Source organism: Mchenga conophoros, linkage group LG18, assembly GCF_057382185.1.
Source record: "Mchenga conophoros isolate Kocher_MC1m ecotype Shallow Benthic linkage group LG18, M_conophoros_male_GT1.1, whole genome shotgun sequence".
In the NCBI taxonomy this organism is placed as follows: Eukaryota; Metazoa; Chordata; class Actinopteri; order Cichliformes; family Cichlidae; genus Mchenga; species Mchenga conophoros.
The window spans coordinates 5,746,118-5,818,206 of NC_140543.1; the positions used below are offsets into that span (position 1 = coordinate 5,746,118).

The 72,089-nt window shown below is 39.4% G+C and overlaps 2 protein-coding genes across 2 annotated transcripts in view; both read left to right on the forward strand.

Moving 5' to 3' along the window:
- The window catches only part of LOC146553064 (uncharacterized), an 8,750-nt gene extending 681 nt beyond the window's left edge, over nt 1-8,069 (forward strand). The window contains exons 2-4 of the mRNA XM_085255558.1: nt 2,773-2,988; nt 4,011-4,220; nt 7,759-8,069. Coding sequence (XP_085111684.1) covers nt 2,773-2,988; nt 4,011-4,220; nt 7,759-7,922 — 590 coding nt within the window. The 3' untranslated portion in view covers nt 7,923-8,069. The remainder of the gene's footprint in view (nt 1-2,772; nt 2,989-4,010; nt 4,221-7,758) is intronic.
- A 7,389-nt stretch (nt 8,070-15,458) lies between these two features.
- Nucleotides 15,459-49,233, forward strand: LOC146553065 (uncharacterized). The gene is made up of 5 exons (XM_085255100.1): nt 15,459-15,689; nt 23,118-23,334; nt 25,267-25,481; nt 48,311-48,520; nt 48,944-49,233. Exons 1-5 carry the CDS (start codon nt 15,527-15,529, stop codon nt 49,231-49,233), a joined length of 1,095 nt encoding a protein of 364 aa, XP_085111226.1. The 5' UTR covers nt 15,459-15,526.
- Nucleotides 49,234-72,089: the final 22,856 nt, after the last annotated feature.

The following is a 72,089-nucleotide window of genomic DNA, read 5'->3' on the forward strand; positions in this document are numbered from 1 at the left end:
GCATACCTGAGGCAGGCTTTCAGGAAGCTCACTAGTCTTTGCCTTGGTAGCCATTTCAGCCAACCTGCTATGCCAATTTGAGATAAAACCTCTATCTCACTAACACTCTGGTATTCATCTCCTTTTTACTGTTGCGGCTCTTGAGCCGGTTTTCTGAGAGTCCATCCTACCTGACGAATCATCGTACCCATTGTTTCTGCGCATGCGCACAATACGAAATAAAGTTGCGAGCCGTCTTACCTTTGTGAAAATCAGCTAGAAAAATACTCTGACTGATAAAATTCAGTGCCAAACCATCCTGCCTTTGTGAATGTGACCTACAAGCATACTTTAACAGCTAAATTAAGTGGCAAATCGTCTTACCTTTGTTAATCTGAGCTAGAAACATACTCTGACTGGTAAAATCAAGTGCCACACCATGATACCTTTGTGACTGTGACCTACAACCATACTTTAATGTGTAAAATGTAGTGGCAAACCATCCTGGGCTTATGAATATGAGCTACAAGTATACTCTGATGGGCAAAGTTAAGTGGCAAACCGTCATACCTACTTAAATTTGTGGTGAAATTACTCTGTGAAAGCAGAAATGTGCACAAACTACTTACAGTAGGACGTTTTGCCAAAGTAGGATGGTTTGTCAGAACACCGTAATGTCGTATAGAAAAAATATTCCCACCAAGCACACTCGCCAATATTTTGTTTTTGAACTCCATTGCAGTTATTTCACACATTAAACCTTTGATAGAAAATAATAAAACAAAAGTAAACTGCAATAAATTACAGGTAGCAGTAAAACTAATAACTCTTTTATGCTATGTCCACACCAACATGGGTATTTTTCTATGCATTTGGTCCTTTCGTCCGCACGTAAACAGCGTTTCGAATCACCAAAAAGGTTGGAGAAAACTCAGTTTTTGCATTTACCTGTGGTCGACGAATACGGAGTTCATCGCACAATGTCAGAGATGTGTGCCTTTCACATCACGCTGTGCGACATGTTATTGTTTACATGAGATTAATTTCTGCAATGGCAGATTCAAAATACTGTTAATCTTACTATCTGCAGTTTTTACACACTTGCATATACACAAGCAGCTATTGTCCCTCCATTTAGAAAGGTGGAGGTGTCATGGTGTAATTATTTTACGTGTAGTTTTTCTTTTCCCCTGTGTAATAATAGTCAACATTGCTATCAAAAAGTGGGTTCAAAAACATAAACAACTGTGGGATACTGTTTGTGCATGATTTGGACAGCCTAGCGCATCCTCCCGATGCAGGGGAAACAAATTCTGTTGGGGGTACCTACTGTAGGAGCCATATGAGTTGTTCCTTTTTTGACTAAGTGGGTTGGTTTAAATGGACTCACTGTATTGGTGCACGGGTGTGGGGCGTGTCTCATGGGTGTGGTAGATGATAAATGTGGTTGCACTCACCTGTTCACAGCACCTGATGTTGATGAGCAGAAAGGTAGGGTGAGCATGAGGCAAAACTTTCTGTTGATCGCAGCTTGAATGATTTTGATGTATTTTAACTGGAACTTAATGGTTTTTGTATATTTGTGCACTAATTGATGCCATGAACCAGGTTGTAATTTGACATAGTAGTTAGTGCAGTTATTGGAGAGTTGCAGTTATTGGTTTGTGCAGTCTGTGCATTTGTTTAATAGTTAATCCCATGTGCTGATTTATATATTGGACAGTTGCATGTGGAATAAAAGGAGCAAATGGTACAGAAGTGTATTTTATGCGTTTATTGTTGCGCGTCATCTGTGTCCTCATGTTTAGCCTGCCGCGGCCATAGGTTGGAGGAGCCGCAATACCTACCTTGGCACATGTGCAGGTGAAGCCAAAGGCAAGCTATGCTTCATCATATTTTCTAGTCTTTGGCTTTGAAGGAAGTTGGTTTGGAAACATATTCGGCGATGCTTCAACCTCTGCTTTGTGTTTGTGTGGGAGCCCCGTCAAAAAAACCTGTCCGTTATTCTAGCAGTGTCCAAGCATTCTTCTTCGTTTGTTTTGTGGTGTCGCAAAACACATTTACAGCAATATTTTTTCATTGGTTTCATCTTCACTGGCTATCAATCAAGATGAGGCAGAACCTGGTAGCTCCAAACAGAAGGACCAGCCAAAACAAATTGAGGATGTTATTCCTAAACCAGGGGCTCCCCCTGTAGGATGGACATTGTTTGGTTATGATAAATCTTACACAGATCAGAAAACTCTGCTATCCAAATTATGCCGCAAAGCGGTCTCCACCACCGACTCAAACACGGCATTTCTGTTCGACCACCAATCATTTGAAAGGTTGTGGAGAGAGTTTATAGATGAGAAGCAAAAAAGAGCTGTCAGGTGCTCAAAATAAACCTTAGACTCAAGTGTAAGAACAGGCGGCTGTTACAACTTATATCTAAAAATATATGGTTTAATGTGTTGGTCAAAACACAAAGACTTCCAGTCTGCCATCTTAAAGTACTTTAAGCTTTCATGATCATATTCAGATCATGCTACTGTTTGTTCGTTTGTTTGTTTATTCACATTGTGTGATGATCACTGGCACTCGCATCTAAAAATTAGACTCTGTACGGTTATCAACATCACCCAATGAACACATGACTATGAGTGAATGTTTCTGTGGCAGCATCTGCAAGAATGCAAGAGCCCTTGAAACCATAAGCTAAATTCTCAATAGGTGACCCCTTTTAATCCTTCTTGATCTATATTATCATCACATTCGTCACTATTTTCTTGTGTCCCTTTGTTGAACACGAAGGTCTGGATGATCAGCAGGTCAGTGACCAGGAAAGGAGCTCCAGTCTGGACCAGCAGAACACAGAGCCTTCAAAGATTAAAGAGGTACAGGAGGAAATCTCCATCATTGGGGAAGGAGAGCAGCTTGAACTGAAGCAGGAAGCTGAAAACATTTATGTCTGGACCGGAGAACGGCTGGTTTTGTTGTTGAATCCTGGAGTAAAGCTGACCATAATAGGTATGTGTTTGTGTGGGAGCCCCGTCAAAAAAACCTGTCCGTTATTCTAGCAGTGTCCAAGCATTCTTTTTTTTCTTTTTTCTTTTCTTTTAACATTCCCCCTGCAATGGCTCTGCACCCCCCACTTTGGGAACCCCTGTAGTAGGCTAACGTTGTGCAATGTGACGAAATATATCTGATGATGAAATTAAAACATCTATCGTTTTGAATGACACACTATTGTTTGTTTTGTGGTGTCGCAAGACACATTTACAGCAATATTTTTTCATTGGTTTCTTCACTGGCTATCAATCAAGATGAGGCAGAACCTGGTAGCTCCAAACAGAAGGACCAGCCAAAACAAATTGAGGATGTTATTCCTAAACCAGGGGCTCCCCCTGTAGGATGGACATTGTTTGGTTATGATAAATCTTACACGGATTAGAAAACTCAAACGCAAATTATGCCGCAAAGCGGTCTCCACCACCGACTCGAACACGACATTTCTGTTCGACCACCAATCATTTGAAAGGTTGTGGAGAGAGTTTATAGATGAGAAGCAAAAAAGAGCTGTCAGGTGCTCAAAATAAACCTTAGACTCAAGTGTAAGAACAGGCCTTTCCCCAAAACACGCCATATAATAAATACTCAGAACGAAAATGGCGGCCGTTACAACTTGTATCTAAAAATATATGGTTTAATGTGTTGGTCAAAACACAAAGACTTCCAGTCTGCCGTCTTAAAGTACTTTAAGCTTTCATGATCATATTCAGATCATGCTACTGTTCGTTCGTTTGTTTGTTTATTCACATTGTGTGATGATCACTGGCACTCGCATCTAAAAATTACTCTGTACGGTTATCAACATCACCCAATGAACACATGACTATGAGTGAATGTTTCTGTGGCAGCATCTGCAAGAATGCAAGAGCCCTTGAAACCATAAGCTAAATTCTCAATAGGTGACCCCTTTTAATCCTTCTTGATCTTTCTTATTATCACATTAGTCACTATTTTCTTGTGTCCCTTTGTTGAACACGAAGGTCTGGATGATCAGCAGGTCAGTGACCAGGAAAGGAGCTCCAGTCTGGACCAGCAGAACACAGAGCCTTCAAAGATTAAAGAGGTACAGGAGGAAATCATCATTGGGGAAGGAGAGCAGCTTGAACTGAAGCAGAAAGCTGAAAGCATTTATGTCTGGACCGGAGAACGGCTGGATTTGTGCAATCCTGGAGTAAAGCGGACCAGAATAGGTATGTAAAAGTGTCATATACAGATTTCATAATATAGAAATGAATAGGACTCATCAAAATGTCACAAATGGTAAATGGCCTGTATTTATATAGCGCTTTACTAGTCCCTAAGGACCCCAAAGCGCTTTACATATCCAGTCATCCACCCATTCACACACACATTCGCACACTGGTGATGGCAAGCTACATTGTAACCACAGCCACCCTGGGGCGCACTGACAGAGGCGACACAAAGACACATGGCGTGCATTACCGCCTGGGATACTGCCTCACTGAAGACATGTTTTCTGTTAGCACAGTAAAATAAAACCTGGATTTCAAATCTTCTGTTTAATAAAAAACAAAAAATTCCACCAGATTTAAGTCATGTTAGTCCAGAACTGTACACAGTATGTAGAAAAATGTTGAGACGATGAAAACTGGATTATTGGCCACAAGGACCAAGTTGGAGTGGCAAGCTGTATGCCTCATAAATGATGACTTTCTGCATGTAGACAGAAATCTCCGCTGTTCACTGCATGAGAGAGAATATTTGAATATTGCTCGCATATAGAATAGAATTCAAGTTTGTCATTGCACATGTCACAGGTACAAGGCAACAAAATGCAGTTTGCATCCATCCAGAAGTGCTTTAGCCATGATATAGATATATTACAAATAGATATTAGAAATAATATAGATATGTGAGTATATTACAGAAATGGGTCTATTATGGTATGTTATAATGTACATGGTATGAAGTATGTTATGAATATGCTATATCTATAAGTATGTACAGGCTGTAGTGAGTACAAGCTATGAACAGGATATAAATATAAAAAAACTATACAGAAATATGAGATATACAGAAATGTGAACTATGCAGGTTATAAACAGTTGTAGATTTAAAAAATTATCATACACTAACATAATTATCCCCATTAGGACTGAACAATCAGTTTAAAATATTGATTTGAAACTAAGCTTTTAACAAACCATCACATTGTGCTGTAATGTCATCACAGCACAAGACCTGTGCAGTGATGTTATCGGTGGATTTCCTGATTGTGTGGCCAATCCATCATCACTTTCTTTCAGAACTGGTATTGCTATTGGTTCCTGGTTTGTTCTTGACTACTTTTTTTTTCTTTTTTTTTCTTTTTTTTTTTTTTAAATCTTCCCTGGCCACTGGATATAGAGGATTTGCTGCAAAAAGATGTTGATGAATGTCTATAACATACAGAGCGCTGTCTTTGTCCTGCTCCATGTTTATGTAAAACATGGAGCAGGACTTACAAACAGATTTTAAGAGAATGCTAACTGCCCTAACAGTACTGACCTTATGAAAGCATACGAGAGAAGAAAATTAAGAAAATATACAAACAGGGTTCCATTGCACTAAGAATCATGAAACTCTCATTCCTTGTGTGAGGTGATATGGCATTATTAAAGAAAAGTCTCCCATATCCTATTTAATAAATAAATAAATAAAAAAATAAAAATAACTCCCACTATGATTTGTGCATAAATGATTCTTCAGTTTGTCTAACATGGCCTCCTTCACTCAGTTCAATTCTATTTTATTCATATAGGGAAATACAGTGGGATGCAAAAGTTTGGGCAACCTTGTTAATAGTCATTATATTCCTGTATAAATCATTGGTTGTTACAATAAAAAAATGTCAGTTAAATATATCATATGGGAGACACACAGTGATATTTAAGAAGTGAAATGAAGTTTATTGGATTTACAGAAAGTGTGCAATAGTTGTTTAAACAAAATCAGGCAGGTGCATAAATTTGGGCACCACAAAAAAGGACATGAAATCAACATTTTGTGGATCTGCCTTTTGCAGAAATTACAGCCTCTAAATGCTTCCTGTAGGTTCCAATGAGAGTCTGGATTGTGGTTGAAGGTAATTTGGACCATTCCCCTTTATAAAACATCTCTAGTTCATTCAGGTTTGATGGCTTCCGAGCATGGACAGCTCTCTTTAACTCGCACCCAAGATTTTCAGTAATTTTCAGGTCTGGGGACAGAGATGGCCATTCCAGAACGTTGTACCTGTGCAACGGGTGAAGTGTCTCGCCTAAGGACACAACGGCCGAGACTGTCCAAGCCGGGGCTCGAACCGGTAACCTTCCGATTACAAGGCGAACTCCCAACTCTTGAGCCACGAAATCAAATCCTTCAGAAGCTGCATTTGTAGGCTGACTGCGTTACAGCGATTCGACGAAGGCTGTCCAAATTCAAAGACCCCTCCAAATGCGGCCGACAAACGTGTCCTTCATTTCCAGATTTGAAGGATGGGTCGGGTGTATCCTTCGCTGCCCAACCTATCCCAGGATTCATAGCGTGGCCCAGCCAATTCCAGTTTCCAACAATGGCAGCAGCTTCTTAGTTTTAATATTACCTTTATTACTCCTTCTGAAGCTCAATAAGGATAAAACTGAAATCCTCCTTATTGGCACCAAATCCAACCTTTTGAAGGCAAACCACTTCTGACTCACTATCGATAACTCCAGTTTTCCCTTCTCCTCAGGTTAAGAGCCTTGGTGTCATCCTAGACTGTTCACTTTCCTATAAATCTCACATCAATAATCTCACCTGTTCTGCCTATTTCCATCTACGCAACACTAACAGATTTCGTCCTTCTCTTGTCACCCAGTCTACATCCATTCTTGCCCAGTCTTGTTACCTCCCGACTACTACAACTCTCTCTTGCATGGTCTCCCCCAAAAATCCCTCCATAAGATTCAACTGGTTCAGAACTCTGCTGCTCACATTATCACCAGAACTGCCTCCTACCAGCACATCACCCCTGTTCTTCAGGAACTTCACTGGCTCCCTGTGAAATTCTGGATAGTTTTCAAACTTCTTGTGCTCATCTTCAAGGCCATTCATAACCTCGCACCTCCTTACCTTTCTGACCTGTTAACCACTACCTTTTCTGTCCGCTCACTTCAATCTTCTTCTTCTATCCAGCTTTCTGTGCCTTCCTTCCGCCTCACCAGGATGGGAAGCAGAGCTTTTAGCTGTTCTGCTCCCAGGCTGTGGAACTCTATACCCCCAGGTATAAGAAAGATTGGCTCTCTCACCCAGTTTAAATCTCAATGAGCCTAATCAGGGCCACCTGATCCAGCCATAAATGTATGCTTTATCAAAAAGGAAATTTTTAAGCCTAATCTTTTTTTATTTTTTTAAAAAGAGTGTCTGTTTTCCGAATCCAAACTGGCAGCTTTTTCCACAGAAGAGGGACCTGAAAGCTGAAGGCTCTACCTCCCATTCTCCCCAACTTTAAGGCAATGAATGGTTAATCTAAACAATAAATAAATCCTGAAGTGAGTGTCCTGTAAAGTTTTTGAATAATTTTAAGCAAATTTTTAAATGTTTTGTGCACTTTGATAACAAAATTTAAGCGAGACCACTTTGTGCTTTTGTTTGATTATATATCGTCTTTATTTTCTCATCGTAGCTGATCTGTCTAAGCCATATGCTTACCATGTAGAGACCTTCTAATGGTTGTAATTTCTCAAATGTATGTTTTTTTTGATTTAGATTTAAGATTTCCACAACATGACTGTAAGGACGAGGATGGGCTCACAACTCAGCAGGTCTGTAACCAGGAGAAGAACTCCAGTCTACACCAGGAGGATCCTTCACAGATTAAAGAGGAACAAGAGGAACTCTGTACCAGTGAAGTAGAAAAACGGTTGTTCTAAAGCAGGAGACTGAAACTTTTCCTGCTCGTGAAGAAAATGATCATAGTGAACCAGAACCAAGCAGTGACCAGCTCCATTCTCACAAATCTCCTGACACAGATCAGGATGAAGTCAAGGGTGGTAACTCGCACAGAAATGAGTGGGAGCAAATCGTATCAGGCCCAAGTGTTCAAAATTCCGACACCGCACATTTATGTAGCACCTGTGGGAAAAGGGTTTTTTTTTTTTTTTGTTTTTGTTTTTTTTGGAAGTCAAGCTTGACTAGACACATGCAAATTCACACCGGTGAGAAACCACATTCCTGTAGCACCTGTGGGAAAAGGTTTAATCATAAAAGCCATTTGAAAATACACATGGAATTCCATGCAAATGAAAAACGATATTCCTGTAGCACTTGTGGGAAAATCAAATTTGAAAAGCCACATGCGAATTCACACAGTTGAGAAGCCATATTCTTGTACCACTTGTGGGAAAAGATTTAGGTGGACGTCAGATTTGACTTTTTGTCTTGTCCACCATAAAATGTGTGCACCATTATCACCTTTTTCTGACATCATTGTTTTATAGTTTATAGGCTTTGTCTTTGCTGAAGTTTCTTCATTTTCTTTGGCATGGCCTCGACAGTGCTTGAGATATTTTTAGTGTCTTGATGTAAAAATAACTATTTCTCCAAAACGCACTTGGAAATATCAGTTTAAAAAAACTACCCATGTAGTAGTTGGATTGACATTATGGCAAGTGCTTTTCAGATGGAAAGGGAATATTTTAGGGAATGACAATGTTGACAAGTTGATCTGTTCTCAAATTGTCTGTGATCCATATTTTAAGCTCATTTATTATTTATATTTATAACATAACTTATGGACTAATGTGTCATTTTAACAGTGTGTTCCATTTTGACATTAAACAAATCCAGTTTAAGATTGTAGATAATTCAGTTTAAAGATAAAATATTGATAATTATATAATAAAGGAGGAGGAGCTGGTGACTCATCTCCCATAAAGGAGCTCAGAAGTTCCCCAGGAGTCTTCATCTTTATTTATCTTTGTTTGCTTTTGGCCTCCATGTGCTTATGTCAAACATACTAGAGAGCTTTTTTATTTTATTTTATCTTGTATGTTCAATAAAAACTGTTGGCATCAAACTTTACATCTCCTGTAAATTTTGTGTTTTGGTTTAAATTGTGTTCCAAAACCCTGAATCAACATCTTTCCAGCCTTTAGAAATTCTGAAAAGCCTTTAAAACATGCGACTGCACAATCCTGCTGCTCTTTGAAAAACTAACAGTACTTCCAAATGAGCTGTTAAACAGGGCTTTGTGTGATCTGCCTTTTGGTGAAGCATTCTCGTCCTCACTTTCCAGGGCCCTGTTTCAGGAAGCCGGTTTAGAAAACTCAGTGAAAAACGATACGCAGGGTTGAGTAACCCCGAACTGTCCAACTCGGAATATTCGGTTTCAGAAAGGCTGATAACAATCAGTTCAATCAACGCGGAGTTGCTTTAACCCCAAGTTAAGCGCGCGCACGAGGATACATAAAGCCCTGATTAGTGGAGCACAGATTAAGCGAGTCACCATGGAGACGGAGGGAAAGAAGGCGCAGTCAATGTATTTTACAGCGCTTGAGGCCGAAATTCTGATGGCAGCATATGCCGATAACATGCAAATTTTGCGGGAAAAAAGTAACACAGCCTCAGCTGCGAAAGAAAGGGAGCATGCATGGCAAAACATAGCCGACAGAGTCAATGCGTGAGTGTTACTTTAAACATTGATCTAGGGATTTCCACCCATTTAACACGTTATTTTATTATATTTTATTTTATTTTTTATTTTATACATTTTATTTTGTGACGTGATGTGAGCGCAGGTGCAACCCAACAGGCCCCAAACGTTCCTGGCAGCAAGTAAAAATGAAATATAAAAATATAGTCCAAACAGGTAAGGTGTAATTGTATTATGAGCCATAGTGCTTGGTCTGTTTGTCCCATGTAAATCAATTGCAGTTAGAGGCTACATTAATTTTCTTTCTGTAAGCACTTATTGAAATTATCTGAGCACATTACAAGTACATATTTGCTTACTCTGTATGCTCAAATGTGACCCCGTTATAGCCAACAGAAAAAAAGCAGAGGCCTGAAAAACAGGTGGGGGACCTCCACCACCACCACTCACAGAGGCTGAGCAGTTGGCTTCCACATTTGTGATAATGTTGGCAGCATCACATATGATCTTCACAGTGCAGAGAACACAAATTAGCATCCATTACTAATAATGAAATAATTTGTAAGTTTGAAATGCTACAGGGAACTATGTACCTGTACATTAATGCTGTGGAAAGACTTCCTGTTCACATAGTCTCCTTCATTTACTGAAGGAGCAATGATTGGAATGTGAGTGCCATCTATACAGCCAATCACGCCTGGGAACCGTGAGAATAAATGTAAAATTTAAGTAGTAGTTCAAGTATCACCACATCATGAATTAAGTTTTGTTCATCCTGATACCTGCAATTTTGTGGAATCCCTCTTTGATAAATCTTGTGGGTCTATGACCGGGGAACACCACAGACGAGTACAGGAGACGTTTCAGTGCAACTGTAACATTCCTGACTGCCCGACAGACGGTAGCCTTGGAAACGTGCTCAGTGTCACCAATATTATACAGAAAGCTCCCGTTTGCAAAAAACGAAGTGCAATACAAATAATATGCAATGAACTGAGAGCATGTCCGCGATGTGTCACATGAGCAATATTAGGCCTGAGGATGTTATCCAAATAAATTATGGATTGTGCTGAAAAACTGTAACGTTCACACAGAAAATCATCAGGAAATGATAAAATGCGCGCAATCACTCTCTCCCGGTGGAGAGCTCTGCAGAGAATTTGGGCTTCAACATCTACTGGCTCTTCAAGGAAGGGGCAGGCCATGTCCGACACTTCCTACAGTCAGGTTTCCGACAAAGAGGCGGAGAGAGTCGGGGTTAGTAGAAGTAAACCTGCTAGGGGGCAGGTTAGCTTCACGGAGTGTGTCGTCATAGTGACTCACTCAGGATTCATCTGAACTCGCTTTGTGAAACTGAAAACCCAGAGTTTTCGTTAACTCACGGTATGCTTACTCAGAGTTTGCACTAAACCGGCTTCCTGAAATAGGGCCCAGGTCCTCAACCGTACTCCATCAATGTCTTCTGAAGTTGTTTCAGAACAAAAGTGGAGCACATAATAGCAAACACTGAACACACAACTCCCCTGTCTGCTAAGAGCATGTCTTCCTTTTTTATACCACCATCAGTGACATGAAAAAAGATTAAAACAAATCTGCGATGGTATTTTCAGATCAAGTTAGCCAATTAGTCATCACAGTGGACTTAATGCAGTCCACAATTCCTTAGGAGGTACCCAACATGAATTTAAACCAGCATGCAATTTAATTAAATAACACACCCCTCCCTCTCGGAGCTTCAGTAACACAAATTTGCATCAAAATCTTGATTAAATCAAAATTCAAGAATCGTCTTAACTGTCTGAGTTAGGTTCAGTCTTCACAGTCACTGGAAGCTCTAATCTTACCGACGTACAGGTTCCAGACCACAACTGAGGCAGCAAATAGTGATGGGTCGGTCGCGAACAAAATGGCTCCTAGAGCCGGATCTTTGAAGTGAACGATGCGAGCCGGTACAGAGAAAGGTACAGTAAAGAAAATGAGTGACACCAAGAAAAGAAGCAAAGTCTGGAGCCATTTCAATCTTTTTGTCAAAACAAAGGCAGAGTGTAGAGTCTACAAGAAAAGGATATCATATAGAGCCAGCTCCACAAACAACATGCACAGGCACCTAAGAACTGTCCACCCATCAGTGCAATGGGAAGATAAAACGCAGTCAGTTGAGTGTGATATTATTATTTCTAAATGCCAACCTTTCTCTTAATTAAAGATCTGGGCGTTCTTTTTTCACCCTTTTTTCCATATTTTAGTTTATATTTTACTGTGTTGTGGTTTGCAGTGTTTTGTGTTGTTTCACTTTAAATTTGTTTAAAAGGAAAAAGCTGAAAATTTAAGTAGTTAAAAGTTGAAATGTATGAAATGTAAATAGTTGGTTTTTGTATTTTATAATTTATTTATTTCATTTTTTGTGGAGTGAATAAATAAAAGAATATTTACAGTGGCCCCTAGAGACAAAGCACGTACAAACTCCAAAACACAACAGAAGTGCTCCAGGATGCTAAGGGCCGTGTTGAGCTTTTGTTACCTAGTGGCTACACAAGCCAGCAAGTACCAACAATCGGATTGGGTGTGTGGTAGTAACAGGTAAATGAAGTTTGTTTGTTTGTTTTTTCAATTATTTGAAAAAATAGATATATATATATAGTTTTTTAAAAACAAAAACAATAGACATATGCATTCGATTAGTGTAATTTAAGTGATCTAGGTAGCTCTGTATCAGAAGTTCAGTTAACGCTAGAAATGTGCTTTGGAATTTCTAAGTGCTTTGGAGTTTGTACGCGTTTCGTCTCTAGGGTTCCCCATAAGTATTTATATATAAACATACATAAAGAAAACCACGTTTTTTACATTACTATTTCCTTTTGTGCATAATTTTATATTGTTGTTGATAATTAATTAAAGCAACAAATCAACCTGAAGAGCCGGTTCGGAGCCGAAAGAGCCGGCTCTTTTTAGTGAGCCGAGTCGAAAGAGCCGGTTCTCTAAAAAGAGCCGGAAATCCCATCACTAGCAGCAAATCCAAAAGTGCTTTTCTCCACAGAACCAAACTAGGTCGGTCCTGAAAAGAAGTAACTAACAGGTGTTATACTAATTCATAATGTTTATCATTTTATTACACCATGCAGGCTGCACTTCATTTACCTCAGTGGCAATATAGTGAATTAGACATGTGTAATTAATCTCGTTTGACGTATAGATAGGTGGTCTTGTTATGTATTTAACCCATGTAGAAATTCTCTGCCCACTCACAATTTGAAAATTGTGAAAATTTGTTTATGCTTTATTTTTGTTTATTCCTTCTATTGTCTAATATAAGTTTGACCCGTGTCCACCAGGGGTGGTGAGTGACCTGGATGGACCCAGATAGCACTTTAGCTCAGTCCTACCACTAGTTGATACTAACTTACTTATATTTTTTCTCAAGTGAACTTAGTAATTCACGTAGCAAAAGTCCCTGTCCTTGAGATCGTCACTGTCTCCTCTGGCAGAGCTTCGACACCATTCAGAGGGAGACTGGGAACATTGAGTCTAAATGGACCATGTTCAGCACCTTCATTGCTTTTTTTTTTTTTTTTTTTTGTTTTTTTTTTGCCTGTCCCGTTTGGCTCTTTTGCCATCAGAATTATTGTCTAAAGGCAAAGAAAGATGCCCACGGATTTACTTTACCAAATTGACCATCCCAGCCTTGCCATAATGGTCCATTTGATTCACCTTTTATTGTTTATTTTATTTTCACTTGATGAATACGGGACAGAGGGAAGAGAAACAGCTGAGAAGAGGGACGGGGGAGAAGGGCAAAAAACAAAAACCAACAGAATGGGCAGCAAAAAAAAAAAAAAAAAAAAGAAAAAGAAAAATGCATATATCGATCACCTGTTGAGAAAGAAAAAAGAAAACAAGCAGAAGAGAACAAGTGTAATAGAATAAACAACATCACAATGATCTATGGGAATATGACAGTAAATACTAAATATTAAACATTATTGTGCAGCACATAAGATCAACAGAACACAGTGTGCTTTGAGGTAGGAGCCAAAAAGGGTGTAGTTTGTGGGTGTGATCACCCGTGTGTACACCTGTGAGCATGGACGCGCTTGTTTTTAAAAGGTTCCTTCATGTAATGATCTGCTAGAGGGTGTGGGGGGGCCACAGCCCCGTCCTCCAGGGCATGAAGCAGGTATGGAGGCGATCAAAACTCCAGACATCCAGAGGCCCTCAGAACACAAGAGACCAAGGAAGACCAACAGAGGGGCAGCCGCGCCACTGTCCCAGTAAGAGCTGAGGAGAGTCCCAGATGAGGGCTCACTCAGCAGCCGCGGAGCAGAAGCCAGGGGGAGTTACAGTGACGCGCCCGTGAGCTCCGCCGGCAGCCAGCCGTGCCTGAGTGACCGAGCCCCAGGCCGAGAGGCCGGTGGCACCCCACCTCCGAAGTGGCCCGAGCGAGCCCCAGGCTCCAGGCCCCGATAAGCGGCCGCCAAGGAGTGAGCCGGTGTGTACCTGGACGCCCACCCCCGGACACAAAGAACCACCAACGCACCGATGTCTGAGGGAGTCCGCCACTGGCAGGGGAAGTGGGGGTGGGGGGAGATAGGCCTCCAAACCTTGGAGGGCCTGAGATGTCCCCAGAGAGGTGGCGTCTGATACCCAACCTGACATATAGACACAGACATACAGGCACACACAGACACAAACATCCATTCCCACCCTCATGCTCTCATATGCACTTACTCCACACTCAACCAACGTGGAGACAGACATAAAGAGACGCTGTACAAACGATCACACTCCCCAAGCATACTCTACGAACCGGGTCTAGGTACCCTTGCCCCTGGAGGGGGGAACTGCACCCAGACCCAGGTGGTGTTACCCTTTTCCCTGCGGTGGGGAGAGGCAGACCGCACCTTCATTGCTGAGGCTGCACCACTGAGCTGGGGTCCGTGTCGTGGTGGTAAACCCCTGTTGTGACTGTGGTTTTACATCTCCTATAAATACTACAAGATTTTTATTCTATTGTATATAGTATTTTATTTTATTCTAGTCTATTGTGTACAGTACCTTATTCTTATTCTTATTCTTAACATCTTATCCTATTCCAGTGTTTTCTAATTTTTGCTGTGTAACTTTCTGCTGTAACAAAAGAAATTTCCCACATGTGGGACTCGTAAAGGTTATCTTATCTGATGTTATCTCTTATCTTATCACCCAGGACTGACCTGATGTATTAAATGCACTGAAAAAGTAAAAAAAAAACCAAAAAAAACCATGACCCTCACAGTGCTCACCAGCTGGCCCAGATGGGCGTAGGCACGATTGAGCAGTTATATCATGGCGTCCTCAGCCTCGAGGTGGGGCTGGTAACAAACTGAAGGAGATCCTGATGTGGCCTAACTATAGGGCGGAGCTGGTTGAGGATGAGTCTTTCCAGGCTCTAAATGTATGTAGTTTATTTATATTAATGTATTTGTATATTGTTATTTCACTTCCACTTCATGGACCGTACCAGAGAAATCGGGAGACCCTCGTTTATTAAAAAGATTTTATATAATTATTTTTAGAGTGACTATAATCAATGAAGGGATTATTCTTTGTTCTGTAAAATGATTAATGCTGGATCAAACTAAAGGGTTTTCCAATAAATCAAACTTAAATCAAAGTATTTTCTTCTTTCTTTATTCCAGGATATCACTAATAATCTCATGGCGAAATTGCAGTTTTCTGCAAAGTACCAGACTTTATGTTGGACTGGACTGACCTGATGAGGGCAGTATTACGCCCTTGATACCTATAAAAGAGCAATAAAAGAAGAATAGCGGCAATGTCGCCATTGAGAGATCCCGAGTTAAGTTTGAAGACGTTGGTTTGGCGGTATCGGTTGTTGTTGCAATAATGTCTTCAGTTCAGCATCTGAGAGAGTTCATCAAGGAGAGATTAAATGCTGCTACAGAAGAAATCTTCTCAGAGTTTGAAAAAACGATCGTCCGGTATGAGGAGGAGATCCGTCAGCTAAGACCGCTGGATATCAGACCCGGGATAAAGTCACACAATACAGGTGTGTAAATTTGTGGAGGCGTGGGGGGTTGCGGGATTGTGTGATTTACTTGGGCATGATCTAAATGCTTTGCATAAATGCATTGATCTAAACTAGTAATACACCCCAGTAAAGTGTATGCAGCTATATCTGTGCAGTGTTGAGAAGGTTACTCTTAAAATGTTTTCTACTACAGATTACAAATAAATGGCCCAAATGTAGTTTGAAATGTATTTTGTTAAGTTACTCAATGTGAATAATGTATTCTGAATACTTTGGTTTGGATTACTTGATATATTTTCCATTCTTTTTACAACTACATGAATGCACTATTGTCATGTGAATTATTGCTATTACTGAAGGCTACTAGCCACCTGTTACGCTCCTGTTTAGCCCCTAATCTCCTCAGTATGTTCAGCTGGTGCTAATTGGCCCCACCTAGTCTGGTGTTGATAAAAGCATACCTGAGGCAGGCTTTCAGGAAGCTCACTAGTCTTTGCCTTGGTAGCCATTTTAGCCAACCTGCTATGCCAATTTGAGATAAAACCTCTATCTCACTAACACTCTGGTATTCATCTCCTTTTTACTGTTGCGGCTTTTGAGCCGGTTTTCTGAGAGTCCATCCTACCTGACGAATCATCGTACCCATTGTTTCTGCGCATGCGCACAATACGAAATTAAGTTGCGAGCCGTCTTACCTTTGTGAAAATCAGCTAGAAAAATACTCTGACTGATAAAATTCAGTGCCAAACCATCCTGCCTTTGTGAATGTGACCTACAAGCATACTTTAACAGCTAAATTAAGTGGCAAATCGTCTTACCTTTGTTAATCTGAGCTAGAAACATACTCTGACTGGTAAAATCAAGTGCCACACCATGATACCTTTGTGACTGTGACCTACAACCATACTTTAATGTGTAAAATGTAGTGGCAAACCATCCTGGGCTTATGAATATGAGCTACAAGTATACTCTGATGGGCAAAGTTAAGTGGCAAACTGTCATACCTACTTAAATTTGTGGTGAAATTACTCTGTGAAAGCAGAAATGTGCACAAACTACTTAAGGTAGGACGCTTTGCCAAAGTAGGATGGTTTGTCAGAACACCGTAATGTCGTATAGAAAAAATATTCCCACCAAGCACACTCACCAATATTTTGTTTTCGAACTCCATTGCAGTTATTTCACACATTAAACCTTTGATAGAAAATAATAAATCAAAAGTAAACTGCAATAAATTACAGGTAGCAGTAAAACTAATTCTTTTATGCTACGTCCACACCAACATGGGTATTTTTCTATGCATTTGGTCCTTTCGTCCGCACGTAAACAGCGTTTCGAATCACCAAAAAGGTTGGAGAAAACTCAGTTTTTGCATTTACCTGTGGTCGACGAATACGGAGTTCATCGCACAATGTCAGAGATGTGTGCCTTTCACATCACGCTGTGCGCCATGTTATTGTTTACATGAGATTAATTTCTGCAATGGCAGATTCAAAATACTGTTAATCTTACTATCTGCAGTTTTTACACACTTGCATATACACAAGCAGCTATTGTCCCTCCATTTAGAAAGGTGGAGGTGTCATGGTGTAATTATTTTACGTGTAGTTTTTCTTTTCCCCTGTGTAATAATAGTCAACATTGCTATCAAAAAGTGGGTTCAAAAACATAAACAACTGTGGGATACTGTTTGTGCATGATTTGGACAGCCTAGCGCATCCTCCCGATGCAGGGGAAACAAATTCTGTTGGGGGTACCTACTGTAGGAGCCATATGAGTTGTTCCTTTTTTGACTAAGTGGGTTGGTTTAAATGGACTCACTGTATTGGTGCACGGGTGTGGGGCGTGTCTCATGGGCAGTGTTGGGAAGGTTACTTTTAAAATGTATTCCGTTACAGAATACAGAATACATGCCCCAAAATGTATTCTGTAACGTATTCCGTTACGTTACTCAATGAGAGTAACGTATTCTGAATACTTTGGATTACTTAATATATTATCGTGCTTTTTACAACAACGTGAATGTACTATTGCTGTGTGATTTATTACTATTACTGAAGGTCCGCGACTCCGAACTGTAGTAAAGGGACCTCTGACTAATACGGCGGGGTCCCTGTCGGCTCGTAGCCGAAAAATAGCTTTACTTTGTTGTGTGGGTCAATTTTTCTTGCGAGAGACAGAGAGAGGCGTTGAAAGACTGCTCCAACGGAACTTATTGTTTTCGGAGGAAAACACGAACACTGTGTACAGTCGAGTCTTAATAGCTTACTTACAACTGGGCTCGTCAGGCTCTCTTCTTGGCTGCAGTGGTTATTATTATATTTACATGTTTCCAGCTCCCGTTTTTCCTCGACGACAACTCGTACCTTTCCACTCGCCTTTTTCTCCCTCCTCGCGCTCACAGACACATAACGTGTATGGCAGTGCATTCTCCCTGCAACACGTACTATACTGCCCATGATGCTGCATTCTTTAGAGCTATGCTTGTAGCATTCTGCCTGTTAGCTTAGCACAACAACAACAACGAAAAGGCGCTCTCTCACCCAGGAAACACACAGTCGCAGAAAGAGAGAGAGAGCGTCGCCCTGTAACCATGGCAACCGTAACGCTGCCGCCTGGAACGAAAGAACGTAGCTGTCAAACAAAACCCAAACAGTCCTGACCCGCGACAAAATGAAACAGGAAAGTACCGCAGTGTAATCCATTTATTTCAACAAAGTAACTGTATTCTGAATACCACCTTTTTAAACGGTAACTGTAACGGAATACAGTTACTCATATTTTGTATTCTAAATACGTAACGGCGGTACATGTATTCCGTTACTCCCCAACACTGCTCATGGGTGTGGTAGATGATAAATGTGGTTGCACTCACCTGTTCACAGCACCTGATGTTGATGAGCAGAAAGGTAGGGTGAGCATGAGGCAAAACTTTCTGTTGATCGCAGCTTGAGCGCAGCTTGAATGATCTTGATGTATTTTAACTGGAACTGAATGGTTTTTGTATATTTGTGCACTAATTGATGCCATGAACCAGGTTGTAATTTGACATAGTAGTTAGTGCAGTTATTGGAGAGTTGCAGTTATTTGTTTGTGCAGTCTGTGCATTTGTTTAATAGTTAATCCCATGTGCTGATTTATATATTGGACAGTTGCATGTGGAATAAAAGGAGCAAATGGTACAGAAGTGTATTTTATGCGTTTATTGTTGCGCGTCATCTGTGTCCTCATGTTTAGCCTGCCGCGGCCATAGGTTGGAGGAGCCGCAATACCTACCTTGGCACATGTGCAGGTGAAGCCAAAGGCACGCTATGCTTAATCATATTTTCTAGTCTTTGGCTTTGAAGGAAGTTGGTTTGGAAACATATTCGGCGATGCTTCAACCTCTGCTTTGTGTTTTGTGTGGGAGCCCCGTCAAAAAAACCTGTCCGTTATTCTAGCAGTGTCCAAGCATTCTTTTCCCTTTTTTTTTTTTTTTTTTTTTTTTCCCTTTTAACATTCCCCCTGCAATGGCTCTGCGCCCCCCACTTTGGGAACCCCTGTAGTAGGCTAACGTTGTGCAATGTGACGAAATATATCTGATGATGAAATTAAAACATCTATCGTTTTGAATTTCAATTCAATTTTATTTATATAGCGCCAAATCACAACATAAGTCGCCTCAAGGCGCTTCATAGATACAGAGAAAAAACCCAACAATCATATGACCCCCTATGAGCAAGCACTTTGGCAACAGTGGGAAGGAAAAACTCCCTTTTAACAGGAAGAAACCTCCGGCAGAACCAGGCTCAGGGAGGGGCGGCCATCTGCTGCGACCGGTTGGGGTGAGAGAAGGAAGACAGGATAAAAGACATGCTGTGGAAGAGAGACAGAGGTTAATAACAGATATGATTCAATGCAGAGAGGTCTGTTAATACATAGTGAGTGAGAAAGGTGACTGGAAAGGAAAAACTCAATGCATCATGGGAATCCCCCGGCAGCCTACGTCTATTGCAGCATAACTAAGGGAGGATTCAGGGTCACCTGGTCCAGCCCTAACTATATGCTTTAGCAAAAAGGAAAGTTTTAAGCCTAATCTTAAAAGTAGAGATAGTGTCTGTCTCCCGAATCCAAACTGGAAGCTGGTTCCACAGAAGAGGGGCCTGAAAACTGAAGGCTCTCCCTCCCATTCTACTTTTAAATACTCTAGGAACAACAAGTAGGCCTGCAGAGCAAGAGCGAAGTGCTCTAATAGGGCGATATGGTACTACAAGGTCATTGAGATAAGATGGGGCCTGATTATTTAAGACCTTGTATGTGAGGAGCAGGATTTTGAATTCAATTCTGGATTTAACAGGAAGCCAATGAAGGGAAGCCAAAACAGGAGAAATATGCTCTCTCTTTCTAGTCCCTGTCAGGACTCTTGCTGCAGCATTTTGGATTAGCTGAAGGCTTTTCAGTGAGTTTTTTGGACATCCTGATAATAATGAATTACAGTAGTCCAGCCTGGAAGTAATAAATGCATGAACTAGTTTTTCAGCGTCACTCTGAGACAGGATATTTCTAATTTTAGAGATGTTGCGCAAATGGAAGAACGCAGTCTTACATATTTGTTTAATATGTGCATTGAAGGACATGTCCTGGTCAAAAATGACTCCAAGGTTCCTCACAGTGTTACTGGAGGCCAAGGTAATGCCATCCAGAGTAAGAATCTGGTTAGATACCATATTTCTAGGCTTTTCAGGGCCGAGTACAATAACCTCAGTTTTATCTGAATTAAGAAGCAGAAAGTTAGCGGCCATCCAGGTCTTTATGTCTTTAAGACATTCCTGCAGTTTAACTAATTGGTGTGTGTTATCTGGCTTCATGGACAGATAGAGCTGGGTGTCATCTGCATAGCAGTGAAAATGTATGCTATGTCTTCTAATGATACTGCCTAAGGGAAGCATGTATAATGTAAACAGAATTGGTCCTAGCACTGAACCCTGTGGAACTCCATAATTAACCTCAGTGTGTGAAGAGGACTCTCCATTTACATGCACAAACTGGAGTCTATTAGATAGATATGATACAAACCACTGCAGTGCAGTACCTGTAACACCTACAGCATGTTCTAATCGCTCTAATAGGATATTATGGTCGACAGTATCGAACGCTGCACTAAGGTCTAGCAGGACAAGCACAGAGATGAGTCCACTGTCAGAGGCCATAAGAAGATCATTTGTAACCTTCACTAAAGCTGTTTCTGTGCTGTGATGAGCTCTGAAACCTGACTGAAACTCTTCAAATAAACCATTCCTCTGCAGATGATCTGTTAGCTGTTTGACAGCTACTCTTTCGAGGATTTTTGATATGAAAGGAAGGTTGGAGATTGGCCTATAATTAGCTAAGACTGCTGGGTCTAGAGATGGCTTTTTGAGTAAAGGTTTAACTACAGCCAGCTTGAAGGCCTGTGGTACATAGCCGATCATTAGAGATAGGTTGATCATATTTAAGATCGAAGAATTAATTAATGGCAGGACTTCTTTGAGCAGTTTTGTAGGAATGGGGTCTAAAAGACACGTTGATGGTTTGGAGGAAGTAATTATTGAAGTTAACTCAGACTCTTTTTCTCCAATTGATCTTTCTAACTTAACATCAATGGTATTAAGAGTAGCTGTAGATAATATTACATCTGTGGGATGATTACTGGTAATTTTTTCTCTAATGATAAAAATTTTATTTGTGAAGAAGTTCATGAAGTCATTACTAGTTAACGTTAAAGGGATGGTTGGCTCAAAGCAGCTCTGACTTTTTGTCAGCCTGGCTACAGTGCTGAAGAGAAACCTGGGGTTGTTCTTATTTTCTTCAATCAGTAATGAATAGTAAGATGTTCTGGCTTTGCGGAGGGCTTTCTTATAAAGCAGCAAACTATTTCTCCAGGCTAAATGATGATCCTCTAAATTTGTGACACGCCATTTCCTCTCCAGATTACGAGTCATCTGCTTTAGGCTACGTGTTTGAGAATTATACCACGGAGTCAGGTACTTCTGATTTGAGGCCTTAGTTTTCACAGGAGCTACAGTATCCAGAGTCGTACGTAGTGAGGAGGTGAAATTATTAACAAGATAATCGACTTCTGTTGGGGTAGCGTTCAGATAGCTGCTCTGCTCTATGTTGGTACAGGGCATTGAAGATGATAACAGTGGGTGGATTATATTCTTAAACTTAGTTACAGCGCTTTCAGAAAGACATCTACTGTGATAAAGTCTACTCTCCACCGCTGTGTAATCAATTATTGTAAATGTTATCAGGAAATGATCAGACAGGAGAGGGTTTTCAGGAAACACTGTTAAATGTTCAGTTTCTATGCCATATGTTAAAACAAGATCTAGAGTGTGATTAAAGTGGTGGGTGGGTTCTTTTACATTTTGAGAGAAACCAATTGAGTCTAATAACAGATTAAACGCCATGTTGAGGCTGTCATTTTTAGCATCTACATGGATGTTAAAATCACCCACAATAATTATTTTATCTGAGCTGAGAACTAAATCAGATAAAAAGTCTGAGAAATCAGACAGACTCTGTGTAAGGCCCAGGTGGACGATAGATGATAACAAGTAAGACTGGTTTCTGAGTTTTACAGCTGGGGTGGACAATGTTAAGCATCAGGCTTGACACACTATTGTTTGTTTTGTGGTGTCGCAAAACACATTTACAGCAATATTTTTTCATTGGTTTCTTCACTGGCTATCAATCAAGATGAGGCAGAACCTGGTAGCTCCAAACAGAAGGACCAGCCAAAACAAATTGAGGATGTTATTCCTAAACCAGGGGCTCCCCCTGTAGGATGGACATTGTTTGGTTATGATAAATCTTACACGGATTAGAAAACTCAAACGCAAATTATGCCGCAAAGCGGTCTCCACCACCGACTCGAACACGACATTTCTGTTTGACCACCAATCATTTGAAAGGTTGTGGAGAGAGTTTATAGATGAGAAGCAAAAAAGAGCTGTCAGGTGCTCAAAATAAACCTTAGACTCAAGTGTAAGAACAGGCTTTTCCCCAAAACACGCCATATAATAAATACTCAGAACGAAAATGGCGGCCGTTACAACTTATATCTAAAAATATATGGTTTAATGCGTTGGTCAAAACACAAAGACTTCCAGTCTGCCGTCTTAAAGTACTTTAAGCTTTCATGATCATATTCAGATCATGCTACTGTTCGTTCGTTTGTTTGTTTATTCACATTGTGTGATGATCACTGGCACTCGCATCTAAAAATTACTCTGTACGGTTATCAACATCACCCAATGAACACATGACTATGAGTGAATGTTTCTGTGGCAGCATCTGCAAGAATGCAAGAGCCCTTGAAACCATAAGCTAAATTCTCAATAGGTGACCCCTTTTAATCCTTCTTGATCTTTATTATTATCACATTCGTCACTATTTTCTTGTGTCCCTTTGTTGAACACGAAGGTCTGGATGATCAGCAGGTCAGTGACCAGGAAAGGAGCTCCAGTCTGGACCAGCAGAACACAGAGCCTTCAAAGATTAAAGAGGAACAGGAGGAAATCTCCATCAGTGGGGAAGGAGAGCAGCTTGAACTGAAGCAGGAAGCTGAAGGGATTCATGTCTGGACCAGAGAACGGCTGGATTTGTTGTGCAATCCTGGAGTAAAGCTGACCAGAATAGGTATGTAAAAGTGTCATATACAGATTTCATAATATAGAAATGAATAGGACTCATCAAAATGTCACAAAGACACATGGCGTGCATTACCGCCTGGGATACTGCCTCACTGAAGACATGTTTTCTGTTAGCACAGTAAAATAAAACCTGGATTTCAAATCTTCTGTTTAATAAAAAACAAAAAATTCCACCAGATTTAAGTCATGTTAGTCCAGAACTGTACACAGTATGTAGAAAAATGTTGAGACGATGAAAACTGGATTATTGGCCACAAGGACCAAGTTGGAGTGGCAAGCTGTATGCCTCATAAATGATGACTTTCTGCATGTAGACAGAAATCTCCGCTGTTCACTGCATGAGAGAGAATATTTGAATATTGCTCACATATAGAATAGAATTCAAGTTTGTCATTGCACATGTCACAGGTACAAGGCAACAAAATGCAGTTTGCATCCATCCAGAAGTGCTTTAGCCATGATATAGATATATTACAAATAGATATTAGCAATAATATAGATATGTGAGTATATTACAGAAATGGGTCTATTATGGTATGTTATAATGTACACGGTATGAAGTATGTTATGAATATGCTATATCTATAAGTATGTACAGGCTGTAGTGAGTACAAGCTATGAACAGGATATAAATATAAAAAACTATACAGAAATATGAGATATACAGAAATGTGAACTATGCAGGTTATAAACAGTTGTAGATTTAAAAAATTATCTTATTGTACAGAATGACTATTTACACAGAATTATACAGTAGTGCAGTTAAGATAAGTGAGGGTGTGGATAATTTCTACAGAGGCTATATAAAGTGCTAGTGGTTGTGAGTGGTGGTTCAGTCCATGTTATTATTGTGTGTATGAGGAGTTGTCCTGTGTGTGTGTGTGTGTGTAGGTGGGTGTGTGTGTCCATGTCCAGTCCATGTGTTAACGTGGGTCAGATGTCAGGAGGCAGAGTTCAGGAGTCTGACAGCTGTGGGGAAGAAGCTGTTCCGGTACCTGGTGGTCTTAGTCCGGAGGCTCCTGTAGTGCCTCCCAGAGGGCAGGAGGGTGAAGAGTCCATGTAATGGGTGACTGGGGTCTTTGATGGATTTTCCCAGTCATTTTCAGACACCGCGTCCTGTAGATGTCCTTTATGGCAGGAAGTGGTGCTCCGGCGATGCGCTGGGCAGTTTTCACGACCCTCTGCAACGCCTTCTGGTCCGAGACAGAGCAGTTCCCGTACCAGACTGTTATACAGTTGGTCAGGATGCTCTCGATGGTGCAGCGATAGAAGTTCACCAGGATGTCTGAGGACAGGTGGTTCTTCCTCAGAGTCCTCAAGAAGAAGAGGCGCTGGTGAGCCTTCTTGACCAGCTTGGAGCAGTTGGTCGTCCAGATGAGAGCCTCGGAGATGTGGACTCCCAGGAACTTGAAGCTGCTCACACGCTCCACAGCCGTCCCCTTAATGTGGATGGGTGGATGTGGGTCAGCATTCCTCCTGTAGTCCACGATGAGCCCCTTGGTCTTCTCAGTGTTAAGCAGCCGGTTGTTTGTGTCGCACCACTCAGCCAGACGATCTACCTCCTCCCTGTAGGCGGCCTCACCGTTGTCACTGATTAGGCCAATCACCGTGGTGTCATCTGCAAACTTAATGATGGTGTTAGAACCACCAGCAGGTCTGCAGTCGTGGGTGAAGAGGGAGTAGAGGAAAGGGCTCATCGCGCAGCCTTGTGGTACACCGGTGTTCATTGTGATTGTAGTTGAGCAGTGGTTATCCACCTGGACATGTTGGCGGCGGTTGGTCAGGAAGTCCAGTAACCATTTGCACATGAGGGAACTGATGCCCAGGTCTGAGAGACCTGCTCACAGTGTAACTTTTTTTCTTGTGTGTTGTGTCCATCAAGACCTCCCACAGCAACGTGATTGTAAGGAAAATGAGGAACTGGATGACCCGCAGGTATGTAGCCAGGAGAGGAACTCCAGTTTGGACCAGCAGGACACAGATCCTCCACAGATTAAAGAGGAACAGGAGGAAATCTCCATCAATCATGAAGAAGAGCAGCTTGCACTGAAGCAGGAAACCAAAAGCGGCATCATCTGGACCGTGCAGCAGCTGGGCATCATGTGGAACCCTGAAGTAAAGTTGCACAGAATAGGTATGCAAAACCTTAATAGATCTAATTCACGTTGGGTCCTAATGAGACCTCAGAGATATGTTATAGAGGCACATGACAAATCTAAGGACAAACTGCAACAAGGAAACTGACGTAATATTCTAAGAGCCAAAATGTCTAGCCCTCACAGTGTCGCCCTTGTCAGGACTGTCCTAAGTTGGAAATAATACAGTTGAGTACAAGAGAGAGGAAGACACCCTACAATGAGTTGAAACATTGTTCCTGCATATACATTTTTGTCATTCATATTGTCACTTTGTTTGTCCCTCACGAATTGCAGTCATCACTCCTTCTGCCACATTTTTCAAGTGACCTATATTTGATATCAACATGTTAAAAAAAAAAACAAAAAAAACACAAACCTTAAATTATGCTTTTGGTGTGCCACCTCTGTTTTCAGTAGCCCGCATATGTCCACCCATATGAACAAAATTCGAGAGACACCCCTATACATTATGACCGAGTACATCCACTGGACCTTTTGTGGATAACATAATTATCCCCATTAGGACTGAACAATCAGTTTAAAATATTGATTTGAAACTGAGCTTTTAACAAACCACACAACAATATGGTAGTTGTGCCCTTGTGCCATGTGTTTCTGGTTCTTTCTTTTTCTGTCCCTTTGGATTCCAGCACAAGGCCTGTGCAGTGATGTTATTGGTGGATTTCCTGATTGTGTGGCCAATCCATCATCACTTTCTTTCAGAACTGGTATTGCTATTGGTTCCTGGTTTGTTCTTGACTACATTTTTTTTTTTCTTTTTTTTTTTTTTTTAATCTTCCCTGGCCACTGGATACAGTGTATTTGCTGCAAGCAGATGTTGATCAATGTCTATAACATCTGCTTGCTCCATGTTTATGAACTATAGAGATGTATAGGTTTGACCCTGATTTTAAAAATGCTCCGCTTGGTGGAATTTCTGACCTCTTGAGTTTCAAACATCTTTTTAACTTCTGTTTCTTTTTTCTTTCTTTTTTATAATATAATATACACCAACAAGTGGCCACCTGTAAATAAAACATACAAACAGATTTTAAGAGAATGCTAAGTGCCTTAACAGTACTGACCTTATAAAAGCATACAAGAGAAGAAAATGTACAAACAGGGTTCCATTGCACTAAGAATCATGAAACTCTCATTCCTTGTGTGAGGTGATATGGCATTATTAAAGAAAAGTCTCTCATATCCTATTAAAAAAACAAAAACAAAACAACAACTCCCACTATGATTTGTGCATAAATGATTCTTCAGTTTGTCTAACATGGCCTCCTTCACTCGGTTCATTTCTATTTTATTCATATAGGGAAATACAGTGGGATGCAAAAGTTTGGGCAACCTTGTTAATAGTCATTATATTCCTGTATAAATCGTTGGTTGTTACAATAAAAAAAATGTCAGTTAAATATATCATATGGGAGACACACACAGTGATATTGAAGTGAAATGAAATTTATTGGATTTACAGAAAGTGTGCAATAATTGTTAAACAAAATCAGGCAGGTGCATAAATTTGGGCACCACAAAAAAGGACATGAAATCAACATTTTGTGGATCTGCCTTTTGCAGAAATTACAGCCTCTAAATGCTTCCTGTAGGTTCCAATGAGAGTCTGGATTGTGGTTGAAGGTGATTTGGACCATTCCCCTGAAAGCCTTAGTGGATTTTGAGTAGTGTTTCGGGTCGTTGTCTTGTTGAAAGATCCAGCCCCGGCGCAGCTTCAGCTTTGTCACTGATTCCTGGACATTGGTCTCAAAGACTAATGTCTTTGAGACCTTTTTTCAAAAAGGTCTCAAAGACTTTAGAGTCAGACCTGTTACAGATTGTCAACTTTTCCTTAATGTCAGGTGTGTTTCCAGAACCACTAAAAACTGCTGTAATCAAACCTATACTGAAAAGGGACAATCTTGACAAGACACAAATGAAAAACTACAGGCCGATCTCAAATCTCCCATTTTTAAGTAAGATCATTGAAAAAGCAGTTTCTCAACAGCTCAATTACTTCTTAAAACAGAATAACTGCTATGATGCCTTCCAGTCAGGTTTTAGACAGAACCACAGCACTGAAACCGCTCTGACAAAAGTGTTTAATGACATATGTCTGAACACAGACAGTGGAAAAATGTCAGTCTTAGTTTTACTGGATCTCAGTGCAGCATTTGATACAGTTGACCACAACATATTACTCAAACGACTGGAGAACTGGGCAGGTCTTTCAGGAACTGTACTAAACTGGTTCAAAACATACTTAGAAAACAGGAAATACTTTGTATCAATAGGTAACGTCACATCTGAGCAGACTAGTATCACATGTGGAGTTCCCCAAGGTTCCATCTTGGGACCCCCTCTGTTTAACATTTACATGCTCCCACTGGCACAGATTATAAAGAACAACAAAATAAACTACCACAGCTATGCAGATGACACACAAATATATATCTGGCCTATAAAGCTCTGAATGGTTTAGGACCAAAATACATCAGTGACCTCCTAACCCAGTATGAACCTTCCAGATCCCTCAGGTCATCTGGATCTGGTCTCTTATCAGTTCCCAGAGTCAGAACCAGACACGGAGAAGCTGCATTCAGCTTTTATGCTCCTTATATCTGGAACAAACTCCCAGAAAGCCTCAGATCAGCTGAAACACTCAGTTTATTTAAATGCAGGTTGAAGGCTCACCTATTCTCAGCTGCATTTGAATAAAGCACCAAATCCACACTTTTAAGCTTAAATTTCAAAACGTACATTAACTACTGATCTTATCTATTTCTAATTTTATCTGTTTTGATTTTATATACTGGTTTGTTTGTTAATTAGTTAAGCTTAAATTTCAAAACTTTAACTACTGATCTTATCTAGTTCTAATTTTATCTGTTTTGATTTTACATACTGTTTTGTTTGTTAAGTGGGTTAGAGCTCTGGGTAGCTCCCCAACTGGGTCTAGACTGGGTCTAGAGAGTATTTTAAATTCAGGGAATTTAAAATAGAAAGTAGCTCGTCCACAGAAGGACTGGTAGCTCCCCTTACGATAAGGGTTCAGATCGCGCGAACAGGTGTGAAATGTGTGTTTAGTTTTGTTTGTTTGCTTGTTTTAATCAATTTTAAATCATACTTTTTGTTTTTGTTTCTAATGTCTCTGTAAAGCACTTTGAATCACCTTGTTGTTGAATTGTGCTATACAAATAAATTTGCCTTGCCTACAGGATCTGCTGATACTGAGTGGAATCCATGTGTCCCTCAACTTTGACAAGATTCCCAGTCCGTGCATAACACCTCTTGTTATGCCCAAATAGCTCATTTTTAGTTTCATCAGCCCACAGCACCTTATTCCAGAATGAAGCTGGCTTGTCCAAATGTGCTTTAGCATACCTCAAGCGGCTCTGTTTGCGCTGTGGGTGGAGAAAAGGCTTCCTCTGCATCACTCTTGCATACAGCATCTCCTTGTGTAAAGTGCCTGAAATGGTTGAACGATGCACAGTGACTCCATCTGCTGCAAGATGATGTTGTAGGTCTTTGGTGCTGGTCTGTGTGTTGACTCGGAATGTTCTCACCAATCGTCGCTTCTGTCTATCCGAGATTTTTCTTGGTCTGCCACTTTGAGCCTTAACTTGAACTGAGCCTGTGGTCTTCCATTTTCTCAATATGTTCCTAACTGTGGAAACGGACAGCTTAAATCTCTGAGACAACTTTCTGTATCCTTCTCCTAAACCATGATGGTGAACAGTCTTTGTCTTCAGGTCATTTGAGAGTAGACCCCCATGTTGCTACTCTTCAGAGAAAATTAAAAAAGGGGAGGGAAACTTACAATTGACCCCCTTAAATACTATTTCTCATTATTGGATTCACCTGTAAATGTAGGTCAGGGGTCACTGAGCTTACTAAGCCAATTTGAGTTCCAATAATTAGTTCTAAAGGTTTTGGAATCAATAAAATGACAACAGTGCCAAAATTTATGCACCTGCCTGATTTTGTTTAAACAATTATTGCACGAGGCAGGGCTGCCCACTCTCCCCTTCACTGTTTGCAATTTCTATTGAACCACTAGCAGCAGCAATTAGACAGAATTCAGTAATTAAGGGCATAAAATGCAAGAACGTGGAACTTAAAATCAGCCTTTATACAGATGTGTTACTTTCTCTCCAAAACTCACAAACCAATATCTCTGGCGTGATTGAATTGATAAAGTCTTGCAAGAATATCAGATTACTCAATTAACTGGCCAAAATCTACAGTCCTTCCGATTAATTGCTCCTTCCATTATTCTTCTTCTACACCACTGCAATCGGGGAAATATAAAATATTCAGGTATTAACGTTTTTCCCAAGCTTACAGATCTAACTAAATTAAACCATATCCCACTTTTAAACAAAGTAGAAGGTGATATGGCTAGGTGGAAATGTCTACCCATATCACTCATGGGAAGGGTTGCCGCTATTAAAAATGATGGTCTTACCAAAAATAAATTATTTATTCTCAATGATCCCAACTAAACCACCACAAGATTGGGTCAGGTCTCTAGATTCATGTATGTCCAAATTCCTTTGGAAAAATAAACTCCCAATTGTTAGCTTAAAAACACTACAAAAGACCAAGGATAAAGGAGGATTAGAACTACCTAACTTTCAGCACTACTTCTTCAGTTTATCTCAGGATGGCTAAAACATACCTTCTTAGACGAACCTTGTCTAGATGTAGAACAAGCACTTTGCAATAATCTAGAGATTTCAGACCTAACATTTATCAGCTCAAATATCCAACGACATGAATGCTTTAAAAGCGTCTGCATCAGCTCTTCTCTGACAGCATGGTGGGAGTTTCTAAAATTGACGGCGTCTTCATTAATCCCATGCAAACGTACACCTATCTGGAACAACCCTGACATATTACAAAACAATAATATGATAAACTTCTCAGATTGGAGTGGTAAAGGAATCAAATACTTAGAACATATATTAGAAGGAACAGAATTTATTCCATTTGACAGACTAGTTACACAATATGGGATCAACAAGAAAAGCTTTTTAGAATATCAACAAATTAAATCCATAGTAAAAAAGAAATTCAAACCGGGTCAAGTTGAACTAAAAACACCACCAAGTGTGGTTCAATTTCTTACTCTTAAAACCCTCAAATTACTTTCCAAAATATACAGAATGCTTTCTAAAACAGATGAATCAATATCACTTCCTATTGCAAAATGGGAAGCGGATTTATCAGTTAACTTAGACCAAAACTTCTGGTCTCATATATACTTAACAACCTTTCATTTAATTAGAAATCCCAGTCTTCAATTAATTCAATACAAAATATTACATAGAGTGCACTATACAGGTCATCGGATGTCATAGTTTGGTCCCACATTCGCTGTTGTGATTGGTGTGGGGGTAGCGACAGGCTTGGGGCGTCGGGGGATTCCCCAGGAGCATCTTCCTTGGAGGGCTCAACCCAGGGTTGCGGTCATGGCCTGTTTAGGGCTCTGTTGGCTCTTAGGCGACGGTTTCCTCGTGGCTGCGTGCAGCGGGGCTAGGGGAGGGTCTGTGCTGACAGACGTGGGTTACTGACCTGGTAGCCTGGCTGCCCTTGGGTGGGTCCAGGATGGGCATGAGGTTCTCGGGGTGCTCAGTCTGTGGGCTGGGGCCCTGGCTGGGCCTTGGGGGCTTGGGTCCTGGTTGGTGTGTTGCTGGGGTTGTGGGCGGGTGGGTGTATGGGAGCCCAGCCCTGGCGCAGGGTGCTGCCAGTGCATCGAGCCACCTGGGGGGCTCTTCAACTGGTGGGGGAGATATAGGAGAGATGGAGGAAGATCTCAGCCTGAGTGTCTATTGTCTTGTGTAGTCTGGAAGATGAGTGGATGACGGGGTGGGTGCAGTTTTCTGTGGTGGGGTCGGGTGGGCTGTCCCGGGCTCTGTGGGGCTGGGCGGCACTGCTGAACTGGGCCCCGGTCCGGATGGGCCTGGGGCCCCGGTCCGGATGGGCCTGGGGCCCCTTTCCCTGGCGGGTTGCGGGGAGGCATCTCCCCCTCTGTCCCCTTCTGGCCTCCTGTGTCTCAATTTTATCCCACAACTTGGACATTCACATTACTCACACTCTCATTACACATACATATAGGATCTTGGGTGTACATCAGGGTGTACAACCTCACCCCTGGCGTCGTTGCCTACCTCTCAATTTTAAATACACATAGACATTGAAGGCTATCGGGGGAGGGCTATGCGCTTTCCTGCTGCTCTCTGGCAGGTAGCTCCATGCCCTCCTGGGTTTTAAATGCACCTTAGAACACACATGCATCAACACTACATATGAGCGGGCGGAGCGAGGCTTGGAGTCTTCACACACCCCCGTTCTCTGCGGCCTTTTGGAACGTGGGGGCTAGGAGGAGGAGTTGGCCATCCGATTGGGTTCTGGAATGTGGGGCCTCCGTGCTGCTGCCGAGTCAGGGCAGTCTGCTTCTCTCCACCCCAGGGAAAACTGTAACACTACCTAGGTTTGGGTGCAGTTTCCCCCTCCAGGGGCAAGGGTACCAAGACCTGGGGCTTAGAGTACCCTTGGGGAGTGTGATTGTGTGTATAGTGTCTCTCTATGTCTGTCTCCACGTCGGTTGAGTGTGAAGTGCACATGAGAGCATGAGGGTGGAAATGGATGTTTGTATCTGTGTGTGCCTGTTTGTCTGTGTCTATATGTCAGGTTGGGTATCAGACGCCACCTCTCTAGGGACATCTCAGGCCCTCCAAGGTATGGAGGCCTATCTCCCCCCACCACTTCCCCTGCCAGTGGCAGACGCCCTCAGACATCTGTGCATTGGTGGTTCTTTGTGTCCGGGGATGGGCGTCCAGGTACACACCGGCTCACTCCTAGTGGCTGTTTGTCGGGGCCTGAGGCTCGCTTGGGCCACTTCGTGGGTGGGGTGCCCCCGGCCTCTCGGCCTGGGGCTCGGTCCACTCTGTCACAGATGGCTGCCGGCGGAGCTCACGGCACGTCACTGCAACTCCCCGTGGCATCTGCTCTGCGGCTGCTGAGTGACCCCTCATGGGGGGGCTCTCCTCAGCTCTTTCTGCAATAGTGCCGCGGCTGCCCCTCTGTTGGTCTTCCTTGGTCTCTTGTGTTCTGAGGGCCTCTGGATGCCTCAAGTTTTGATCTCCTCCATACCTGCTTTATGCCCTGGAGGACAGGGCTGTGGCTGAGCAGCTGTTGCTCTCAGTCCCCAAATCACGGTTGAAACTGAGAGGAGACAGAGTGTCACCCTTTTTAACTGAGTAGTCCAAATACAGTCAAATCCACAGTAATCTGTCATACAAAGTCAACGAAAAAAACAATATTTGAGAATCTACTCTTGTTGGGTTCAGTTAGGATCGTAAGGAGACTGGCAGTGGTAACTCAACTTAAAGACGGAATATCCCTCCACTCAGAATGAGACACTGACAACAACTTAAAGGGAGAAAAGTGATTTGAGTGTATTCAACATTTAAATGCTCCAAAAATAGACATGAACAAAAAATTTAGACCATTTCAAACATGTAAATCTCAACAATGTACAATATATCACTTAAAGTGTCCATAAATGTATCAGGTAGGCTGTCCATTTCAGTTCAGTGCACTTAGTATTCAGTGTTCTTAGTAAGTGTTAACTGTCTTTAGTCACAGTTTTGCTTTTTGATGCATCAGTTTTTTTGTGTTAAGTGGAATCAGATCTGACCCAAAAAAAGAAAAAAGTAACAACATAAAGTGTCCTGAGATCTCAGAAAAAAAACGTTAATCCAAAAAAAATTGCAAATCGTTGTATCCTACCACCCTCCAAGGAAACAGGTGGCCTTCAGAGTGAGAACATCCTTTCTAGGCACCTCCAGTGGCATCCAGTCCTTAGATGGCACCGCTCGGTCCTTGCAGCAGATTTCTACCACGTTAAAAAAAAAAAAACCAGCCAGGATATTCTTCATAGAAAACATTAATTCCGTAGTGCAACACGTTACAAGACTGAATATCCACATAGCTTTGCGCATCTAGCTCCGTGCAGGCGGATGCAGTGAAAGAAAGTCACCACGCACGCGCTATGGTGCATTCACGGTACATGGGAAAACTCGGCATTTAACAAAACAGTAACACTTCAAATTAGAATAAAAACAGAATACAATTGGCAATAAAATAACCATGGGTTACACGAGCATTCTCTATTGTGGCTCCTAAGCTTTGGAATAATCTTCCTCTTCACATTAGGCAATCGACATCAGTGATGGTTTTTAAATCCAGATTGAAAACGCATTTTTATTCACTGGCTTTTGATTCAGTGGTTGACTGACTTGTATTTTATTGTTTTCGCTATGTTTATTATTTTATCGTATTTATTATTCTTATGGTATCTATTATGTTTCTGTTGTTCAGCACTTTGGTCAGCCTTGTGTGTTTTTAAAGTGCTATATAAATAAACAATGATGATGATGCTCCGTGGCTGCTGAGTGACCCCTCATGGGGTCTTCCCTGGTTTCTTGTGTTCTGAGGGCCTCTGGAGTCTTGATCTCCTCCATACCTGCTTCATGCCCTGGAGGACGGGGCTGTGGCTCCCCACACCCACTAGCAGATCATTACATAAAGGAACCTTTTAAATACAAGCGTGCTCATGCTCACAGGTGTACACACGGGTACTCACACACACCAACTACACCCTTTTTGGCTCCTACCTCAAAGCACAGTGTGCGCTGTCGATCTTACGTGCTGCACGATAATGTTTAATATTTAGTATTTACTGTTATATTCCCATAGATCAGACTTTCCCAAAGTGTGTGGCCTGCCCCCTAGCGGGTGCGCAGAGCCATGGCGCGGGATGAAAAGGGGGGGGGGGGGAGAGAAACAACGCTTGGACACTGCTAGCACGGGCGCCTACAGAAACTCAAAGCAGGAGATGAAGCATAGCTGAATATGTTTCCAAACCAACTTCATTCTAAGCCAGAGACTAGTAAATATGGTGAAGCATATCTTCCCTTTGGCTTCACCTGCACAAGTGCCAAGGTAGGCCTCCTCAGCAGAATTGCTTTTTCCCTTCGTCGGGAGCAGCGGTGGGGTGTTTAAATCACAGACAAACAGTATCCCATATTCGTGATTTTTAGTTCACAAACACTTGTTGTAATGACTAACTATTCCTGACATTTTGGAGATATACATACTATACTATACTTTATACAGTAAAGTTACAGTAATATCAGGCTGATCCTGCCACGATTTGTTCCCCCGGTTCAAATCACGGACAAACAGTATCCCAGTTTGTTTTTAAACCTATTTTGTACAGAGGCATTTTTTGAAAAATGTATTGATAGCAATGTTGAATATTATTAGAGGAAAAAAACAACTACACGTAAAATAATCACATTGTGACACCTCTGCCTTTGTAAATGGAGGGACAGTAACTGCGTGTAAAACCTGCAGATAGTCAGATTAATAGTATTTCGTCTCTATCTGCCATTCTGCAATTCATCTCATGTAAACAACGTGGCGCACATACCTTTGACGTTGCGTGACGAACTCTGTATTCCTCGTCCACACGTAAACGCAAAAAAGGAGTTTGAAAAAAATCTCAGTTTTTGGTGATTTGAAACGCCGTTTACATGTGGACAAAACAGCTGCGTTTTCAAAAATACCCGTGTAGGTGCGGACGTAGCGTAAATTAGTTGGTAGTTTATTTTCTTACTACCTGTAATTTATTGCAGATTACTTGTATTTGCTTAATTGTTTACTAAATGTTTGAGGTGTGAAATAAACCGTAATGGAGCAAAATATGGGTGTGTGTGGTTGGAGGATGTGTTAGTGCGTGCATGCGGGGGGGCGCGAACATTTTTCTTGTAAAACAAAAGGGGACCCAGCAAAAAAAGTTTGGGAACCACTGCCATTTTTCTTTCTCAACAGGTGATCCAGGTGATTGATACATGTATTTTTTGTCTGCTTATTTTGTTTTTTGTTTTTTGCCCTTTATCACCGTTCCTCTTCCCTGCTATTTTTCTTTCCCTCTTTCTTTCTCCCCTTTCTTTTCCCCAGTCAAGTCTGTCCCGTATTTAGCAAGTGAAAATAAAATAAAATAAAATAAACAAAAGGTGAATCAAATAGACCATTACGGCAAGACTGGGATGGTCCATTTGGTAAATTAAATCCGTTGGGCAGCTTTCTTCACTTTTAGACAATAATTCTGATGGCAAAAGAGCCAAACGGGACAGGCAAACCCCCCCCCCCCCCCCCCAAAAAAAAATCAAAACAATTATTGCACTTTCTGTAAATCCAATGAACTTCAATTCACTTCTCAAATATCACTGTCTCCTATATGATATATTTAACTGAGAATTTTTTATTGTAACAAACAACGATTTATACAGGAAAATAATGACTATTAACAAGGTTGCTCAAACTTTTGCATCCCACTGTAATCCCAACAACAGTGTCCTGAAGGGGGTTTATACTGTAAGGTAGGGCTGCCACGACTTGTCGACTAGTCACGATTACGTCGACTATCAAAATCAAATGGTAAATGGCCTGTATTTGTATAGCGCTTGACTAGTCCCTATTGACCCCAAAGCGCTTTACACATCCAGTCATCCACCCATTCACACACACATTCACACACTGGTGATGGCAAGCTACATTGTAGCCACAGCCACCCTGGGGCGCACTGACAGAGGCGAGGCTGCCGGACACTGGCACCACCAGGACCTCTGACCACCACCAGTAGGCAACGGGTGAAGTGTCTCGCCTAAGGACACAACGGCCGAGACTGTCCAAGCTGGGGCTCTAACTGGCAACCTTCTGATTACAAGGCGAACTCCCAACTCTTGAGCCACGAAATCAAATCCTTCAGAGGCTGCATTTGTAGGCCGATTGCGTTACAGCGACTCGACGAAGGCTGTCCAAATTCAAAGAATCCTCCAACTGCGGCCGGCAAATGTCCTTCATTTCCAGATTTGAAGGATGGGTCGGGTGTATCCTTCGCTGCCCAACCTATCCCAGGATTCATAGCGTGGCCCAGCCAATTCCAGTTTCCAACAATGGCAGCAGCTTCTTAGTTTTAATATTACCTTTATTACTCCTTCTGAAGCTCAATAAGGATAAAACTGAAATCCTCCTTATTGGCACCAAATCCAACCTTTTGAAGGCAAACCACTTCTGACTCACTATCGATAACTCCAGTTTTCCCTTCTCCTCAGGTTAAGAGCCTTGGTGTCATCCTAGACTGTTCACTTTCCTATAAATCTCACATCAATAATCTCACCTGTTCTGCCTATTTCCATCTACGCAACATTAACAGATTTCGTCCTTCTCTTGTCACCCAGTCTACATCCATTCTTGCCCAGTCTTGTTACCTCCCACACTGACTACTACAACTCTCTCTTGCATGGTCTCCCCCAAAAATCCCTCCGTAAGATTCAACTGGTTCAGAACTCTGCTGCTCACATTATCACCAGAACTGCCTCCTACCAGCACATCACCCCTGTTCTTCAGGAACTTCACTGACTCCCAGTGAAATTCTGGATATTCCACAAGCTTCTTCTGCTCATCTTCAAGGCCATTCATAACCTCGCACCTCCTTACCTTTCTGACCTGTTAACCACTACCTTTTCTGTCCGCTCACTTTGATCTTCTTCTTCTATCCAGCTTTCTGTGCCTTCCTTCCGCCTCACCATGATGGGAAGCAGAGCTTTTAGCTGAACTCTATACCCCCAGGTATAAGAAAGATTGGTTCTCTCACCCAGTTTAAATCTCAATGAGCCTAATCAGGGCCACCTGATCCAGCCATAAATGTATGCTTTATCAAAAAGGAAAATTTTTTTTAAGCCTAATATTTTTTTATTTTTTTAAAAAGAGTGTCTGTTTTCCGAATCCAAACTGGCAGCTTTTTCCACAGAAGAGGGACCTGAAAGCTGAAGGCTCTACCTCCCATTCTCCCCAACTTTAAGGCAATGAATGGTTAATCTAAACAATAAATAAATCCTGAAGTGAGTGTCCTGTAAAGTTTTTGAATAATTTTAAGCAAACTTTTAAATGTTTTGTGCACTTTGATAACAAAATTTAAGAGATACCACTTTGTGCTTTTGTTTGATTATATATCGTCTTTATTTTCTCATCGTAGATGATCTGTCTAAGCCATATGCTTAATGGTTAAGCTTACCTTGTAATTTCTCAAATGTATGTTTTTTGATATGTCCCTTAAGATTTTCCACAACATGACTGTAAGGACGAGGATGGGCTCACAACTCAGCAGGTCTGTAACCAGGAGAAGAACTCCAGTCTACACCAGGAGGATCCTTCACAGATTAAAGAGGAACAGGAGGAACTCTGTACCACTGAAGTGGAAAAAACGGTTGTTCTAAAGCAGGAGACTGAAACTTTTCCTGCTCGTGAAGAAAGTGGCCACAGTGAACCAGAACCAAGCAGTGACCAGCTCCATTCTCACAAATCTCCTGACGCAGATCAGGATGAAATCAAGGATGGTAACTCGCACAGAAATGAGTGGGAGCAAATCGTATCAGGCCCGAGTGTTCAAAATTCCGAGACAGCACATTTATGTAGCACCTGTGGGAAAAGATTTTTTTGGAAGTCAAAGTTAACTAGACACATGCAAATTCACACAGGTGAGAAACCACATTCTTGCAGCACCTGTGGGAAAACGTTTAATCAGAAAAGCCATTTGAAAGTACACATGGAATTCCATGCAAATGAAAAACGATATTCCTGTAGCACTTGTGGGAAAAGATTTTATATAAAATCAAATTTGAGAAGCCACATGCGAATTCACACAGTTGAGAAGCCATATTCTTGTACCATTTGTGGGAAAAGATTTAGGTGGACGTCAGATTTGAGTAGACACATCAGAATTCACACAGGTGAGAAGCCACATTCTTGTAGCACCTGTGGGAAGAGATTTAGTTTGAAACACATTTTGAATATGCACATGCAAATTCACACAGGTGAGAAGCCACATTGTTGTTGCACCTGTGGGAAAAGATTTACTACGACGGGTCAGTTGAAGAGACACATGCGAATTCACACAGGTGATAAGCCACATTGTTGTTGCACCTTTGGGAAAGGATTTACTCAGAGGGGTCAGTTGAAGAGACACATGCGAATTCACACAGGTGAGAAGCCACATTGTTGTGGCACCTGTGGGAAAAGATTTACTACGAAGGGTCAGTTGAAGATACATATGCGAATTCACACAGGTGAGAAGCCACATTGTTGTTCCACCTGTGGGGAAAAGGTTTATTCAGAGGGGTCAGTTAAAGACACACATGCGAATTCACACAGGTGAGAAGCCACATTCTTGTAGCAATCTAGAAAAGATTCAGGTAGAGGGAAACTTGAAATAACACATGCCAGTTCACAAAAGTGAGAAACCACACTGTTTCAGCACCTGTGTGAAACATTTTAGTTCTCCAGTACAGTTGAAAATGCAATTAGGAAAAGATGCTACATGCTAAGTTTCATTCTTAGAAAATGGTGGTGGTAGAACACATAAACAGTGTTTGGGTCATTGAAAACTGAAAATTTAAAAAGGCTTTCGGAAGCTCAGTTTCTGTTTTGACACATGGACAAGACAAAGTTTGTCTTGCACCATAAAATGTTTGCACCATTATCACCTTTTTCTGACATTGTTTTATAGTTTATAGGCTTTGTCTTTGCTGAAGTTTCTTCATTTTCTTTGGCATGGCCTCGACAGTGCTTGAGATATTTTTAGTGTCTTGATGTAAAAATAACTATTTCTCCAAAACACACTTGGAAATATCAGTTTAAAAAAACTACCCATGTAGTAGTTGGATTGACATTATGGCAAGTGCTTTTCAGATGGAAAGAGAATATTTTAGGGAATGACAATGTTGACAAGTTGATCTGTTCTCAAATTGTCTGTGATCCATATTTTAAGCTCATTTATTATTTATATTTATAACATAACTTATGGACTAATGTGTCATTTTAACAGTGTTGTGTTCCATTTTGACATTAAACAATCCAGTTTAAGATTGTAGATAATTCAGTTTAAAGATAAAATATTGATAATTATATAATAAAGGAGGAGGAGCTGGTGACTCCTCTCCCATAAAGGAGCTCAGAAGTTCCCTGGGAGTCTTCATCTTTATTTATCTTTGTTTGCTTTTGGCCTCCATGTGCTTATGTCAAACATACTAGAGAGCTTTTTTTTTTTTTATTTTATTTTATCTTGTATGTTCAATTAAAACTGTTGGCATCAAACTTTACATCTCCTGTAAATTTTGTGTTTTGGTTTAAATTGTGTTCCAAAACCCTGAATCAACATCTTTCCAGCCTGTAGAAATTCTGAAAAGCCTTTAAAACATGTGACTGCACAATCCTGCTGCTCTTTGAAAAACTAACAGTACTTCCAAACGAGCTGTTAAACAGGGCTTTGTGTGATCTGCCTTTTGGTGAAGCAACTGGCCAGGAAGATTCAACACATTCAAAGGGCTTTATCATACTAAGTTCATTGATTCTCGTCCTCACTTTCCTTTCCAGGTCCTCAACTGTACTCCATCAATGTCTTCTGAAGTTGTGTTTCAGAACAAAAGTGGAGCACATAACAGCAAACACTGAACACACAACTCCCCTGTCTGCTAAGAGCATGTCTTCCTTTTTCATACCACCATCGGTGACATGAAAAAAGATTATTCAAACAAATCTGCAATGGTATTTTCAGATCAACTTAGACAATTAAACATTACAGTGGACTTATTTAATGCGGTCAACAATTCCTTAGGAGGTACCCAACATGAATTTAAAATAGCATGCAATTTAAGAACACACCCCTCCCTCTCGGAGCTATCATAACACCAATTTGTATCAAAATCTTTAACTTCTTTATTAACCTATTAGGACCTGGCATCCACATCATAAAATATAAAAATTAATTAACTAGTGTTTTGAGGTCATGTAAAAAGGAATGTCATGAGAAATTATTAAATATGAATAAAAATAGCATTAAAGGGATTTGGAAAACATTAAATGCCATCATTAAAAATGGTTCTTGGCAGTTAAATTATCCTTTGTATTTCACTAATAATGCTAGTAACATGAGTGATGTGGTTAATGAGTTCAATAAATTCTTTGTAAGTATTGGGCTGATAGAATTCCTGATACAAGAAATTGTGCAGAGAAAGAAACTAAACTCATTCAACGTAATCCTCATTTAATGTTTTTAACGGTAGTAGAAGAAAAGAAAATCATTGATATTGTCGGGAAATCACAAACACAAAATTCTACAAACTTTGATGACATTGATATGGAAATCGTTAAGAAAGATATTGATGGCATCTCCAAACCCTTAACACACACGTGCAATTTGTCTCTACAAACTGGTCAATTCCCAACACAAGTAAAAACAGCGAAAGTAATACCACTGTTTAAAAATGGAGATAGACACCAATTCACAAATTACAGGCCTGTTTCTCTACTTTCACAATTTTCAAAAATACTGAAAAAAGTTTTCATTAATAGACTTGACAAATTTATAGATAAATATAAAATGATAATGGACAGTGAGTATGGTTTCAGACCAAACAGATCAACATCCATGGCGTTAATGGAACTTATTGAAAATATCACCAATAATATAGACAATACACAGTTGATGTTTTCATTGACCTAAAAAAAAGCTTTTGACACAATTAATCATGAAATATTACTTGATAAACTGGAGTACTGTGGCATTAGAGGAGTGGTGCTAGAGTGAGTCAGGAGTTATTTGAGAGACAGGCAACAGTTTGTGAAGCTTGGTGAATATCAATCAGAGTGCCTGGACATTGTTTGTGGAGTTCCACAGAGATCAGTATTGGGACCAAAACTGTTTATCCTGTACATCAATGATATATGTAAAACATCAGATATATTACAGTTTATTTTATTTGCAGATGATACAAATGTTTTTTGTGCTGCAGAGAATTCACAGCAGCTTTTGGAAATTGTCACACCAGAAATGATTAAACTGAAAACATGGTTTGACAGAAACAAGTTATCACTAAATTTGAATAATACTACATTTATATTATTTGGACATTGTAAAAAGGATGCTGGAGCAAAATTGTTGATAAATTTTGTTGAGGTAGAGCAAGTTTCTTATACAAAATTTCTGGATTTGATAATAGACAACAAAATCTGCTGGAAACCTCACATAAAGCATATACAAGCTAAACTGGCAAGAAACAACTCTGTACCGAGTAAAGCTAAACATTTTTTTTGCATTTTTCCAAAACTCCGGGTACTTTACTGTTCACTTATACTGCCATATTTGTAATACTGTGTGGAAATCCGGGGAAATACATACAAAACTTCACTTCAACCGTTATGTAAAATTCAGAAAAAAGCTACCAGGATGATTACTAAAGCAGGATTTAGAGACCACACTAACATTATGTTCTTGAAATTAAAAAATTCTGAAGTTTATGGATCTTTTAAAATATAAAACTGCAAAAACTATGTACAAAGCCAGATAGAATATGTTACCAGGATATGTGCAGAGGATGTTTTTTGACGGAGAAGGGGACTATGAATTGAGGGGAAAATGAAATCTGAAGACTCTTACAGCACGGACAAAGGTTAAAATATTTTGTATTACCATTTGTGTGGTAAAACTGTTGAACAGTTTTCCTGTGGATCTACAACAATGTCCAAGCATTAGTCAGTTCATAAAGATGTTTCGAAAACTGCTTTTGGAAGAATATGAAACTGATAAGTTGATGACCCATTGTATATATAACTATGCTAAATTGTATCAAAATCATATCTATCACGGTAGCTAGGTTTATACATTTACTTCATTCCTTGTTTATTGTTTGGGGAAAGTAATGATAGGAATTAGGGGTAACAATGAATAGTAGGATTCAATAGAATGTTAAGTATGGTTTAGATATTAATAAGTATGTATTTACAGTGGCTTGTAAAAGTATTTTCCAGATTTTGTCACATTACAGCCACAAATATGAATCAATTTTATTGGAATTCCACGTGAAAGACCAATGAAAATCAAACCTTTTTCAGAGTTATCAAACATTATTTCAGTTATCAGTTATTTATTTGTAAAAAATGTTTGGAATCGTGTATGATTTTCATTCCACTTCTCACATGTACACCACTTTGTATTGGTCTTTCACGTGGAATTCCAATAAAACTGATTCATGTTTGTGGCTGTAATGTGACAAAATGTGGAAAAGTTCAAGGGGGCCGAATACTTTTGCAAGCCACTGTGAGCGACTATTTTGCACAGAGGCAGTGGCTTACGACACCAACTGTCGGCCATCTATAATCCAGTTTTGAGATCCCTTCCCAGACGCCTTAACGCCCACTCACACCCTGGGCAATCTGACCTCAAAAAATCATATGATAGGGTGGGGCTAGGTAAATCTGGGTCTCTCCACCATTTGACTCTAGAACTGAATAAGCTTCTCAGGGGAGAGGTGAAACGTCTTCAAGCAACTTAAGAACAACTTAAGAAGTCCAGACACTTTTCTTTCCAAGCTTCTTAGACCATAAAAACGCAACTTTCAATTTTAGACAGTGGACTTCTTTTGCCTGAGTACAAAATATTATCTCAGTACAGCAGTGGCTTGTGGATTTTTAATTGTGGGATGTTTGGTTTGTCAAACGAAATGAATTTTCACTACACAGCTGTTATTATCAGAAGGGAAGAGAAAGGTGACCACAATTAAAACAACAGCCTCATCCTAATTGTCCGTGATCATAAATTTCTCTGTGCTCTAAATGTCTGTAATATATTTATATTAATGTATTTGTATATTTTTATTTCATTCCACTTCATGGACCGTACCAGATAAATTAGGAGACCTGGTGAGGGCAGTATTACGCCTTTGATATCTCCAGTCTACCGTAAGTTCAGTAGAAGAAGAATAGCAGCAATGGCGCCACTGAGAGATCCCGTCGCGATCCCGAGTTAAGTTTGAAGACGTTGGTTTGGCGGTATCGGTTGTCGTTGCAATAATGTCTTCAGTTCAGCATCTGAGAGAGTTTATCAAGAAGAGATTAACTTCAGCTGCAGAAGAAATCTTCTCAGAGTTTGAAAAAACGATCGTCCGGTATGAGGAGGAGATCCGTCAGCTAAGACTGCTTGATATCAGACCCGGGATAAAGTCACACAATACAGGTGTGTAAATTTGTGGAGGTGTGGGAGTTGCGGGATCGTGTGATTCATGTGGGCATGATCTAAACTATTGATCTAAACTAGTAATACACCACAGTAAAGTTTATGCAGTTATATCTGTGCAATGTTGAGAAGGTTACTTTTAAAATGTTTTCCACTAAAGATTACATTGGCCAAATGTAGTTTATAACGTATCCTGTTAAGTTACTCAATGTGAATAACGTATTCTAAATACTTTGGTCCGGATTATTTGGTATATTTGCATGCTTTTTACAACTACATGAATGTACTATTGCCATGTGAATTATTGCGATAACTAAAGGCTACTAGCCACCGAGCTAACATTGTTAGCTGGCTTTAGCTAAAGTTATAGACTAAAGACTGTTAGACTTGATTCATAGCATTAACATCCTGCTAGCTACAAACAATCATGTGCAGCAATCCCAAGTAAATTTTTAAATCCTGATGTAAAATGAGTAACAGTAGGGTGGACATTAGGTAAGGCTGCAGTTTTTGCAGCGATTTCGTATAGAAAACAATTTCTGTATCAGTAATAGATTTTCTTTCTGTTTGCTTTTAGAACTGCACATGATTATTTGCAGCTAGCAGGTTGTAATGCAGCCTTCAGTAATAGTAGTGAGTCACACAGCGATAGTACATCAAAGATTCCGAAGTGGGACATAACCTAGATAGCTACAACAACTAAAACAAGGTAGTTGTAGTAGGCTAATGTTAGGGCTGTGCAATATGACGAAATATGGGATGATTATATATATTATTGATTATATATAGATTATTATATATATATATATATATATATATATATATATATAGATATATATATATATAGATATAGATATAGATATATAGATATAGATATAGATATATAGATATAGATATAGATAGATATAGATAGATATAGATAGATAGAGATATATAGATAGATAGAGATATATAGATAGATAGAGATATATATATAGATATAAAAAACACCCAGCACGCCCCTGCGGGCGGTTTATCCTTCAAGCTCGGGTCCTCTACCAGAGGCCTGGGAGCTTGAGGGTCCTGCGCAGTATCTTAGCTGTTCCCAGGACTGCGCTCTTCTGGACAGAGATCTCCGATGTTGTTCCCGGGATCTGCTGGAGCCACTCGCCTATCTTGGGAGTCACCGCACCTAGTGCTCCGATTACCACGGGGACCACCGTTACCTTCACCCTCCACATCCTCTCGAGCTCTTCTCTGAGCCCTTGGTATTTCTCCAGCTTCTCGTGTTCCTTCTTCCTGATATTGCTGTCATTCGGAACCGCTACATCGATCACTACGGCCGTCTTCTTCTGTTTGTCTACCACCACTATGTCCGGTTGGTTAGCCACCACCATTTTGTCCGTCTGTATCTGGAAGTCCCACAGGATCTTAGCTCGGTCATTCTCCACCACCCTTGGGGGCATCTCCCATTTTGACCTTGGGACTTCTAGGTTATACTCGGCACAGATGTTCCTGTACACTATGCCGGCCACTTGGTTATGGCGTTCCATGTATGCCTTATATATAGATATATATATATATATATATAGATATATATAGATATATAGATATAGATAGATATAGATATAGAGATAGATATATAGAGATAGATATAGATATATAGAGATAGATATCTAGATATCTCTATATATCTCTAGATCTAGATAGATCTATAGATTGTTACGAGTTCAAAATTGGGGATGGAAACAAGAGAAAAAACCACAATAACAACACTGGTCCGGCCGGGTTGAGTCAAACGATGATTTTAATGATCACACGCGTGGGAGATGGACACTGATGCAGACAGCCTCAAAATCTCAAAATGGTGGAGCATTACTCAAACTTTTATAGCCTCTGGTGCCTCCACCTTATCATAAAAGCCTAAACATTCACATGCTCTCTCTCACACAGCGCCTGAGCTACGACCTTGGCTCCCTGTTTATCTGCTCCTGCTGAAATGGGGCAGAAAACTCCAGCACACTCTGTTCTCTTCTACTCAGACAAATTAGACAATAACCTTCTGCGAACAGTATTTCTTATAACTCAGCAGTATAATGCATCATAAAACAATATCATTCATTCACAACAAGTCAGCAATTTAATGTAATGCAAATCAGTTTAACTAATGTAATAGTTATCAGCTTCTTCTAATTCAGGAGAATAATGCAAACTAAAACTACATAATAATTCACAATCTTTAATTCGGGGTATAACATGGCATAAAATAATATTATAATCTAACAAGATATATATAGATATATATATATAGATATAGAGATAGATATATAGATAGATAGATATAGACAGAGATATAGATATATAGATAGAGATATAGAGATATATATACTGCGTAAATGTGCAGTCATATTCGTTGTGTTCCCACTAGTGCTTTCAGGTTAATCTCGTTGAAATGACGTTAACGCCACAATACGGCAAATCTCCGTTAACGAGCTACCGCAGATCGCCCCGTGCGTGGGGCTGGACGGCCAACACGTTAACGAGCTAACTGCGCTAACACACTAGCTCCCACCCATGTAATTGAGCATTGCATGGCACATCCAACATACTGTTTACTTTAGTCCATGACGCGCTTACCTTCAGGGTCATACATCACATGAAAACCAAAATAATTCCAAACGCCAGATCTGAATGAAGGTGGGGGAGGTTCAATTTGCCATGTTGCAACGAGAGCTTAACTTCTGTCTCGCTAGCTTGCCCTGCGCTCTTCCTTCTGACGATGCTGTCTGTGTTGAGCGCTCAGTGAATCTGCGTTCGACTACTCCGCCTAGGCTGCACTGTCGAGCGCAGATCCACTGAGCGCTCAACACAGACAGTATCGTCAGAAGGAAAGTTGATAAAATAAATTACAAATTTTGTATTGTTCGATACATATGCGTACCGAACCGAAAGCACTGTATCGAACGGTTCAATATCGATACGAATATCGTTGCACCCCTAAAATATAAATATATATATATATATACACACACACACACACACACACACACACACACACACACACACACACACACACACACACACTCAACAAAAATATAAACGCAACACCTTTGTTACTGCTCCCATTCCCCATGGGATGGACGTAGAGACCTAAAATTCATTCCAGATACACAATATAACCATCCCTCCCAAACAGTGGTCACAAATCAGTCCAAATGTGTGGTAGTGGGCACATCTGCTATATTGAGATAATCCATCCCACCTCACAGGTGTGCCACATCAGGATGCCCCCAATAGCGCAAAAAACTGCACATTCCAGGGTGGCCTTTTGTTGTGGGCAGTCTGAGGTACACCTGTGCACTACTCATGATGTCAGATCAGCATCCTGATGTGGCACACCTGTGAGGTGGGATGGATTATCTCAATATGGCAGATGTGCCCACTACCACACATTTGGACTGATTTGTGACCACTGTTTGGGAGGGATGGTTATATTGTGTATCTGGAATGAATTTTAGGTCTCTACGTCCATCCCATGGGGAATGGGAGCAGTAACAAAGGTGTTGCGTTTATATTTTTGTTGAGTGTATATAATAACCACAATTGGATTGTAAAAATCCTGCAACTTCAGTGGTGTCAAACTGGCTTAGCTTTCGTCACTCAGATACACAACAAAGCACTATTTTTAGTAGAGCATGCTAGCGGGCCGTCGTTATTTTGTTATTATTGTTTTTTGGAAAATACGGCACACTTAAAATCAATCCTTTGATTTTTCTGAAAATCAACAGTGCCCCTTATAATCCCGTGTGTCTTATGTGTGAATTCTGGTTGTGTTTACTGACCTCGAAACAATTTTATGTGGTACACGGCGCTCGAAAATCTGTCAAATGTTTTAGTACGACTTTGCTGAGCTACGAAGCCACACCGTTTGATGGATTGTCGGAGCATTACGGCTATCGTAGGCAGGAGCCTCGCGGAGTGATACGTACTGTGCTTCAACATAATATTACCATATTGTGTGTGCATAACCTCTTTTTGCGTTTTGTGGATATTATACATGGTTATGATGAGGATATGTCGGCCAATTTCCACCGGAAATAACTTTTGGTTAAACTGTCAACAAGGAATTTGCATTTGCACTGTTACATTTTTATATAAGTTTAATGCACATAAAACACAGCTGATTGTTTAAGTGAAAATACATTGATAGATTTTTTGGGGTTTTTTTTGCACTAATAAAGTTGTGGAGTTAATAAAGTATTTTGTCTAGTGTCAATTATATTGTCAGTTACATCGTTATCGTAAATTTTCAAATGTATATTGTGAGAAGTATTTTTGTTCATATCGCCCTGCTCTATAGCATATCTTACTTGCCGTTGTAAAATACTTTAAGCTTTCATGTCATCATCATATGCAGATCATGCTGCTGTTCATTTGTTTGTTTGTTTGTTTATTCACATTGTGTGATGATCACTGGCAGTCAAATCTAGAAATTAGACCCCAGACAGTTGTAAGGTTATCAGCATCACCCAATGAACAAATGACTATGACTGAATGTTTCTGTGGCAACATCTGCAAGAATGCAAGAGCCCTTGAAACCATAAGCTAAATTCTCAATAGGTGACCCCTTTTAATCCTTCTTGATCTTTCTTATTATCACATTAGTCACGATTTTCTTGTGTCTTTTTGTTGAACACGAAGGTCTGGATGATCAGCAGATCTGTTACCAGGAGAGGAGTCTCAACCAGGAGGACCCAGAGCCTCCACAGATTAAAGAGGAACAGGAGGAAATGTGTAGCAGTGAGGAAGGAGAGCAGCTTGAACTGAAGCAGGAGGATGAAGGGATTCATGTCTGGACCGGAGAACAGCTGGATTTGTTGTGGAAACCTGGACTAAAGCTGACCAGAATAGGTATGTAAAAGTGTAATATACAGATTTCATAATATGGAAATGAATATGACTCATAACAAAATGTCACAAAGACACATGGCATGCATTACCGCCTGGGATACTGCCTCACTGAAGACATGTTTTCTGTTAGCACAGTAAAATAAAAACTGGGTTTCAAATCTTCTGTTGTTTAATAAAAAAATAAAATTTCCACCAGATTTAAGTCATGTTATCCCAGAATTGTACGCAGTATGTAGAAAAATGTTGAGACAATGAAAACTGTGGATTATTGGCCACAAGGACCAAGTTGGAGCAGCGAGCTGTACGCCTCATAAATGATGACTTTCTGCATGTAAACAGAATTATTCTCTGTTCACTGCATGAGAGAGAATATTTAAATATCGCTCACATATCTGAGAGACCTGCTCACAGTGTAACATCAAGACCTCCCACAGCAACATGATTGTAAGGAAAACTGTAGCCAGGAGAGGAACTCCAGTCTGGACCAGCAGAACACAGATCCTCCACAGACTAAAGAGGAACAGGAAGAAATCTCCACCAATCAGGAAGAAGAGCAGCTTGCACTGAAGCAGGAAACCAATGGCATCATCATCTGGACCGGGCAGGAGCTGGGCATCATGTGGAACCCTGAAGTAAAGTTGCACAGAATACGTATGCAAAACCTTAATAGATTCGGTTTTGTATTAAGAAATCTAACTCATGTTGGATCCTAATCAGACCTCAGATGTATGTTAATGAGACACATGATGAATCTAAGCACCAACTGCAACAAGGAAACTGAATTAATATTCTAAGAGCCAAAATGTCTAGCCCTTCCAATGTCGCTCCTGTCAGGACTGTCCTATGTTGGTCATAATTGTAATAAACTTGAGCCCAAGAGAGAGGAAGACTCCCTACAATGAGTTGAAACATTACCTTGTTATTTATTCCTGCATATACATTTTTTGTCATTCGCATTGTCACTTTGTTTGTCCCTCACGAGCTGCAGCAGCAAGGGACAAACTAGGCAGTATCACATTTAATAACAGGAAATGAATAGACATGTAATCTTTTCTTTTTTTGGCCACATTTTTCAAGTGGCCTTTATTTGACAAGATCATATAAAAAAAATTAAAAACAAAACAAAACATTAAATTATGCTTTTGGTGTGCCACCTCAATGTTTTCAGTAGCCCCCATATGGCCACCCACATGAAAAAATTCTGGAGGCACCCCTGTACATTATGACTGAGTACATCCACTGAACCTTTTGTGAATAACATAATTATCCCCATTAGGGCTCAATGATCAATTTAAAAATGTAATATCGATTTGAAACTAAGCTTTTAACAAACCACACAAGACTATGATAGTTGTCCTTGTGCCATGTGTTTCTGGATCTTTCTTTCTTCTTCTGTCCCTTTGGATTCCAGCACAAGGCCTGTGTAGTGATTTTATTGGTGGGCTTCCTGAGGGTGAGGCCAATCCAACAATAATTTCTTTTCAGGATTGGTATTGCTATTGGTTCCTAGTTTGTTCTTGTCCGCAGTTTTTAATCTTTTCTGGTAAATAGAGCAGAGGACTTGTTGGAGGCAGCTGTTGATGAATGTCTGTAATAGGGATGGACCGATCCAATATTACGTATCGGTATCAGTCTGATACTGACCTAAATTACTGGATCGGATATTGGAGAGAAATAAAAAATGTAATCCGATCCATTAAATATCACAAAAGCACCTCACAAAACTTGCAACATGGCGTAACCCAGCTCATGACCTTAGCACGTCGGAGCAGTATGCGTCACATGATAGAGCAACTGTGGCCCGCAAGACCTGTCAGCGGTCTGGTTGAGCATTTGGAGCCTTGCTGCCAAACTGGCATCTCAGAGAAAGCTATACTAGAGAAGTAAAGCAAGTGTGTAAGTTCAACGCTGAACGTTTAGCTTAAAAACCTATTTATGGAGCGACTGCCTCTTTCTCTCCCTCCCTCTCCTGTTGCTACATCAATCATGAAACTGGTCAATGATCGGCTTTTCTGTCACGGGGCCTGTTTCTTTTGTTTGTTTATCACCCACTCTATGCCAGAAAGAGGAAACCAGCGGATAAACTTCAGCAGCACGTTAAAGTTTGCTAAGCTGTTGTTAGAATTTCTTTAATATTACTTTCTAAACCAGGATCCTTTTCTACGAAGCTGACAGCTGGTAACTGTGCAGGGGCGGGTCTAGTTTTGCCAGGGGGCCAGCTGGGGCACAAAGAAATACTTTTCTTTCTTATTGTCCTTTAACATGTCTAGCTTTTAATAAATAATTATGTGAATCTTAATAATCTCGTAATCTTGTTAACGGGGGTGATGCGATGTCACTGGTATGCATGAATTAATTAAACAGTCCAATAACTTCAGCAGTTCTTATCTTGTCCTTTTTTGTGTTTATTCCAACAAGACATTTTAACATTTTAACATAACAGCGCAGTGGTCACAAACTGTTTGCCTTCTTACAATTAACAACACACCTGACACCGATTAGCTGCTACCTTTACATGAACCAGCCATATGAAAACAGGAAAAGGTGACCTCTAGCGGCCACATAAGGTATAAACCCAAAAATGGCTCCTACAGCCAGAATAGAGAGGATGGTGTAGGTTTAAGTTTATTATATTCATCAGCATTGCTGAACTATGAAATATTTTGGGTGCAGTGTATTTTTTTCAGGGAATGAATTCTCTTTTGGCTCTTGACAAAGGCAGTCGCACTTTTCTGGGATGAGACATGCACATTAAAACAAAAACTCCACAGTCTCCACAGTCCACAGTCACTTGATAACACACAAAATCCAACAGAGTAAAATTTATGAGAATCTCGTAGTTTGTCCTACAGATACTTTTTTGTGTTGTTTTGAAATCACCCCTGATGTATGATTATCTTTTTATTTACATAAATTACATGTCAACCTTGAATGATACAAAAACTGAGCAGAAAGCAAGAAGTGAAGTGTTTGAGTTTAAAGTTTCCACCTCATGGGTTTTAATTTTTTCAGTCAATTTAAGGAATTCCAGGTTTCCTCTGCAGCATGGAATGAAAAAAATAATTTAAATAGATTTTGGACATGGATAAATGTAGTTAAATATTTATGCTCTGCTTTTTGGAATATACAATTCCAAACTTAAATTGATCACACAACAGGAGTGTTCTCAGCAAAACAGCTTCTCCCCCCAACATGGCTTTCATTGGTATATCTGTGCGACATGCTTACCACGTGGAGACCTGCTGGATGGTTAACTTGTAATTTTTCAAATGTATGTTTGTTGTTTGTTTTTTTTTATCTGTTGCTTCAGATCTTCCACAGTGTGACTGTAAGGATGAGCACACAAATCAGCAGGTCTTTAACCAGGAGAATAACTCCAGTCTACACTAGGAGGATCCTTCACAGATTAACGGTTTTATAATAATAATAATAATAATAATAATAGATTGGATTTATATAGCGCTTTACAATACCACTATTCATTCACTCTCACATTCATACACTGGTGGAGGCAAGCTACAGTTGTAGCCACAGCTGCCCTGGGGCAGACTGACAGAAGCGAGGCTGCCATATCGCACCATCGGCCCCTCTGGCCAACACCAGTAGGCGGTAGGGTAACGTGTCTTGCCCAAGGACACAACGACCAGGACAGAGACCCCAGGGATCGAACCGGCGACCTTCCGGTTACAGATGCGATTCCCAACCCCCTGAGCCACGGTCGCCCCCAGTTTCCTGTTTCAAAATAAAAGCATGGATTTCAAAAATAAAACCGAAGGACCTTTCAAACAAACGTAAAAATATTTCCCAAATTTAAAGGTCATTTACAACTGGTGCTCCTGGAAATGTGGAAGAAAATCCTTCTTTTCCCACATTTTCCATATTTCATCAAGATGTTTTTCCAATTCTGCCCATTACTTTGTCTCTTTTTCTCCTTCCAGCATCTGATTCTTTGCAGAGTCCTTGATGTCATAGTCTGTGTGAGTGTTCAGTGTTTTTCCACTCAGGCCTGGTCCTGCATTGTCCGCCTGGGTGGAGCTTGGAGTCCACACCTGCCTCCAATCAGCAGGAGGTGTATTTAACATCAGTGTCACCAATAGTGATGGTCAAAGAAGCTTTCTGAAGCACTGAAGCTTGTATTGAAAAACGGTTCATTACTCGAAGCTTTTTAACACAGTCCTCTCTGGTGACATCTGGTGGCCAAAGATATGAAGAGCAGCTTGAATCCACAAAATAAAACCAACTGCTTCATTATGATTACCCACTCTACAGAGTGGAATTCTGTCTGATATTGGGCCGCTGTTGTTGCTTTGAACGTGCATTTTTTGGTGGTTAAAAAAATGTGTTTTATTTATTTAATAAATAGTTTTGACCAGTAAACTCTCCTTGTGTAAACATGCACCATGGTGTGGTCTTTCTTTGCTTATGACTTCTTGATGTTGGTACATACAATAATTGAAAAATACCACATTACATATAATTTAAACATATAATAATGTACAACACATTATGGAGTATGCTTCTGCTCTGAGGTCTTGCCTCCATGCACTTAATCGCTAGACGGGTGTATATATAAATAATATTATATTAGGGAAATTTTCCCAGACATATTTTTGACCTGGGGGTAGAATTGATTGTGAAATGGAAAAGGAAAAATGCTTATGAACTTGCAAATTAAAAACATGATGCATTTAAGGTAACCCTTTTCCATTTGTATTTAAGAAGAAAATTTGTTCTAGTGTGTGATGGCTGAACCTGTTCCTTTTCGTGGAGATAATTTCTCCTGCCTTAAGGAAAATCCCTTCACATGCCACAGAGGAGGCTGGAGTGCAGAGAAATTGGTAGAGATGCAGTTATACAGTCTACCTGGGTCCCACAAACTATCAGCTAAAGAGAATAAATAAATTAAATTGCTGCACATTTGGCAGACTAACATTTTCAGAGTAATTTTAAACAATAAAATATATATATTTTACAACATTACATGTAAAGAGTCAAGTGGAAGTTTTTCTAAAGTTATTTAATGATATTTATATTATGGAAGCAGATTTTTTGACATTTTACCTTTTTCTCATTTTCAGATATAATAAACACGCACAAAACAAAAGCAAACGGCCAGAACACAAAGCTGGAAAACCCACCCGATTTACAAAAATCAACTCAAAATTCTCCCACACAACAGAACCTCCGCTATTCCTCGCTGGCTCCAAATCTCTCAGTGGAATGATCAGTGGTTCGCTGTCACCATCAAAACACTCCACAAATTCCGCGAATGATTCGCTTCCTTATAAACCATTGAATCAGATACCGAAGCAGTTAGGCTCTAAATGAAGCTTCGAACGTCACTGATCACGTGACTCTGGCCAAACGAATCAAGCTTCGACACAGTGCTTCTGAAGCAGTGTGTTGATTTTTTCTGACACACGCACCGGAGCTTCAGCTTCAAGCGGGCCATCACTAGTCTCCACCAGTTCTCAGCTACCTTCTGGTTGTCACCAGGTCATGTAAAAGTTCTGTTCTATGTTATGATTGAAATTGACTTGACTCTCTTCTCCCTCCAAGTGGTCACGCCACGAGCCCATGTCACTTACCTCAATACCTTAGAGTTACCTACCTCTTCCATTGGCTGCTGATCTCACTCTCTGGAATACTGACCTGTCTGGCATCACGCTCCTCTGGATTTCCACCATCTCATCTGCTTCTTCTCCTGCCCACCAGTTTCTAATACTCCTGGAAAACAGATTAGAAGTTGTTTTCTCCTGGTCACTCACTCCGATTTTCCCTCCGATCATTAACTTTTCTCTCCTCTGTTGCAGTGCCTTTTACCCTGATATCCATTATCACTCACACGGCAGAACCAGAGCTCCTAGACTGATACCACGTAGCCATAATTGTAAATACACAACAAAGTAGTGAAAAGCAATTCTTGCCTCTGCAATGTGTCTTGCATTTGGATCCACGCTCTCTTTCTCATAGGCCACTTGGCCCTAACACTTGAGCTGTCTCATATTGCTAGGCAGCGCTGGGTTGTCTTCTTTGAATGTTGCAGGGATATTAGTAGCCATTGTAATCTCTCTCTCACTCTTCTGGTTCAAATCCTTGGGTTTTCCCCTTTTCTATTTCTTTTATCTGGATGTTAAATTTAATTAACTTACAATTTGTTTATGCATTTCCTTTTAGGTTGTTCTCATTTTAGTGTTAGTTTTTTTGTTTTTATTAGTATTATCAATTCTTTGTCTACTTTTTTGAAAATCGTGAATATTAGTTTATTCTTTATCATTGCTCTGATCTTTATTTTAATCAATTGATCCCTTTTTTATTTCTTAATTGTTTATAAATGTATAATTTTTATTTTTATTTTTATTTATTACTTCTAATATAAGTTCCATCTGTTCCGACCAGGGCTGTGGGGTGACCTGCAGTATCAGCCTCCTTCCACCAGATAGAGGCAGATACAATAGCACTTTAGCTCAGTCCTACCACTAGTTGACACTAATTCACTCACATGTTTTCGTAAGTGAATTCAGTAATTCACCTAGCAGCGGCCCCTGTCCGTGAGATCTTAAACACTCACCTCTGGCAGAGCTTCGACAGCATTCAGAGGGAAACTGAGTTTGAATGGACCATCTTCAGGACCTTTATTGCTGAGGCTGCTGCACTGAGCTGTGGACCGTGTCATGGTGGTAAACCCCGAACCAGCTGGTGGACATCAGGCTGAGGAATGATTATGAGATTATGTCATGCTGTCATAAATAGGGATGGGTATCGAAAACCGGTTCTTGTTGAGAACCGATTCCCACTGTTTCAATTCCTTGGCATTGGTTGCCATTTTTGCAAACGATTCCCTTATCGATTCCAGTCGCCCCGAATGACGTCACCACATTGCGGAGCGTCATTTACCTGGCAGGAAACACGGTGCCTAAGCTCAAACGCTCAAAAGTTTGATTATAGTTTACAAGAACGGATGACAACAGGGCAACTTGCAATACTTGCAAAGTAGATACTTCATTTAAGGGAGGAAACACTACGAATATGAAAAAGCATTTGCTCACAAAACACACGATGACCTTAAATGAATGTCGTGTTTTTAATTCCGCTCCGGATTCGTGAATCTCAATCCAGCAGCAGCGGTAACATTTGTACGTCCTCTCCCGTTAATGCGGCAGGTAAATAATCAACTAACAGTGCATATTATGTTACCGCGATCTGCCTTATTACAAAACCATTACTGTGCATTTAGGTGACCATGATGAGAGAGACAGACAGAGTCTGGCTCAGACGCTGGCAATTCTCACTGCAGTCTACTGGTAGCGTCTCCTTTCAGGCCGGGATAGACGAATGTCACCGAGCAGAGACTAAGTTTGTGGTAAAAGGCTTGAACCCATTTGCCACAGCAGATGCCCCGATTTTCGGTAAGTGAATGTGTTTAATTGTAGGCAGGGACATTACTGGATATTCTTGTGTAATTGCTACAGAATAATTGATGTTATACTTTGTTATTGCTACAGAAGAATATTTATTTTATTATTTTACATTTACAATTTTTTTTCCTGGGGACCCTGTGACACCCCATTGTAGAGCCGTAGGCTGGATCTCTTAAGATCTCACTGTTGGGTTTGTAAGGCCATGTTACTCCTAAATTTCTATCTTGTTCAAAGAGAAGATATAAAACAAAGTTCTAAGCTAATCGACCTTAGTGTTCTCCTTTTTTAAAAAGAATCGATAAAGAATTGAATCGTTAAACAGAATCGAAAATGGAATCGGAATCATGAAAATCTTATCAATACCCATCCCTAGTCATAAAATAGATGTTATCTGATATACTGAGACATTTGGAGTGGGTGTAGTAGACACTTAAACAAACTTCTCGTAATTTCCGTCCCAACTACAGCTGGACTGCATGCCATCGGGCATACCGGGCATTTGCTTGGTGTGAGCCAATGGTGATTTTTTGTTTTCATGGGCTGATATTTTGGAGTTTTGTTTGTTTTTTTAAAATAAATAACCGGTATAAACAATTAAAGGTGGTGGACTGGGCAAAGGGTCATGATCGACTCTGGGCTGGACCAATTACAGCCGAGGAGCTCCTCCTTGCTTGGGCAAAGGCCCTGAAAGCAATGTTATCACAGACAAACAGAAGAAAATTGTATTGAAGGGAAACGGAACAAGATTTTTCCCGTACTTCAGCTGAAAAAAGACACAAAGCTGGAGTTATTCTGTCTTTACCATGCGCAGCTGCCTCTTCTTCTCTTTTCTCCCCCCCCCCCCCCCCCCCCTCCTGTTGCTACTTCAATCCTGAAAATGGTCAATGATCAGCTGATCGGCTTTTCTGTCGCAAGTCCCATCTCTCTTGTTTGTTTATCGTCCACTTTGCGCCAGAAAGAGGAAACCAGCGGATAAACAGCAGCACGTTTAAGCTTGATAAGCTGTTGTTAGAATGTGTTTAATAGTGATGGTGAGATGAAGCCTCGTGATGAACTGAAGCTTTCCATCCAACTGGTCGACTCATGGTTCGAAGCATTGTGATGATTCATTTGCTCTACTGCGCCATCAAGTGGACGATTCAAGTGAAACAGGCTCTGTGATTATAATGATGTGACGTGTAAACCTCTAAACTGAATAAATAAATTGTTTTCATGATTATTTATCCCGACTATTGTCTCAGTATGTCTGATACAAAAGAGAAAGAGGAAACTATCAGGACAGAGTTTTGGTATGATTGTGTAACTGTTAGTAGAGATGGCACGATACCACTTTTTTATGTCCGATACCGATATCATAAATTTGGATATCTGCCGATACCGATATGAATCCAATATAGTGTTTTTTAATCAACAAAGCTGTTTTTTAAATATCTTGCTGCATTTTGTATAAGTTCATACTCAAGTTTAAAACAACAACTACACTAAAGCTATTCTGTTATACCTGTATGCAAAAAAAAAAATTTCATAGTTCAGCAATACTGATCAATCTAATAAACTTAAACCTGCACCATCCTCCCTATTCTGGTATTTTAAAGAGTACTTAGCATAAATATTAAGCAACCTAACTAATAGGGTTCCAACTCCCAGCAACAACAAAAATAAATAAATAAAAAATAGGGAACCACCCCTCACGCTCCACCTCATGATGCTTAATCGACGTAATCAACCTTAATTTGATGCAGTGTGAAAAAAAATGCACAGAAATCAATTATTTTTCAAGAAATATTAAATAGATTCAACATCTTTCTTCAACAAAATTGCAGACTGCACAGATGGTACCTTCCCAAAGGAAAAAGTACTATAGCTTACTAGGGTATTTACAGTATATATATATTAGACTTAATAGTCACTATATACAGTAATGGACTTCTATTCATTTTGCATCAAATTAAAACTTTGGGTGTCAGATAATTATTTATTAAAAGCTAGACATTTTAAATGAGAATAAGAAAGAAAAGTATGTCTTTGTGCCCCCTTTTCCCTGTTAATGCCCTATCGGCCCCCCTGGCTAAACTTTGCTAGATCCGCCCCTGCACAGTTACCAGCGTCAGCTACGTAGAAAAAGATCCTGGAGTAGAAAGTAATATTAAACTAGAAAGTGCATTTTCTGAAGAAACTGCAGTGTGAATGCTTGAATCTGAATGTATGGACTGAAATGAATTAATTGCTGAATTTTGAGTTAAAAATTTTGAATGAGATAAAAAACAAAAAAAAAACAAAACTGAATTTAACCTGAAAACAACAGTGCTGAACTGCTAAAAGCTGAAGGTTACACAGAAGAAGAAGTTGGAAAAAAGCTGAAAATGTTTTAATTGTAAATTAGAAAAACCTAAGAAATGAGAAAAGAACATTTAGAGTCAGAAAACATCTGAAAGAATATTAAAAGGTCATATTCTTTGAATCACTGAATGACTAAAATGTGATCCCTCCACTTGGATCCACACAGTTTAAAAAGTTTACATCTCTGAGCTTTGAAAGACAAGATGTTGGAAAGAGAACAACGATGGCGACGTTTTGAGGGTAAAATGATGGCTGTAACACTGTGGAGACAGCAGCAGTTGAAAGAGAAGTGCTTAAGATGAATCTTGGTACAGTGGCAGGCAGAGCTCGTTAAGCAGGCAGGTGTGAGCCTGGTTGCTATAGTGACCGCACCCAATGGCTCCATACACACGGACACAGACATGCACCTCACTTTTGCTGCTTAAAATGAACAGAAAAGTCAGGCCGAAACAAATCGTTCCCATATGAAAAGTACAAGTCGTATTGACGAAATTCTTTCACCGTGAGCGAAAGCAATGTCTAGTCTACTGAATTCTCAGTTTTCATGCCTGTGGAGTTTATTATATGGACGTGGTGACAGTGGAAAGACACCATGCTCTTCTGATTTTCAAAAGAACCTTCTGAGCCATTTTAACATTAGAGTCTATGGAAGAGTTGGAGGGAGGAGGCTGTGCATTGGTGACATTTATGAAAGAACCATAACACCTAGGACAATAGTAAACACATTGGATGAAAGAGGACAGCGATGGCTACGTTTTGAGGGTAAAATGGTGGCTGTAGAGCAAACGCTGTGGACACAGCAGCAGTTTTAAAAAATATTTTAAGATTAATTTTTTTGCTCCTCTCACTCTAGCAGTTGAGCTGTCTCACTCTAGCCCCAACATTCCGTCCCATACACACCCATTATAAACTCTGAAACGGGTGAAAAAACATCATGAAACTTAAACTGGAACTGAAGAAAAAGTATAATAGATATTGAAAAGATAAATACAAGTTGAATAGTTGAATGTCTTGTCTTCGTTTTAAAGTTTGAATGGTGGCTCTATGTCAATGTATGTGGAAGTAGTAAGAGTTTAAAAATGAGTAAGTTGAATGAGGATTTGAAGGGTCTCCCCATTGAAATACATTATAAATTTTTGTTGAATAAAGTTGAATAAAATTAAAAATATAAATGTTAAAAATATGAAAAATAGAAGCAGTGTTGTCCAAAAGAATAGGAATCTAACGGTGTTTGAATGGTTTTTCTAAGTTGAACGGTTTTGAAGGAGTAGGATTACAAAAAACGTACGGAATAGATAAAATATAACTAGAAAGTGCATTTTCTGAAGAAACTGCAGTGTGAATGCTTGAATCTGAATGTATGCACTGAAATGAATTAATTGCTGAATTTTGAGTTAAAAATATTGAATGAGATTAAAAAAAAACAAAAAAAAAAAACGAATTTAACCTGAAAACAAAGGTGCTGAACTGCTAAAAGCTGAAGGTTACACAGAAGAAGGAGTTGGAAAAAAACTGAAAATGTTTTAAATGTAAATTAGAAAACCCTAAGAAATGAGAAAAGAACATTTAGAGTCAGAAAACATCTGAATGAATATTAAAAGGTCATATTTTTTGAATCACTGAATGACTCAAATGTGATCCCTCCACTTGGATCCACACAGTTTAAAAAGTTTAAATGCCTGAGCTTTGAAATATACAGTGTTGGAAAGAGAACAATAATGGCGACAATTTGAGGGTAAAATGATGGCTGTAACACTGTGGACACAGCAGCAGTTGAAAGAGAAGTGTTTAAGATGAATCTTGGTACAGTGGCAGGCAGAGCTCGTTAAGCAGGCAGGTGTGAGCCTGGTTGCTATAGTGACCGCACCCAATGGCTCCATACACACGTACACAGACATGCGCCTCACTTTTGCTGCTTAAAATGAACAGAAAAGTCAGGCCGAAACAAATCGTTCCCAAATGAAAAGTAAAAGTCGTATTGACAAAATTCTTTCACCGTGAGTGACAGCAATGTCTAGTCTACCTAATTCTCAGTTTTCATGCCTGTGGAGTTTATTATATGGACGTGGTGACAGTGGAAAGACACCATGCTCTTCTGATTTTCAAACGAACCTTCTGAGCCATTTTAACATTAGAGTCTATGGAAGAGTTGGAGGGAGGAGGCTGTGCATTGGTGACATTTACGAAAGAACCATAACACCTAGGACAATAGTAAACACATTGGATGAAAGAGGACAGCGATGGCTACGTTTTGAGGGTAAAATCATACCTGTAGAGCAAACGCTGCGGACACAGCAGCAGTTTTAAAAAAGATTTTAAGATTAATTTTTTTGCTCCTCTCACTCTAGCAGTTGAGCTGCCTCACTCTAGCCCCAACATTCCGTCCCATACACACCCATTATAAACTCTGAAACGGGTGAAAAAACATCATGAAACTTAAACTGGAACTGAAGAAAAAGTATAATAGATATTGAAAAGATAAATACAAGTTGAATAGTTGAATGTCTTGTCTTCGTTTTAAAGTTTGAATGGTGGCTCTATGTCAATGTATGTGGAAGTAGTAAGAGTTTAAAAATGAGTAAGTTGAATGAGGATTTGAAGGGTCTCCCCATTGAAATACATTATAAATTTTTGTTGAATAAAGTTGAATAAAATTAAAAATATAAATGTTAAAAATATGAAAAATAGAAGCAGTGTTGTCCAAAAGAATAGGAATCTAACGGTGTTTGAATGGTTTTTCTAAGTTGAACGGTTTTGAAGGAGTAGGATTACAAAAAACGTACGGAATACAGAATAAAATATAATAACTAGAAAGTGCATTTTCTGAAGAAACTGCAGTGTGAATGCTTGAATCTGAATGTATGCACTGAAATGAATTAATTGCTGAATTTTGAGTTAAAACTTTTATAATGAGATAAAAAAAAAAAAAAACCAAATTTAACCTGAAAACAAAAGTGCTGAACTGCTAAAAGCTGAAGGTTACACAGAAGAAGAAGTTGGAAAAAAGCTGAAAATGTTTTAATTGTAAATTAGAAAAACCTAAGAAATGAGAAAAGAACATTTAGAGTCAGAAAACATCTGAAAGAATATTAAAAGGTCATATTCTTTGAATCACTGAATGACTCAAATGTGATCCCTCCACTTTGATCCACACAGTTTAAAAAGTTTAAATGCCTGAGCTTTGAAAGACATGGTGTTGGAAAGAGAACAATAATGGCGACAATTTGAGGGTAAAATGATGGCTGTAACACTGTGGACACAGCAGCAGTTGAAAGAGAAGTGCTAAAGATGAATCTTGGTACAGTGGCAGGCAGAGCTCGTTAAGCAGGCAGGTGTGAGCCTGGTTGCTATAGTGACTGCACCCAATGGCTCCATACACACGTACACAGACATGCGCCTCACTTTTGCTGCTTAAAATGAACAGAAAAGTCAGGCCGAAACAAATCGCTCCCAAAAGAAAAGTATAGGTCGTATTGACGAAATTCTTTCACCGTGAGCGGCAGCAATGTCTAGTCTACCTAATTCTCAGTTTTCATGCCTGTGGAGTTTATTATATGGACGTGGTGACAGTGTAAAAACACCATGCTCTTCTGATTTTCAAACGAACCTTCTGAGCCATTTTAACATTAGAGTCTATGGAAGAGTTGGAGGGAGGAGGCTGTGCATTGGTGACATTTACGAAAGAACCATAACACCTAGGACAATAGTAAACACATTGGATGAAAGAGGACAGCGATGGCTACGTTTTGAGGGTAAAATCATACCTGTAGAGCAAACGCTGCGGACACAGCAGCAGTTTTAAAAAAGATTTTAAGATTAATTTTTTTGCTCCTCTCACTCTAGCAGTTGAGCTGCCTCACTCTAGCCCCAACATTCCGTCCCATACACACCCATTATAAACTCTGAAACGGGTGAAAAAACATCATGAAACTTAAACTGGAACTGAAGAAAAAGTATAATAGATATTGAAAAGATAAATACAAGTTGAATAGTTGAATGTCTTGTCTTCGTTTTAAAGTTTGAATGGTGGCTCTATGTCAATGTATGTGGAAGTAGTAAGAGTTTAAAAATGAGTAAGTTGAATGAGGATTTGAAGGGTCTCCCCATTGAAATACATTATAAATTTTTGTTGAATAAAGTTGAATAAAATTAAAAATATAAATGTTAAAAATATGAAAAATAGAAGCAGTGTTGTCCAAAAGAATAGGAATCTAACGGTGTTTGAATGGTTTTTCTAAGTTGAACGGTTTTGAAGGAGTGAGATGCCAAAAAACGTACGGAATATATAATAATAATAACTAGAAAGTGCATTTTCTGAAGAAACTGCAGTGTGAATGCTTGAATCTGAATGTATGCACTGAAATGAATTAATTGCTGAATTTTGAGTTAAAAATATTGAATGAGATAAAAAAAAAAAACAAAAAAAAAAAAACGAATTTAACCTGAAAACAAAGGTGCTGAACTGCTAAAAGCTGAAGGTTACACAGAAGAAGAAGTTGGAAAAAAACTGAAAATGTTTTAAATGTAAATTAGAAAACCCTAAGAAATGAGAAAAGAACATTTAGAGTCAGAAAACATCTGAATGAATATTAAAAGGTCATATTCTTTGAATCACTGAATGACTAAAATGTGATCCCTCCACTTTGATCCACACAGTTTAAAAAGTTTAAATGCCTGAGCTTTGAAAGATACGGTGTTGGAAAGAGAACAATAATGGCGACAATTTGAGGGTAAAATGATGGCTGTAACACTGTGGACACAGCAGCAGTTGAAAGAGAAGTGCTTAAGATGAATCTTGGTACAGTGGCAGGCAGAGCTCGTTAAGCAGGCAGGTGTGAGCCTGGTTGCTATAGTGACCGCACCCAATGGCTCCATACACACGTACACAGACATGCGCCTCACTTTTGCTGCTTAAAATGAACAGAAAAGTCAGGCCGAAACAAATCGTTCCCAAATGAAAAGTATAGGTCGTATTGACAAAATTCTTTCACCGTGAGTGACAGCAATGTCTAGTCTACTGAATTCTCAGTTTTCATGCCTGTGGAGTTTATTATATGGACGTGGTGACAGTGGAAAGACACCATGCTCTTCTGATTTTCAAACGAACCTTCTGAGCCATTTTAACATTAGAGTCTATGGAAGAGTTGGAGGGAGGAGGCTGTGCATTGGTGACATTTACGAAAGAACCATAACACCTAGGACAATAGTAAACACATTGGATGAAAGAGGACAGCGATGGCTACGTTTTGAGGGTAAAATCATACCTGTAGAGCAAACGCTGCGGACACAGCAGCAGTTTTAAAAAAGATTTTAAGATTAATTTTTTTGCTCCTCTCACTCTAGCAGTTGAGCTGCCTCACTCTAGCCCCAACATTCCGTCCCATACACACCCATTATAAACTCTGAAACGGGTGAAAAAACATCATGAAACTTAAACTGGAACTGAAGAAAAAGTATAATAGATATTGAAAAGATAAATACAAGTTGAATAGTTGAATGTCTTGTCTTCGTTTTAAAGTTTGAATGGTGGCTCTATGTCAATGTATGTGGAAGTAGTAAGAGTTTAAAAATGAGTAAGTTGAATGAGAATTTGAAGGGTCTCCCCATTGAAATACATGGGAAATTTTTGTTGAATAAAGTTGAATAAAATTAAAAATATAAATGTTAAAAATATGAAAAATAGAAGCAGTCATGTCCAAAAGAATAGGAATCTAACGGTGTTTGAATGGTTTTTCTAAGTTGAACGGTTTTGAAGGAGTTAGATGCCAAAAAACGTACGGAATATATAATAATAATAAAGATTCGAATAACAATACTGTGAATGCTTTTCAAGCATTCACACTAATAATAAAGATTCGAATAACAATACTGTGAATGCTTTTCAAGCATTCACACTAACTAGAAAGTGCATTTTCTGAAGAAACTGCAGTGTGAATGCTTGAATCTGAATGTATGCACTGAAATGAATTAATTGCTGAATTTTGAGTTAAAAATATTGAATGAGATTAAAAAAAAACAAAAAAAAACAAACGAATTTAACCTGAAAACAAAGGTGCTGAACTGCTAAAAGCTGAAGGTTACACAGAAGAAGAAGTTGGAAAAAAACTGAAAATGTTTTAAATGTAAATTAGAAAACCCTAAGAAATGAGAAAAGAACATTTAGAGTCAGAAAACATCTGAATGAATATTAAAAGGTCATATTCTTTGAATCACTGAATGACTCAAATGTGATCCCTCCACTTTGATCCACACAGTTTAAAAAGTTTAAATGCCTGAGCTTTGAAAGATACGGTGTTGGAAAGAGAACAATAATGGCGACAATTTGAGGGTAAAATGATGGCTGTAACACTGTGGACACAGCAGCAGTTGAAAGAGAAGTGCTTAAGATGAATCTTGGTACAGTGGCAGGCAGAGCTCGTTAAGCAGGCAGGTGTGAGCCTGGTTGCTATAGTGACCGCACCCAATGGCTCCATACACACGTACACAGACATGCGCCTCACTTTTGCTGCTTAAAATGAACAGAAAAGTCAGGCCGAAACAAATCGTTCCCAAATGAAAAGTAAAAGTCGTATTGACAAAATTCTTTCACCGTGAGTGACAGCAATGTCTAGTCTACTGAATTCTCAGTATTCATGCCTGTGGAGTTTATTATATGGACGTGGTGACAGTGGAAAGACACCATGCTCTTCTGATTTTCAAACGAACCTTCTGAGCCATTTTAACATTAGAGTCTATGGAAGAGTTGGAGGGAGGAGGCTGTGCATTGGTGACATTTATGAAAGAACCATAACACCTAGTACAATAGTAAACACATTGGATGAAAGAGGACAGCCATGGCTACGTTTTGAGGGTAAAATCATACCTGTAGAGCAAACGCTGCGGACACAGCAGCAGTTTTAAAAAAGATTTTAAGATTAATTTTTTTGCTCCTCTCACTCTAGCAGTTGAGCTGCCTCACTCTAGCCCCAACATTCCGTCCCATACACACCCATTATAAACTCTGAAACGGGTGAAAAAACATCATGAAACTTAAACTGGAACTGAAGAAAAAGTATAATAGATATTGAAAAGATAAATACAAGTTGAATAGTTGAATGTCTTGTCTTCGTTTTAAAGTTTGAATGGTGGCTCTATGTCAACGTATGTGGAAGTAGTAGGAGTTTAAAAATGAGTAAGTTGAATGAGAATTTGAAGGGTCTCCCCATTGAAATACATGGGAAATTTTTGTTGAATAAAGTTGAATAAAATTAAAAATATAAATGTTAAAAATATGAAAAATAGAAGCAGTGTTGTCCAAAAGAATAGGAATCTAACGGTGTTTGAATGGTTTTTCTAAGTTGAACGGTTTTGAAGGAGTAGGATTACAAAAAACGTACGGAATAGATAAAATATAATAATAACTAGAAAGTGCATTTTCTGAAGAAACTGCAGTGTGAATGCTTGAATCTGAATGTATGCACTGAAATGAATTAGTTACTGAATTTAAGTTAAAAATCTTGAATGAGATAAAAAAAAAAACCCGAATTTAACCTAAAAACAAAAGTGCTGAACTGCTAAAAGCTGAAGGTTACACAGAAGAAGAAGTTGGAAAAAAGCTGAAAATGTTTTAATTGTAAATTAGAAAAACCTAAGAAATGAGAAAAGAACATTTAGAGTCAGAAAACATCTGAAAGAATATTAAAAGGTCATATTCTTTGAATCACTGAATGACTAAAATGTGATCCCTCCACTTGGACCCACACAGTTTAAAAAGTTTACATCTCTGAGCTTTGAAAGACAAGATGTTGGAAAAAGAACAACGATGGCGACGTTTTGAGGGTAAAATGATGGCTTTAACACTGTGGACACAGCAGCAGTTGAAAGAGAAGTGTTTAAGATGAATTTTGGCAGAGTGGCAGAGAGAGCTCGTTAAGCAGGCAGGTGTGAGCCTGGTTGCTATAGTGACCGCACCCAATGGCTCCATACACACGTACACAGACATGCACCTCACTTTTGCTGCTTAAAATGAACAGAAAAGTCAGGCCGAAACAAATCGCTCCCAAATGAAAAGTAAAAGTCGTATTGACAAAATTCTTTCACCGTGAGCGACAGCAATGTCTAGTCTACCTAATTCTCAGTTTTCATGCCTGTGGAGCTTATTATATGGACGTGGTGACAGTGGAAAGACACCATGCTCTTCTGATTTTCAAACGAACCTTCTGAGCCATTTTAACATTAGAGTCTATGGAAGAGTTGGAGGGAGGAGGCTGTGCATTGGTGACATTTATGAAAGAACCATAACACCTAGTACAATAGTAAACACATTGCATGAAAGAGGACAGCGATGGCTACGTTTTGAGGGTAAAATCATACCTGTAGAGCAAACGCTGTGGACACAGCAGCAGTTTTAAAAAAGATTTTAAGAGTAATTTTTTTGCTCCTCTCACTCTAGCAGTTGAGCTGTCTCACTCTAGCCCCAACATTCCGTCCCATACACACCCATTATAAACTCTGAAACGGCTGAAAAAACATCATGAAACTTAAACTGGAACTGAAGAAAAAGTATAATAGATATTGAAAAGATAAATACAAGTTGAATAGTTGAATGTCTTGTCTTCGTTTTAAAGTTTAAATGGTGGCTCTATGTCAATGTATGTGGAAGTAGTAAGAGTTTAAAAATGAGTAAGTTGAATGAGAATTTGAAGGGTCTCCCCATTGAAATACATTATAAATTTTTGTTGAATAAAGTTGAATAAAATTAAAAATATAAATGTTAAAAATATGAAAAATAGAAGCAGTGTTGTCCAAAAGAATAGGAATCTAACGGTGTTTGAATGGTTTTTCTAAGTTGAACGGTTTTGAAGGAGTAGGATTACAAAAAACGTACGGAATAGATAAAATATAATAATAATAACTAGAAAGTGCATTTTCTGAAGAAACTGCAGTGTGAATGCTTGAATCTGAATGTATGCACTGAAATGAATTAATTGCTGAATTTAAGTTAAAAATTTTGAATGAGATGAAAAATACAGAAATTTGTACCCGGAAAAAAAAGTGCTGAACTGCTAAAAGCTGAAAACCACACAGAAGAAGTTGGAAAATAGCTGATAATGTTTCAAATGTAAAAGAGAAAAATCTAAGAAATGAGAAAAGTAATTTAGACTAAAAACAAAAAAGAAAACATCTGAAGGAATATTAAAAGGTCATATTCTTTGAATCACTGAATGACTCAAATGTTATCCCTCCACTTTGATCCACACAGTTTAAAAAGTTTAAATGTCTGAGCTTTGAAAGACACAGTGTTGGGAAGAGAACAATGATGGCGACGTTTTGAGGGTAAAATGATGGCTGTAACACTGTGGACACAGCAGCAGTTGAAAGAGAAGTGTTTAAGATGAATCTTGGCACAGAGTGAGAGAGAGCTCGTTAAGCAGGCAGGTGTGAGCCTGGTTGCTATAGTGACCGCACCCAATGGCTCCATACACACGACACAGACATGCGCCTCACTTTTGCTGCTTAAAATGAACAGAAAAGTCAGGCCGAAACAAATCGTTCCCATATGAAAAGTACAAGTCGTATTGACGAAATTCTTTCACCGTGAGCGACAGCAGCTTCTAGTCTACTGAATTCTCAGTTTTCATGCCTGTGGAGTTTATTATATGGACGTGGTGACAGTGTAAAGACACCATGCTCTTCTGATTTTCAAACGAACCTTCTGAGCCATTTTAACATTAGAGTCTATGGAAGAGTTGGAGGGAGGAGGCTGTGCATTGGTGACATTTATGAAAGAACCATAACACCTAGGACAATAGTAAACACATTGGATGAAAGAGGACAGCGATGGCTACGTTTTGAGGGTAAAATCATACCTGTAGAGCAAACGCTGCGGACACAGCAGCAGTTTTAAAAAAGATTTTAAGATTAATTTTTTTGCTCCTCTCACTCTAGCAGTTGAGCTGCCTCACTCTAGCCCCAACATTCCGTCCCATACACACCCATTATAAACTCTGAAACGGGTGAAAAAACATCATGAAACTTAAACTGGAACTGAAGAAAAAGTATAATAGATATTGAAAAGATAAATACAAGTTGAATAGTTGAATGTCTTGTCTTCGTTTTAAAGTTTGAATGGTGGCTCTATGTCAATGTATGTGGAAGTAGTAAGAGTTTAAAAATGAGTAAGTTGAATGAGGATTTGAAGGGTCTCCCCATTGAAATACATTATAAATTTTTATTGAATAAAGTTGAATAAAATTAAAAATATAAATGTTAAAAATATGAAAAATAGAAGCAGTGTTGTCCAAAAGAATAGGAATCTAACGGTGTTTGAATGGTTTTTCTAAGTTGAACGGTTTTGAAGGAGTAGGCTTACAAAAAACGTACGGAATACAGAATAAAATATAATAATAACTAGAAAGTGCATTTTCTGAAGAAACTGCAGTGTGAATGCTTGAATCTGAATGTATGCACTGAAATGAATTAATTACTGAATTTAAGTTAAAAATCTTGAATGAGATTAAAAAAAAACAACAAAAAAACCCGAATTTAACCTGAAAACAAAGGTGCTGAACTGCTAAAAGCTGAAGGTTACACAGAAGAAGGAGTTGGAAAAAAACTGAAAATGTTTTAAATGTAAATTAGAAAACCCTAAGAAATGAGAAAAGAACATTTAGAGTCAGAAAACATCTGAATGAATATTAAAAGGTCATATTCTTTGAATCACTGAATGACTCAAATGTGATCCCTCCACTTTGATCCACACAGTTTAAAAAGTTTAAATGCCTGAGCTTTGAAAGATACGGTGTTGGAAAGAGAACAATAATGGCGACAATTTGAGGGTAAAATGATGGCTGTAATACTGTGGACACAGCAGCAGTTGAAAGAGAAGTGCTTAAGATGAATCTTGGCACAGTGGCAGGCAGAGCTCGTTAAGCAGGCAGGTGTGAGCCTGGTTGCTATAGTGACCGCACCCAATGGCTCCATACACACGTACACAGACATGCGCCTCACTTTTGCTGCTTAAAATGAACAGAAAAGTCAGGCCGAAACAAATCGTTCCCAAATGAAAAGTAAAAGTCGTATTGACAAAATTCTTTCACCGTGAGCGACAGCCATGTCTAGTCTACCTAATTCTCAGTTTTCATGCCTGTGGAGCTTATTATATGGACGTGGTGACAGTGTAAAGACACCATGCTCTTCTGATTTTCAAACGAACCTTCTGAGCCATTTTAACATTAGAGTCTATGGAAGAGTTGGAGGGAGGAGGCTGTGCATTGGTGACATTTATGAAAGAACCATAACACCTAGGACAATAGTAAACACATTGGATGAAAGAGGACAGCCATGGCTACGTTTTGAGGGTAAAATCATACCTGTAGAGCAAACGCTGCGGACACAGCAGCAGTTTTAAAAAAGATTTTAAGATTAATTTTTTTGCTCCTCTCACTCTAGCAGTTGAGCTGCCTCACTCTAGCCCCAACATTCCGTCCCATACACACCCATTATAAACTCTGAAACGGGTGAAAAAACATCATGAAACTTAAACTGGAACTGAAGAAAAAGTATAATAGATATTGAAAAGATAAATACAAGTTGAATAGTTGAATGTCTTGTCTTCGTTTTAAAGTTTGAATGGTGGCTCTATGTCAATGTATGTGGAAGTAGTAAGAGTTTAAAAATGAGTAAGTTGAATGAGGATTTGAAGGGTCTCCCCATTGAAATACATTATAAATTTTTGTTGAATAAAGTTGAATAAAATTAAAAATATAAATGTTAAAAATATGAAAAATAGAAGCAGTGTTGTCCAAAAGAATAGGAATCTAACGGTGTTTGAATGGTTTTTCTAAGTTGAACGGTTTTGAAGGAGTAGGCTTATAAAAAACGTACGGAAAAATGAATTAATTGCTGAATTTTGAGTTAAAAATATTGAATGAGATAAAAAAAAACAAAAAAAAAAAAACGAATTTAACCTGAAAACAAAGGTGCTGAACTGCTAAAAGCTGAAGGTTACACAGAAGAAGGAGTTGGAAAAAAACTGAAAATGTTTTAAATGTAAATTAGAAAACCCTAAGAAATGAGAAAAGAACATTTAGAGTCAGAAAACATCTGAATGAATATTAAAAGGTCATATTCTTTGAATCACTGAATGACTCAAATGTGATCCCTCCACTTTGATCCACACAGTTTAAAAAGTTTAAATGCCTGAGCTTTGAAAGATACGGTGTTGGAAAGAGAACAATAATGGCGACAATTTGAGGGTAAAATGATGGCTGTAACACTGTGGACACAGCAGCAGTTGAAAGAGAAGTGCTTAAGATGGATCTTGGTACAGTGGCAGGCAGAGCTCGTTAAGCAGGCAGGTGTGAGCCTGGTTGCTATAGTGACCGCACCCAATGGCTCCATACACACGTACACAGACATGCGCCTCACTTTTGCTGCTTAAAATGAACAGAAAAGTCAGGCCGAAACAAATCGCTCCCAAATGAAAAGTAAAAGTCGTATTGACAAAATTCTTTCACCGTGAGCGACAGCAATGTCTAGTCTACCTAATTCTCAGTTTTCATGCCTGTGGAGCTTATTGTATGGACGTGGTGACAGTGTAAAGACACCATGCTCTTCTGATTTTCAAACGAACCTTCTGAGCCATTTTAACATTAGAGTCTATGGAAGAGTTGAAGGGAGGAGGCTGTGCATTGGTGACATTTATGAAAGAACCATAACACCTAGTACAATAGTAAACACATTGGATGAAAGAGGACAGCCATGGCTACGTTTTGAGGGTAAAATCATACCTGTAGAGCAAACGCTGCGGACACAGCAGCAGTTTTAAAAAAGATTTTAAGATTAATTTTTTTGCTCCTCTCACTCTAGCAGTTGAGCTGCCTCACTCTAGCCCCAACATTCCGTCCCATACACACCCATTATAAACTCTGAAACGGGTGAAAAAACATCATGAAACTTAAACTGGAACTGAAGAAAAAGTATAATAGATATTGAAAAGATAAATACAAGTTGAATAGTTGAATGTCTTGTCTTCGTTTTAAAGTTTGAATGGTGGCTCTATGTCAATGTATGTGGAAGTAGTAAGAGTTTAAAAATGAGTAAGTTGAATGAGGATTTGAAGGGTCTCCCCATTGAAATACATTATAAATTTTTGTTGAATAAAGTTGAATAAAATTAAAAATATAAATGTTAAAAATATGAAAAATAGAAGCAGTGTTGTCCAAAAGAATAGGAATCTAACGGTGTTTGAATGGTTTTTCTAAGTTGAACGGTTTTGAAGGAGTAGGCTTATAAAAAACGTACGGAAAAATAAAATATAATAATAATAATAATAATAAAGATTAGAATAACAATACTGTGAATGCTTTTCAAGCATTCACACTAATAAAGATTAGAATAACAATACTGTGAATGCTTTTCAAGCATTCACACTAATAACTAGAAAGTGCATTTTCTGAAGAAACTGCAGTGTGAATGCTTGAATCTGAATGTATGCATTGAAATGAAATAATTACTGAATTTAAGTTAAAAATTTTGAATGAGATAAAAAAAAAACCCGAATTTAACCTGAAAACAAAAGTGCTGAACTGCTAAAAGCTGAAGGTTACACAGAAGAAGAAGTTGGAAAAAAGCTGAAAATGTTTTAATTGTAAATTAGAAAAACCTAAGAAATGAGAAAAGAACATTTAGAGTCAGAAAACATCTGAAAGAATATTAAAAGGTCATATTCTTTGAATCACTGAATGACTAAAATGTGATCCCTCCACTTGGATCCACACAGTTTAAAAAGTTTACATCTCTGAGCTTTGAAAGACAAGATGTTGGAA

Bases quoted from the DNA above. Each gene is read 5' to 3' on its own strand.
- LOC146553065 (XM_085255100.1), top strand. From the start codon at position 15,527: ATGTCTTCAGTTCAGCATCTGAGAGAGTTCATCAAGGAGAGATTAAAT. The intron at 25,482-48,310 runs GTATGCAAAACC...TTGAACACGAAG, and splicing joins AGTAAAGTTGCACAGAATAG to GTCTGGATGATCAGCAGATC. The intron at 48,521-48,943 runs GTATGTAAAAGT...TGTAACATCAAG, and splicing joins ACTAAAGCTGACCAGAATAG to ACCTCCCACAGCAACATGAT.